Raw genomic sequence first — 59,102 nt, forward strand, 5'->3', positions numbered from 1 at the left:
ATTGGTAAAAGGGAATTCCTTTCATCGAGTTCATTAGAGTACCATGAAGGATAAAACAAGTCCGTCCCTCAACCCCCCCTCTTTGATAAGGGGTTAGAAAGAAAGGCGGGAGCTGGTAGAAAACAGATCCTTTTTTTCTTTTTAGAATACCATGGAAGATAATACCCCCACCCCCGCCGGTCACCGAGTTTTGTCGAAACGGAGTCGCGCAGGAAGGTTATAGTTTGTAGAAACCAATTCATTTCGATGAGACCTTTCATTAGAAGGAATGCCATGAAGGATAGAACGTGTATTTACCCCCTCTCCCTCCACCATTTTCAAAATTTTGACATTACATCACTAGATGCATGTACATACAAAATCTGAGACAAATTACATTTCTTTTAATTCTTAAAAAATTTATATTTTTAAAAATTACTGTAAACACGAAACTTTAAATTAGTGTATCTTCTAAACTATACATGTTAGGGGGCCAAATAAAATATCAAATTGAAGGTACTTTTATACATTCCAGTTTTTAATAATTGATGATGTTACCTAAGTATTACCGTTGGTGAGGTATTTTTAAAAAATCGAAAAAAGTCAGAAATGTTGGCAGATTTTTGACCACAGAAATTTCTCCCGACGTCAGTCGCATTGGCAAACTTGGATTTTTATCTCCCTTTACTATTTAAACAAGTTTGAAAAATAAAATCTTCTACCGGACCTTTTGTAACCATTTAGCATTTTTACGTCTAATTTGACTGGACTAATGGCTTTGTGTAAGGGTATTTTGCACTATATAAGTAATAAGATATCTTGCAAAACTAGTAAGAATAAAAATGTTGAACAGTAGTTTGTCATATAACTTCTAAAAAAAAGTGATATGATGCCCCACACGCCACTTCCTCATTAATATTCATGGTAATAAATTTAAATTGATCCTCTCCAAGACTTTCCTTTAAAAAGTATGATTAAGGACTTTTAGGGCTCAAGGATACACCTGTCTACAAAACTACAGATTGTATCTGTGTTCAAGGGCGTCGCCAGAGGGGGGCATGGGAAGGAAGCTACCTCCGTCTAGAGATTCAAAAAAGTGGCAAAATGCAAAGCAACCAGTCCAAAAACCAAAGTGTCCTGGTTTCCTTAACAGATAATTCCTTATTACAATTATTGTGGTTGTAGAGGTAAGACAGAACAAGAGTAAAAGTTTATGTGCTCTGCACTTACAATTAATAATTTTTTCGTACTTCCGAGACTAAAGTGACAACTTCACTCCATTATGACAAGTACTGAAGTGTCACTTTTTGTCCCGCCGGGATTAAATTTGGACGAAAATCCCGGAAGCATGAAATTACTAACAACGCAATTTCAGTAGGTTGTTCCACATTTTGTATGCGGCACTACTTCTTAAACGCATCGCACTGCTGCTCATATAGTTTTTTGGATGTCGGAGGTATCAATTCTTTACCTAGTTTGGCTACTTTTTATCAATATCAAATACACCTTTGTCACCCACCACCAAAATTATGACACTAGCACTGAGAGTTTCCAAATTATTTGTGTTACCATAGCATAGGGCTTGTCGTACCAACGCAACGTTCCTATGGTAACTTGTTAAGCAGCGATTTTTTGAAAGAACGCGTTCTCTAACTCCATACATATTAAGTGTTTCAGTTTCAGAAGTACGAAAAATATCGTATATACCTTGCGACTGAAGTAGTGGTCTTAATCCCTCAGGTAAATTATGGCCCGACCGAAGGGCCTTCGGGATTAAAAGTACTACTTCAGTCCCGCGGTATATAATATACTATTTTATCCTTCATATGTCAACTTACCCCTCTCTGGGCCATCAGCTGGCGACTCTCGTCTGTGTCCGTTTATCCAAAATCGTCCTGAAACAGCCTGAAATTCATTTTCATGACTACTTTCTGTCAGGAAATTTTGTAAGATCAATATACCTTGTCGTCAAATTGTGACGGTAGAATAATAAATGTCAGTTCCATTTAAAGATTCTCGTTCAAAACTAACGTCGCAGTAATGATCGTAAACAGGACAATCTATGGGGAAACCACTGCCTCCCAAATTCAAAAACATGGGAAACGGTATAATAAAAGTATAAAATATGGTGCAATATCCAAAATGTATTAATGTAATCATTAAATTGTGTTTGACATTTCAGTTTTGACCAATTCTGAAGTTTCACTAGGAAATTTTCTTGAAATTTATGAAAATTTTACCCTCTTATGTATTCAAACCTTTAGTGATAAACTAATTCTATTACAAGTTTTTTTTTTCTTGTTCCCATTGTAATAAAAACAACCAAGGCATACTACCCAAACTTATTTCATATTTCATATTTAATTAGGTATCTACTAATACTATAACAACATAAACACATACTCTTTAAAGTAATCAGCACCACTGTCCGCTCGTTTTCGTGAGTAGGTAACTGCCTATTGCGCGCCCAACGCAATTCGCAATCGAAACGCGATATACCGGAAGCTCACCGTACTACCTGGCGGCGCGATGAGAAGGGGGGGAAGAATGTGAATTTTTCATTGAAATTTATGATGACAATATGAAATTTTCACTGAAATTTATAAAAATTTGAGAAAATTTCAAATGAAATTTCACTTGAAATGTATGAATATGTCACTGAAATTTCAGTTTTGGGTTACAATGAAATATTTCGCATTTGAAAGTTTCAAAAGCGAAAATTTCAATTGAAATTTCAAGAGTAACAACACTAGTTCTATCACTTCTTGTCCCTTGTCGCGCGTTTTTACTTCCGGGATAAAAAGTATCCACAGAGTACAAAAAGGCAATAGGCCTATTCGTTGTGCTTCAGCAATCATCAATAATGTTAAACTTTAAACCTATTCAAGTGTATTTTTTATCACAATTATTGCTTTATCCATAACCACAATTGAATTTGCTGGTAAATTTGATATAAGCTGCTTCTTTAACCAGTTTTCTATGTAAACTCGCATTATTAAGAGCTGAAACAAGTTTTACATCAATTACCCACTAGTAAGGTTAGGTACTGTTTTTCATATAAAAACACTAATTGGCCGTTTGCACCGACAAATATAAGCAGAGCTTAGCTTAAGCGTAGCTTATGTTGGTGCAAACGGCTATAAGTGAATTACATGCCCTATAATATCGTAAATCCTAGCATATGCACCTTGAGACATACGAGTTAATGTAAAACTGGAGCTGGAAAACGTAAAATAAAGCAAATACAAGAAGCAAACTGTAAACTAGTAGGTACCGTTAACCTGTGAAGCGTGAACTGTCAAAACACTAAACAGTATAATAAATAATTATAGCACAGAGTGTATGGCATCGTTTGGGAGGTTTCCTATTGGCCAGTTTGGAATTTAGCTCCAATATGGCGACCGGAACCAATGACTAATCATTTGTGACATTTCCAAATGTTTATAACAACTCCTGTCATCACTGACAGATTGACATTAACAAAAATTCTATGTAAAAATTGAAATTTTATATTAAAATACTAGTACTAGTAATAAATAATCGATAACTTTCTTAATTATATGGACATTAATACCGTGAGTAATGTGCAAATACTACTTCTGTTCTGGTTGTAGTTTTCTATTCCGAATGTACATTATAGCCGAACCTGGTAAGAAACGCTGATCAAGTGCGGACGAATCCGAACATGCATGCGCAACTTTTCTAAGGTTACGATGGTTTTACTATACAAATCTCAGTTCGTCATATAATGCAGTTTCGACATGAACGGTTGTTGTCGGCTATTGGTAATTTTAATGTCGGCGATCGCGTTTGTTTGCGGCGGCTGTCCTTTCTCTTGTTGCGTGAAGAGCTGAATTCTGTCCATATTTGACTGGTCTGCTGCCACAGGGAACACTGTTTGATGTCTACATGTTGTGTACGGGCATCCAAAGGCTGTTGAACTACATTGACAGCCTTTACGAGTGTTAAATCCACCAACTGCATGTTCTCGCTGGGTTTTTAGTCCTTCATACCTACGACAATGAGGTTAAGATCGTCGTGTCATGTGGATTTGTAATACTCGCCAGTTCGCCTTTCGCAGCTAAATCGTAAACATTGGTCAACTATTCCATTGGTGATTCATCCTTTAGTCGATGACGTTGAGGGAACTGGACTCTTTCGTATATTAAATTCTTCTTCGTAATAAAATGTCTGATGATGTGATCAAAGCATTGGAATCATTCAATTGTGTTTCGGACAAATTCAATTTCGTAATCATTTTGTGTTTTTCTCGCTCATACACTGGCGCACACGATGCACTTTCCCACTCCAATACATTATCGAGGTCACAAAACAGTTGCACGCCCAAGCGGTTTGCAACTGTAGTCGCAGAACAGTCGCTCCGTGTGCGCTAGGGCTAAAAGAATGACCAAAACTTATATGAATATTACTTCTGATCAAGACAGTGTAATCAAAAACATTACAACAAAGATGAACGCCATTGCAAACAACGGTATCAAAAATATCATTCTGCATTGAGGTTAAAACATGTTAATCTTAAAAACAAAGATGGAAAAATTATATAAAAATATTAATATGTCTCATACAAAACACAAACATTTATGGAGCGTATGCTTTCGTGGTAACCATTAAAAACAAGACGGCAAACGTAACCAGCGTTGGTGATTTCCAGATGGCGCAGACAGCTTTCCTCTTCTAAAAATTGCGCGGTTGCCAGCTCTCAAACATGTATGAATCATGGTAGGTTGTATATACAGAGTAGAAGCGAGCTGTTGACATGCTAGATGAAAATTTACACTCACTAAAGTATAAATCTGCACAAATATAATAATATAAATATTTCACTAAAACATATGATCAGTTTCAGTTACAATTTTGCATGTAGTCACAAGTGTCAATTTTAAAAGTACAAAAAATAAATCTATATATATCAATAATCATCAGAGAAGGGATAAGAAAAATAAAAATTACGTATGAATAACTCCAGTACTTTCAGTTCGTCCCCAGTCTCATAAACTACCCCTTCAAGAATTTATAGCATAAATTCATTTGATTCACTTTTATAATTGAGATTGTCTTACAAATTTTACTGAACCTATTTTATCTTGTATGCATCGCAATCATAATAGCGTCCAATAAACACAAAAGTAATAATATTCCACCTTTTAATTTGGATTGCCAAGAATGCCTTATCAAAAAAATACAAATTTACGTAGTCACAAAACGTTGGAGAGCTCACGTGTGAACAAACATTATTTGTCAATAAATGCTCTTTTGGAGTAAATGCACACGCCTTTTCACTAGTGAAATTGCTCTATGCATTCATGACAGTTCGTCTAATTGAACTTATAAACTAGGACGCAAGAATAGACGCGTCTCTCTTTCTATATTGCATAGTTCTTAGTAGACAATTAAATAAAAAGTTGAAAGTTTTATTCATAAACCCTTACATACCGAAATTACATAAATAAAATGTATTTAATACACATAGTTGCACACTTAATATAATATTCTAAACAGACTGAAATAAAATAAATCACTAAAACGCTGATCCTAATATAAATATGCAATATTTACAATAAAAAAGGTCAATTCAATAAAATCAATTCTGCCACAAATAAAAACGTTATTTATCAACACAGTTATCTTATTTTGAACATTAACTTAGTTTGGAAAGCCAGTTTGAAACGACCTCTCTGAAACAAAAAAAATAATGAAATTGAAAATTAGAAAAAAAAACTTTTGGCTGTTACCATTACTAATACTAGTTAGTAGGATGTAAGGGAACAGGAGCAACAGGACGAGGAACTGAAAATGGTTATTGCTCTATGCTCTGTGATAACTCTTCTGTTTATAGTATACGTCAATTCAACTGAAAGTGAACTTACGTTTTTTGGGCGTTGGTAGTTCTAAAAAAAATGGCATTATTTCGGGACACAAACACCTACAGTGCAAAATACGTACGGCTTTTGAGGATTTACGGAGCTACTAGATGTCACCTTCTTATTATGTCTGACTTTTTTAATATAAGCCTCAACTAACCGCTGAATTCTTTTAGGATTAATTTCTCCCGTTTTATTATGACATATCTGAAAACAAAATTGTATAAATGCTCTGGCAATATTTTATTAGTACCATGCGATCAAAAATGAGTTGCTGTCGAGTCACCTTCGATATTTTTGTTTACATGGGAAATCGTACTTAACTTGAACTTCCAAAGGCGACTCGACAGCAACTCTTTTTTTATCGCCCGTTATTATGTATCTATATAATATGGTGGACGTATTTGCTATTTATTTTCAGTAAAACTTACTAGTAAATCTGAATACCTTTGGTTATAAAAAGAAGAACTGATATAATAAAAGATTACAGTTACCTTTGGCACAGCTCGTCTTAATATGTCCTTATATTCTTCCTTTGTCAGTCTCTTTTTATTATAGTGTGGTTTCAATACAAATTTAACTTCCTCGACAACCCTCTCTTGGCGATTAAGTTTCTTCAAGAACTAAATCAAGAAATATGGTGAAAATATTGATAATTAAATGTGTCCAAATTACCTTATCCTTAACTTGCATTTCTACTGCAGAATTTGGTAGCTCATCCAGAATCTTAAGATTGTCTTCATCGAGTTTTACTCCAACTTGCCTTGTACCTGTAACATTACATTGACAAAATGCGACTGTTTTATGGGTCTCGCTTACCTTTACTGTGCTGATTGGGTTTCTTAACCTTAGCTTTAGTTTTGTTCTTGTTTTTGTTGGTGTATACAGGCGACGAACCAAATAACGTGTCAAAAGTATTTTGGTTTTTCGCGGGAGATTTCGTATTCTTACTCTGCGCCGTCTTCGTACTCTTCATGTTGGTCATTTCCGGTGGAGGTTCAAAGAGATCTTCATAATCGCTAGATCCAGGCGAATACGGAGATTCGAAATCGAGATTTGCGTCATTGTTTTCATTGCTCTTGCTTTTCGATTTCCATCCTCCCTTGGTGCTCGCCTGTTTCGTCGCGCTTTTGGTTGGCAACAGTTTGACAGTCATTTTTGCCGATTGTTTTGTTGGTGAAACTTTGTTAATAGGACTGAGTTTGGCGGCTGTAGGTAAACCGATTCTTTGAGAAACAGAAGAGGTGACTGTCGATGCAGTTATCACAGAAGAATTTAAATTGTTTCGCGAGACAGATAAATTTGAAGAAACAGGAGTGGAAGTGATCAGTGACGTGGAACCCGACGAATACACTGTAGATGATGCCGATTTTGAAGCATTCGGGAAAATCGAAGGGAGGGGCTGAACCAATTGATTAATGACTACTCCTATAGGTCTTTCGGGTGAACTGCCGATGTTAGTATCAGGAGTAATAGCGCGAACACTACTTTGTGAGTCGGCCGGTTGAATATCTGGGGTTGGTATCGGAGGTGTATGGGATTTAGAAGCGACAACCGCCGATGGACTGGCTTTATCTGTAATATCTATCACGGACGATTGATCTGCTAAATCTTCTTGCGTATCCTCCATACTTTGGTTTGTATTAGACTGCACATTAACTTCTGTTGGTTCGGGCGTGGGCGTTCGTGATTTTGTAGGATCGAATGGATCATATGCATCTGGTGAGCTTGGTGGTGAATTAGGTGGTTCTGGTGGAGTATTGGGGCCTTTATGCATAACTTCATTAAGTCTATTTTCTAATTCCTCTTGAGGATCTATCTCTTCTTCTTCTGCTTCATGCAATGGATTGGTAATTGCTCTCAATTGTGATTGTTTTGAGGTGAATGTAAATTTCACCTGAAATATAATTGAAAGTATATCGGAAACAACACCAAATTATATATCGATATTTGCCATATTTCTCAAATCTAAAGCGCGTTTTACATTCTGAAATTTGTTGTGTAAGTTGATATTCTGTTAGCCGAGGGCATGCGTAATAGATGCTTTTCTTGAAAGTGAAATAATTTTCAATTTTTCGGTTCGAACGAGAAATGTTTCACTTTTAGCTGAAATTTTCGAGCTACCAACTCTTAGGATTGAATATTTAAAATTAATGGTATGTTTTGTGTCATTTGATGGTTATTTGTGTTGATGGAGGTAAAATCAGATTGTTGATCGAAATATTTTCTCGTGAAGTTCTTGATTCGAATCCGGGTTTGGGCATGGATATTTGTAAATGTATAGTGGGTTGGGTTGGTAGAGCAGCCTTGGCTGAAACCCCGCCCACTCAAAAATAAAAGCAAAATAAAATAAAAAAATAAATAAATAAAACAAGATGAAGAGAACTTTAATTAAATTTCACTGTTATTTCGAGAATCTGATATATGAATCTGACAATTGTCTTTATTGTTCTTGATCTAAACCAGTGGTGGGCAAACTACAGCCAGCGACGGGTTGCAATGTGTCCCGTGAAAGTTACAAGGCAACCTACTCTATTAACTAACTTTGACCCAAACCTGAGTATTATCATAAGGGATACATGAATGAAGACAAACGGCAGTAGTACTTACTTGTGGTTCTGGTGGCGTTTTAGGACCCATACTGTTAATATAGTTGTTATTAGAAATTCGTTCTGCAGTGGTGGTTTGCTCTGAGCTTTCACGCCTGTGGGATGTTTGGATACCAATTATGTCGTCGGTATCCGCATTTTCACTATCTGTCAATACAATAACATCATTTTGTGGCGTTATTTCCCTAAACGGCGACCTTTCCAAATCAATAATTGCCACCGGTTTTATATGTGACGTGTTTTTCATGGACCGCCTCACTCTCTTGACTTGCTTTTCCTTATCCTTACGTAGCCGTTTCGTAGTTAACTCTTGAGTGACATTTCTACGCCGCCCTTCTTCGATGTCCTTGTTAAAACTAACACTTACTAAAATGTTGTTACCGGATGCAAATACTTCCTTGGAAGGTACAGGCGATCTGTTTCGCCGCCGCCGTTTTTGTTTGTCACTTGACTCTTTGCCCTTTTTCGGCCTGTCTTTTCGTTTCTCTTTTCGTTTCTTATTTGAGACATTCGGCAGTATTACTGTTAAATTTTGCGGTCTAACTGGATTCATTATTCGAGGTGGCGTCCATGAAGGTGTTAAATGTCTGTGTTCGGGAGATCTTGAACGAGACAAAGAGGGAGTCCATCCCCTGGCCTGCCTCTGCCAATTCCTTTGCCGCGGTACCTGCGGAGACCGCGAACGACTTTTTTGTTTTTTGCCTTTACGTTTAGATCGATCAGGAGTTTTCCTCTCAGGTTGACGCATTTCTCTAGCAATTGACAATCTTCGTTTTCTTGGCTTAGACCTAGCCCTTTTACGTCCACGTGACACTGATCTTGAGAATGATCGTCGCCTTTTTCTCATCCTTTCTGGTGTTTTGGATTTTCTGGTTTTTGAAGGCGATTTTCGGATAGGCGATTTGGATCTAAGTAAGAAAAAAGTGTAAACAAAACTGCTATTTGTATTAACTGGGAGAGTTGGGGATTTTACATCACTATATGAAGTACAAACATAACTCAATAAAAAGCTAAAATTCTACTAATCTTTTCTAATGATGACTCCGGGAACTTTTAGACTACAGTAAAGTTTAAAAGTTATGATTGATGTACGTCTCCATGTGATAATGGCCCGTATGAATAAAAGTAAGCAAATGCTTATACTTGCAAAATTCAAAGTAAATACTCGTAACTGCTCCTTCATACTGGTCTGTTTAGCATGGTTTAGCAGCGCTGCACTGCGCCCTGTCCTTCTGCTTAGAAGCGCTGCTAAGTCGCCCAGTGCGAAGGAGCAGTTAGGAGTATTTACTTTGAATTTTGCAAGTATAAGCATTTGCTTACTTTTATTCATACAGGCCAATAGGTCATTAATCGAGGGTGTATTCTATATATTTCTAAATATTTAAAAGTTATAACAAAGAAACATTCAAAGACTTTGAAAATAGCATTGATTCTTAATACAAGTGTATGAGTTCTTAGAATCTTTCACCAACTGAAGCGGCAATGGAGAAACATTCTTTGAAGGTGTCTAGGACGAGAAACAAAGTTGACACATGAGAACTGCGTCTGGAAGGCTACAAATTTCATGCTTCTTATTACCACCCTCTAACATCCCAATGCCCTGTTGAAGCTGTTAATATGCTCAGACAAAAATGAATGCACAGGAAACTGAGGTTGCCGTTAATAGGTCTGTTTTCCAAAGTGCGTGGAAGCTCTCTAACACTGACCTCCCTCTCATGTGGGCAAGAAAGATGAAGATGTAGAAAAGTTGAGAAAAACAGAAAAGATAGATGAGATTTAATAAGAAGAGGAAAGAGCGAACTAATTTACATTTCTCTTTTGTTAATTTATATACCTATTAATTATTATGCAAAACTATCCTACTGTACAAACCTTTCACAAATACATTTTGTTCATTGACATTGAAAGATGTAGCCAAAATGAAAAAATCTTAAACTACTATACTGCATTCATTATAAGAAGGTAGTAGATGGCGCTGTGTTTGAAGATAAACACACACAGGAAAAATATAAAATGGTACCAAATTATTGTAAAGTAGAAATATTCAGCATTGCGAACAGAAATAAATCTTTGACAATAACAGCTAATAACACTTCGGAAGTTTAGTTGGCAACATAAACTACCACCTTACAAAATTCACCACTCGTTTTATGTTTCATTGTAATACTGACCCATGTTTTAACCAATCACAGTGAAGGTCAAAGCTTCCCTATGCATTCTACCGCTACCTTCTTAAAATGAATACAGTGTAGTGGATGTTTCCTAATAACAAATTTTGGATATATAAAGTTCAGAAGCATTTTAGAACTTGAAAATCAGATTCAGCAACCAAAACTACCTATGAAATCGTTGATAAAAAAATTGTTTTTTGGGAAATACCCATGTGCTTGCATTAGGTTTATAACAATTATGTATTAATCCTCCCGATATTGTGTCTTCCAAAATTGTGGTACATATGTTAAAGTGCAGGGGTTTCAGTGTAGAATCTAGAACTAGATAATGATACTCGCCGTTTTACAAATTTGATATTCGCAAATGCAATTTTCGTAAGAATTTTATTAAAAATTATGCTGGAGCGCATGCACATTTGATCGCCATGTGGATATATTAATATAATATATGAGGTTAATGCAAATGAAACACCTTCAAAGAAACGTACGTTCCAAATTTTAAGTCTCTTTTTGACTGAAAAACGTAAAATTCCGTTTTTACTGTTGGAAACTTTGGAAAGCGTTTTACTAGCTCAGAAACTTTCGCGGGCATACGTCCAACCATTCCCCATCGCAATCGGATGAACGATTTAGACAGGCACTCATTCTTCTTTGTATGGATAATAGCAGACCTGACGAACATTGAAATTCAACCCCGAGGAACTGTTAAACTTAACGTACTGCCAAAAGACGTTATCTTGCGTTATTGGTAGGGGTAAAATAAAGTTTTCTACAACCTCCACGATAAGTTTAACGCTAGTGATACATCACAGGGCTAGATTGCCTAACATTTTCATATAATGCCATTACAGTGTGCACATTTTAAATCCTTTGAAGTTTTGGAGTTAAGCGATGCTGTTTCAGGACATGGTAGTGATGATTTGCAAGGCACACTGTACACATTTTCAATATTTAACAAGTATTGTGGGTTACTTTGTATTGGTACCAGCACGTAAGAAGGTTACATGGGAATAGACATTGTTGCAAGATTTGTTTCAAATTCTTTTAAAATATTACGTGTTTTTAAGCGCCCATTATTACATACCTGATTTACAGTTAATAAGAAAGCGCGAATATCCTATAATACCTATCTCTTTTTAATTTGACAGTTGTTGGCATTAGTTCTCATATTTACTTTATTAATAACTTTCTTTATGTTTATGCTTTTTCTATATTTTAATATTAATTAATTCGTTATTCTGCTATTCAGGTCAGAAACGAATACAAGAAATCAAAGATCATAAAAAATCCCTCCAGCCGTTCTTGAGTTATAAGTGGTGTAACATACACGACTTTGTTTTATGTATTATAGATGAGAGCAATATTCTAACAAATGTGAAGTGTCTCAGTATTGCAATGGTCAAATCACAAAAATTAAGTGATGCCTACAGTGCAATTCACACTTAAAGGTCTCTACCCACTACAACGTATCATACCATGACCGTAATAGGAACGTGCCAAATAATGTTTGTATGGAATAGTATGAGACTATGCCCACTAGACATACACGGAGCGTCAACATAGTCGTTGAAAATATTTTGGCAGTGCCGATACGCTCCGTGCATGCCACGTGACGGTTCCAAACCGGTGCGCGCAGGCGCAGAAAGGATGAACATACGGAAGTACATACAGGGTGGTCACTTGCGTAACGCATCATAGGGATTTCAATATAAAATTCATAACGTGCGATTATTGGCTCTTCAATTTTTTTTACGCCAATCAACCGTATTAGTTTTAAATTTTTTACATAATAAAGACGGAAAATTGGAAAAATAAAACCCGCATCTTTTTCAATAATCTGCGATGCCATGGAATTTTCTAAAACAAAAAGATATCCAATTATCAATTAGCAGCAGTTCGAATTGGATTTTATGATCGACTTGGTTACTGTCTTGCAGTTAATGGTGACTTATTCGAACATTTATTGTAAATTGTTATATTAGGAAACCGTTTTTAGTAATTTGGTCTTTCTTTATGTTGAATTCGCTGTTCTAAATATAATGCTTTTTGATAGAATTTGATTTTTTTTATAGCAGACGTTCCATGGCATGACGGATATTGGCGTAGTTTTTGTATTATAAAATTCCATGGCATCACAGATTATTGAATAAGATGGGGGTTTTATTTTTCCAATTTTCCGTCTTTATTATGCAAAAAATTGAAAACTAATACGGTTGATTGGCGTAAAAAATTTTTTTTTACAAAAAACCTTAATATATTTTTGCTCTAAAATAATTTAGGGAGCCAATAATCGAATGTTATGAATTTTACATTGAAATCCCTATGATGCGTTACGCAAGTCACCACCCTGTATACAATTTTTGTTCGTCTCAAAAAAGACCCAGGTTGAAAATCCTATTAGCACAACAATGGTAGGTGCCAAGGGCAAACATTAAAATGTGGCCCCTTCGTAATTTTTGTTCACCGCTTCACCTTAATTAAATGAGCTCGCATTTGAAAACACGCCTTTTATCCCGCTATTTAAAAGCACAGATCCTTGAACTCGTAGAAATCGATTTGCGATGGTTTGACATCGCTATCTCGAGTTAAACGAGCATTGACGGACAGACAAAACCAACACATAGGGGAATGGCATTACATTGAGAACATTGCGCCGGTGCTTGTATTTACTGTTTTTGAAGTTACGGGCGAGGAGACACAAAGATCCGTGTCAGCGACTTCTATTGACAAAATTGTTACACTATTTAAACAGTTACAGCCCCAGATGTCAAATGCAGCTGTAACACAGATGAAAGTAATCCTACGCTATGAGTGAACAATAAGACCTGGAGCACCTACACTATAGAGAACAATAGGTGTTGGGAATGCTAGGATGCGTGTAGGACCAATGAGAAAGAAAACGTGTATGCGCGCATGAATTTAGGATGGCAGTTTCTTTGGGTATGTCACAGAAGACAGAGTAAGCAGCGTAATCTATAGTTAACACGTTTTTTCGTTATGATATGTGATACATTTTTATGCGCGGAGACGCTGCGCGAGTTTTATTTAAGAACAAGGACATCAAAGGTGCCAACATGAAGACAAATTTCTGTATAGCGTAGGGTAGTCTATATTCTGTGGTCTTAACACAAGTCTTCAAAGGATTTAACATGTTTGAAGACTTGTGTTAGAACCCCAGAATATGGAGTACACTACTACTACTACTAAAATGTTCAGTGTGATTATGCAACAAAAGACAAATCAAATTTAAGTAGATGTCTGTTAACTCACAATACAGTATAACCTCAATATTAATCAGGACAATTAAATGCAAAAGGTGTGTCCGAATTAGTGATCTGTCCAGATTACTGATAAAAGTGAGTGAATGCACGTTAACCACTTGGACACGTTCATTCTATATGTTCAAATAATTTAAATCCAAAAACAGTATAAATGTAACATATAATAACTAAACATTAATCTACATAAATAAAATACACATGTATATTGTTATGCACTCTAAACACTTACGCAACATATCGCGCGACGTCTGCAGTTGGCCGACTGAATAATTTAATATAGAATCGCCAGCTTCTGCGCGCGTCTGGATTATTGAGGAGCGCCCGGACTATCATTGTCACATTAGCGCGTCCGGATTACTGGATGCATGGATTAAAATGTGTCCAGAGTAAAGAGGTTGCACTGTATTTTCAAATATTTAAAGTATGCACAGTGATTTTGCAAGAAATCACCACTATGTGTTGAAACGACATGTCTTAATACACAAGGGTTCCGAGGACTTAAATTGTACCCAGTGGGATTATACAATGAACTACAAAGCAAAGTTACGTAGGCATATGTTATCCCACAATACTTTCAAATATTTAAAATGTAAAAGTGTGATTGTGCAACACGTCACCACCATGTGCTGAAACTGCATCTTATAACTCACAAAACCTCAAAGGATTTAAAATGTGTACACTGTAATGGCATTATATCGAAATATTAAGCAATGCCAACTTAGATCAGGATATCGTCTGGACGCAACCACTGCCACAACAAAATACTTTTGATTTTGAAGTCATTGCAAAACCTTTATAATTAGTTATCTAAACGTTTCAGAAATTTACACACCTTTAAGTTCTTTTTATTACCACTAGAGGTCGCATCCTTATTTGGAATAGCGAATAAAATTGTTTAGTGGATCCTCAGAGTAAGAAATAAAGAGTACGCATACGCTATAACAACGTGAACGTTTGTTTTGATCCAACATCTCAGACACTTTGACAGTTAAGAGGACGAAAGTAAACATTAGTCAGTGCCGTAGTGTTTAATTATTTTTGTGGGCAACCAAGTTTATGTTTTGTTTACATGTACAAACGTAATAACTTATCACTAAATATTTATGACCAAAAGCTGTATGTTTGAAAAAAAAAACAAAGTTACAGCGTTGCCGTTGTGTTGCACTAATCACCATAACTTTTCTTGTTGCGCCGTTTAATTGTAAGCATCTAAAAATCCATTTAAATTACTCCAGATGCATGTGTTATTAATAGTCCCTTAAAAACTATCTTGTGAAAATGTGGCAACTTAGCCTCCTGGAATGTTACTAAACAAACGAGATGATGGCACGCATAGATATGTAAGCATCAAGGCATCTCTATCTTTATTTCTTACTCTGAGAGTGGAACACCCTGCATATTCAGCCTTATACAGTAAGTACCTTGGGTTCATTCGGGACCCAGGCGATGTGATTGACCATATTTTAGTTATAATTAGCAGTCCATGTACTATATGGGCTAAGGAGCACGCTGAATATCTTGATAACTTTATTTCCAAATTGAAATGGTCTATAAAAAAATGCAAAAATGTTTCATATTTGCCAATTTCACTGATTGTAACTTCAATAATACCAATGTTAGCAAAAAGACAGTATATGGAAGATACCATACAGTGCCCCAATTTCAGGGGTGATCATTGGGATCACAAAACAGTAAGAACGGCCACACACAGAATCAGACACGGTTAGTCACGTTGACTAATAGCAAGTAGAACGAGGGGTTTAGTGGGCCTGGTTATGGTGTCGCCACACACTACATCGAAACTGACGAACAGTCGCATACTGACGTCTAAAGACGCTTTTTCCTTGACTGACGCAGCTTCTAGAAAAGACGTCTTTAGTCAAAAGCTATAGACACTGTCCATGAAAATCACCCCTTGTCGTGTGAACTTCTTTTACCAAGAGGCATTCCAACATTTCGACTTTCATTGGACAGTAGTTTTTGAATTTATCAAGATGGCTTCAACTCCTTGATATTATCTACAAAGTTCCTCTTATGGTTTATAGGATGTACATAAAGTTATCTGTTTTTAGTGTTTCTGTCTAACAAATTAATGAAGTTCCACATCATAACTATAGCCTCAACTTTCTCCAACAATCTGATGGACAGGTGAACTGCAAATGACTAAAAATGGTGGGAAGTCAGAAAACAATGACCTCTGTGGAGAGTCACGACGCCCACTGACTAAAACCCCAACAGACAGGATCAGTCAAACAGACAGAAACGACTCAAGGCGTCGTTGAGTATGACTGACCGTGTCTGATTCTGTGTGTGGGCCGCCTAAGATATACAAAGTCCAAAATCAACTCATTCTTCTAATTTTTTTAACTTTATTTGAAGAAAATGACTTGCTTGTAGTTAACTTTTTCACGCCTACAAGGTCACACGATTGAATCTTAGGTCAGACGTTTTGGTTTTTTAGGGCCATCATCAATTTTATTTTTTGAAATACGGATTTGCATTTGAAATTGACAAACCAAAGTTTACATGAAAAAAAAAACAAGTTATAAGGCCGCCACACAAGTGATTGGATAAAATGCATTTTTCAAACATACTTATCGAACCTTCAAAGCATGAACTGAGCTGAGATTTCAAATAGACGGAAGGAATTCACTAAGTATACGCTCTATTTGTTATGAAAAATATTATGGTAATAAGGTAAGGGCTATGACTGCCCAGACCCACTTCTGCGGTTTTGAACTACTTTTAGGCGAATTGTGCTAGAATCCTGGAATTCTTTGCAGCCCCCCTCATAAATTGTTTTCCAAGATGCTATTTCTGAAAGTAAAACATGAATAATTTTTACATGCAACGTACAATTTTTTGCACTTTGCATTCGTATGTCTCTAGTGATGCCAAGTAAATGGGGGAGGAGGGGAAACACGTTCTACCCTTCATGGTATTCTAATGAAAAATAGATTGGTTTCTACAAACTATAACTTTCCTCTGTGACTACCTTTCTAAATCAATAGGCGAGAGGGGGCTACCTGTCATGATATTTTAATAAACTACCGCCCCTACCACAATAAATAGAGGGGGATACTTGAAGTCGCAATGAAAGGAACTAATTTTTCCCAACCACAGTCCTTCTGCTCGACCCCTTATTGTGATCAGTTAAAATTCCTCATATCTCTAGAGCGGAGTGTCAGAGGAGGGTACTCAAAGACAATTGGCACGTCTGGAAGAAAAATCTCTATTGGTGATGTCAAAACTTTAAGAGCGAATATCTAGAAAACTGTGTGTCTGAAGAGAGTGCACACAAAGGTGAAATGAATGGTCTGGAGCAGACACATCTACTGATGATGTCAAAACTGAAGTGCAAATATCTGCGAAGTGTTAGAGGAGGGTACTCTCAAAGGGCGGTTGGAACGTCTGCTCAAGACAAATCTACTGGCGATGTGAAAACTTAAGTGAAAATATCTCAAAAGTGGAGTGTTTGAGGAAGGTACCTACATTGGAAAAATGCCATATTGCTGAGATTTTCTCTAAGGGCTTGATGCTTCTTGCATGATATGGGCGTACATTATGAAAGTGTGGCAGACAGTATTTAAATGTTTAAATGTAACCCTACTCCATTTATGATCTACCAATATGGTAAACATTGATAAATATAGCATGCTACAACTTTACAGCACAATTATTTACTAAGCCGTTTCAGTTTAAAAAAATGTGCTTTATCTGCACAAGAGTTGGGCACAATTTATACTTATATTTTTATACTAAATGTAAAAAAGTAATGTTTTATTGGCACGAACCAACAACAAAAACAACCAATAAGAACACACTAAATACCAAAAATACATCACTTTAGATCTGTAAAATAGGTATCAATCTAGGCTACAATCATGCAAAATCTTCAAATTGAAAGCTCTAATCCGCAGCAATCCTTCGCAATTTTAGTATTGAACGTTAAATGAATTAAATAAATAATAAGTTGGAATATATTCAGTAACAATTACAACCCTGTTTTTATGACTATTCTTAAAGAGTATATAAAGTTACACATGTGTGACAAATTTTAAATTCATTATTGTGTGTGTAGTTTTTCGACAAACGGTGAATAACAGTGAATGCAACAATGGAACAACAAAACTCGGCTCAAAAAGCGTTGAATGTGATGCTACACTTAAATACGAATTAAAAACTTTGCGATATTTTCAAAACTATTGCGGATATTTTAAATTTCTTTCCAGATTATTATTCGCAACTTTGCCTCTATTTAACCAACTTTCTGTCTCTTCAAATAAGCGAGATCCCCATAGTGGCACTTGAAAATTGGAAACATGGCAAAAAATAAAAATTTGAAATTGGCACAAATGTGGAACTAAGAATAGTCACAAAGAAATTAGGGTTGCCATTTAAAAACATAGTTGATGACGTCATTTTTGGGTAACCCTATATAAAATTTTATTACATCAAAATCTAATCACACCACCCTGTAGAGGAGAAAAAGTTTTGAAAAATCTCTTCAAATAAAGTTACAAAAAAACTAGCGAATTTCGTTTTTTTCTACCAAAAACATTCCGAATTCTTTCAATTTCCAAAATTCGCAACTTTGCCTTCATTTTACTGAATGTCTCTTATAGTTTCCAAGATCCTAATGGCCACCCTGAAATATGGGACTTGTGTACCCATTACAGTACTCTGATGTGGGTGTACCCCAATCTCATTGGAAAATCAGCTTTTAAAGCTGGAAGTTCACTTACCTCAACAGAATACTTGAGAAATAGCATATTTAGTATTATAAAATTTCATTTTCATATACAGTCTGTTTCAAATTAAGTTGGCACTATTGCTGACTTTCTTAGTTGTAGGGTTAGAAAGACGATTAAAAGACTAAAATGTGTATTATTTTCTACTGAATCCAAATCTGTAATCTAAAAATCAAAACAGCATCAAATTTATCAGATAATATCAAAAATGTAACCTTTTTATATGGAACGCTCTGTATATTATTACATCATATGGAAGGGTATTAAATTATCTACAAAAGTGCTCAATGCCCCATAACAGCCATAACCAAAACACTTCAAATAACCATTTTTCGACTATTTTCGTTTCGATATAGATACCCATGAAAATGGTAAAATTACCTTGTTTGTTGTAAACTCTCTGATAGCCAACTTTGACATTTATTGCATAGTACTACTTAAGTTTATTTGCTAGAAAATATGCTTTTTATTTCACGCACCATATACTGATTTTTTTTTTTATTAAACACGCACTAGGCGTATACATTGCAACTAGTAGGTACTATCTAGCAATTTGTTTTTAACAGTTTCTTACCTACATCTAAGTCTACAGTCTTGAATCTAGGTAAGTCTTAGCGATTGGTGGATGTACTCCCATATACTGATGAAAAGGAAAATGTGTTTGAACATCTTCAAGGTAGGTTATATACACTTTATTCCGTATAACTTCCGTTGCACGTCATCATTTTCTATGACGTAACTACTATGCAATAATGCCAAATCTAGTTTTGAGCGATTTAGGTTATGTCACTTGTCAACAAGACAGTGCATTCTTTGTGTGAACAATCCACACCTTAAATAAAATAAAAACAATTTTTATTATTCATTTCGTTAATTGGAACCACAATATACATACAATATACTTTAATAACTTATGAACTGTACAAATGTAGCATCTCTTTTACAGAGAAAGTACTAAATATAAAATTTTACAGGTTATGTGATGTGATGGATGATTCAAATTAATCGGAATCATCGGAACTGCTTTCGTGTTCAAAGTTTATAATAATAGTAGCAACGTTTTCAAGATCTAATTGCTTTTCTCTTTTGTACCACTCGTGTATTACAGTTTCCGTATCCTTAACTGAATTGCGCCACGTTTCGGAAGTTATCCATTGTAGTGACTCTTGTCACATGTTTATGCAATTTTCAATGCTTCGTCCATCTCTACCAATGTGTCGATTGTAGTAATTTTTCGCTATGCCCCAAATATGTTCGATAGGATTACAAACGCGATGATAGGGTGGTAATCGTAAAACGAAGTAACCGTATTGCTCAGCTAAGTGGTCAATGCCTTATGCGGTACATTTTAGCTGATTTAATCCTAAAAGTATCAACAAGATGTATATAACATCAAATAATTTGCGAACGTACTTACTGTGCAACCTTTTCAACAGTTCGGCTGTAAAATCATTTTCGGAGAACTGCACATTATGATCACCTAACCACACTTTAATGTTGTCTGTTTTCCCGTTATCGAACACAATTACTGGCGGGTTATCTAAATTCTTCAGTAATTTCTCTTCAAACCAATGCACAGCGAAAGACGTAGAAAATAATCAAAATCAAATCAAACGAAAAGTAAACCAAAAGCAACCTGTCAAATTTACAAATTTAAACACGACAACATAGCGAAATGCTACCAATTGTTGCGGCTAAAATAAACTACATGCTTAATGTGTTGCCTAATAAACGAAAGTAAGTTTACGTTGGTACGTCGTTTTCTTCAGGTAATGACGTGCAACGGAAGATATACTGAATAGACCGTAGTTATATGTATTACTTAATTTCACCAGTTACTTTTGTTTTGTTAACAACCTACTACAATAAGCCCTAGCTCCAGTTATTGTTTTATATTAGGTATTTTTATCATTTTCCTGGACAATTAGATCGAAATGAAAATAATTGAATGATCTTGGGTTATTTGAAGTATTGTGGCTATGGTACATTAAGAACTATTGTAGAGAATTTAATAATATGTCGTACCATGAAATAATATACAGAGGGTTCCGTATAAAATGGTCACATTTTTGTTATTATCTGAAAAATTCGATGTTGTTTTGTTTTTTTAATTACCGATTTGGATTCAGTAGAAAAAATACACAATTTTGGTAATTTAACCGTCTTTCTAACTTTATAACTAAGACAGTTAGTAATAGCGGCGACTTAATTTGAAACAGACTGTATGTAAAACCAAAAAAAATCTGGTTTGCTAATCTAAATCATAAAATCTTACCATTTGGAGACATACTTACTAAGAAGAACAGTGAAGACCTAAACCTTATTAATTCACAAAAATGTGCATAATTTCTCTAACCTGCTAGAGTATGACGGCGATCTGCGATGAAGTTCTTCTCTAGGAAAACCTCGAGGAGACATGGATCTACTGGATCTCGATGGGGATTTTCTAAACTCGTCCCGTCCGAATCTTCGAGGTGGCGAGGTAGATTTGCTTGAAGAATAAGACGGCCGGCGAGTTGGATCCCTACCAAATTTGTCGCGTTTGGGCTTTGCCTCGACCACAGAACGTACATCGTATCTCGCAATTTCTTTTCTTTTTTCCTTGCGTTTACCTTTTCCCTTCTTTTCTTTACTAGCCTTCTCTCTTTTTTCTTTCGATTTGCTACGCACTTTATTATCTTTGTCACGGTAATTTCGATCCTTATTGTTTTTGCTTAGTTTTTTGAACACTGGCTCTTTGTAAGTTTCTTCGTTTTCTTTATTATTATCGTTCGGCGGAGAATGTGCAGGTGAAGCTACTTCTTCGCTCATGTTGATCGTGTCTTCGGTGGGTTTGTTTTTGGTTTTGTCTACTATTTCGCCTTCCTCGCATTCTTCTGGACGAGTAAAATCGAGTTCCGATTCTTTCGCATTTATTTCTAAAGCATCTCCATCGGAGATCGTTTTCAATTCTTGTTCTTGAGATTCTTCAAAATCATTTTTGTCATCATCGGATATCATTTCTGTGTCTAAACCCTCTAAACCTTCCTTTCCCGGTTCTTTCTCATCCAAACATGGCGTATAACTTCTTTCCTCTTCACTAATATCTTCGGTCATATTTCTAATATCACCGATACCAAACGGTTCTTGAGGAGTGAATTTTATTACAGCTTCGTCTTCAGAATCACTATAGAGACCTGAAGAAAACATTTTATTTTTTTTCAATTTCTCAATCCGTACAGGTTCACTGGGAAGGGGAACATTTGCAATTTCTTCTCTTTTTTTACTTGAATCTTCCGCTGCTTTTTCATCTTCATCTTCTCTTTCATCTCTAGCTTCTTTTCCATCTTCAACTTGGCTATCGTCTTCTTTATTTGCAACTAAGATATTAAAATCATTTTGTTTTGCTAGGCTAATACTTTCGCTGGAATAGATATTAAAATTTGGACAATCATCTTCCAATTCATCGACTTCCTCGCGGCCATAATCGTTTTGGTGATAATCATTATTGCTAACAGGTGGGCATTCATGTTGATTCGAGGACTGTACAGTTTCAGACTGTATTTCTGAATTCCACTGTCTTGGAGTAAAATCGATACGTTTTGCCATGGTTGCTGATTCACTTGTAGATGTAACTGCTTCTTCCTTTGTATCTTCGTCACTTTCAAATGCTGCTTCTGGATCATATTTCTCAGGATCAGACTTTTCAGTGTCAATGACAAGATCATTATCACTTTCGTTATCATCATCGCCGGCGTGCGTTACATTCGCCATTTGAAGTGGTGGAGGTGAAGGAAATTTTATTTCCGGTTCTTCAATTTTGCTAGTGCTCACTGTTTCTATATCACTGTAAATGTCCAATTCGGAATCACTTTGGTCATTTTCATCGTCGCTCCATTTATCACTATCTTTACTTTTAAATTCTTTCTTATTGCAACCCTCATATCGATGTAAAGAATAATCTTGTGGAATTTCGTTATTGTCATCGTCTCTAAAGTGATTGCTGGTTGATGATCCGGCATGTTCAACTGTAGAGGTCGGTAGGTTATTCTCGTGCGACTGAAAACTTGCGCCGCCATTGTATTGATTGCTGCTATAGTCCTTGGAGGGACCTACATAAATTGTTCAAAATTATAATTCAGTTCATCTTGAGTGAATTTGTTTTGGCATTTCAGTATTGACAATTTACACTAATTACGGCAAGGCAAATCAGAAAACGTGCTGCCAGTAAACAAATTCAAGAATACAAATACGATATCGACCATTATTTACCTCCACTGCTACTGGTACTAGGCTCCATAGGAGTTTGACGAATTTTTACTTTTTGATCTTTGATTGTTATAGATGTTTCCCTTGCAGGTGTTTTCTTGTCTATATCGATTTTTAAACTACCGTCACTTCTCACAGAAATTTTACTATTTCTAGCGTGTAATTTAGTTTGCGTATCCAAAATGCTTCCCAATATGTCAATCGATGTACCGGGACTTGAGTGTGGCAAAAGAGCTGCTTTATTTCGAGCGGCTCGTCTCAGCATAGAACTGTCAGACCTATTTGGTCTACGACCAACGATAATATTTATTCCCGCACCCTCACCACCTGAATCAGATCCGGAGAAGTAATCTAATTCGTCTCTTTGGCCGAACAGGTGTAATGTCGGAATTCCGGCTTGAGTTCTTCGATGTCCAATATCTCCAGAATTTATTTGTACCTATTTTTAATGAAATATTATAGAATACAATGTGACAATTATGCATTTGCTAATTATAAATAATTACGTCATAATAATAAAAGCCAAATATTAACATTTTTGATATGAAACACAGTATTCCCATTTTGCAATATGTGATTAAATTTTCCTTTTTGTGCCCGCTTGGGTACTATATTCTACTAACTCTTGAGCTATTATGTAGCTAGGTAACATTTTTTCGCAAATTTTACCGTTTGTCAATCTGAAAACACCAGGTTGCCAAATTGAACCAAAACTAGTATAGCAGTTCAGGATCATTGGGAAAACATATGATTTTGAATACAATTGGTTGGGGACCGAGGTGAGGATTTAAATGACTTCCTTAATTCAATCAAAATTAAGGTAAATAACGGGCGATCGAAAATGAGTCGCTGTCGAGTCGCCTTTGAAAGTTCAAGTTAAGTGCGATTTTCCATGTAAACAAAAATTCCAAAGGTGACTCGACAGCAGCTCATTTTTGATCGCGCATAGTATAATTATTATTATTTGAATAAGTTCCAAAACTTCTCCACAGGATTTGGCACAGTAAAACTGTACCGAAAATAAGTGGAGAATCTGCATGTACCAACGCTCTAAAGCCATCAGTAATTTAAACATTTTAAAAAGATATATCTGGTGGTTAAAAAAGAGTGACAGCACAAAATTTTCTAAGAGGAATTCTGTATGCATAGATAGACCCTGCCATAGTTTTTAGCGTATTTTCCACAAAGTGAAAAATCGCTATTGGCTGCACTTTGTCGTCCGTCCGTCACACGTACTCTTTCTACACCAGCACCACTGAACCGATTTGAGCGATATAGGGCTCATTTGAAAGGGCTAGGTCCAAGGTTTCCCTGCATATCGATATTTTTTGGTTTTGCGCATGCGCAGTGTCAAAAATTTGGATTAACGCATGTGCAATGCTAACTTTTTCATTTGATATTTAAATGAAACTTTATATGTACACACTACGAATATAAGTAAAATTAACAACGTTTTCAAAATGTTGTTTTGCGCATGCGCAATGCTAACTTTCTTATTTATGAAAGCAGTTAAATGAAATATCATATGTAGGCACTAAGTGTGGTGTCACACTATGCGTTTTTACCGCTCCCGCTAAAACGGATGCGGTTTGACAGGATGAGATCTACTTGTCACACTATTCCGGTCTAACGGGATGCATTTTTGCTATATTTTGGCAGTCTTAAGTAGTGTCATGTCTCAATTATATTGGTAAAGATTTAGTTTTCTAACTCAATGGTAAAGATGGTTTGTGCGCTTTAGGCGGAGGGGTTATTGCGGAAGCAGATATATCGTCAATATTGAATTGAACCTTTTAATTCAGAACGAGAATCTAATAATAGGTTCGAGAAGTTTTATGAAAAAATTCGAATGAACAAGAAAATTTTTTTTGTATATTACCGAATGTCCAAAAATGCAATTTTTACCCATGATTTCTCCCTACAGTTTTTAGCTACACACTCTTTAGATTGTTTTTCCCACAGTGCAGATTTTGCATGCACGCACTCGATGAGTAAACCGACATCAAACATTGTAAACCTAAGAAAACACTCGGTTGCAACGCTCAGTGTGACAACTGATGACAACCAACGTGCAACAACATGTGGTTTCATGTCATTGTGGTTGTCATATCATCCTGCGCAGCGGCAACAGGATGCGGTTGCATCCGGTTGGTGCGGCGAAAACGCATATATGGAACTGGTACCATTTAATAACGTGTGATATTATCATCCCGTCAAACAGGAGCGGTTTAGCGGGAGCGGTAAAAACGCATAGTGTGACACCACACTTAGAATGAAACTAAAACTAATACCGGTTCCAAAATTACTGTTTACGGCTGCTGTATACGTTTTATTTATCAAAGGTATTCAATGAAATTTCTAATGTAGACAATGCGCAATGCTATTTACGAAAGCATTTATAAAAAATTCCATATGTAGACAATTTGAATAAAAGTAAAACTAATGCCCATTTCTGATTTCAAAATTTGTTTGTATTTGTACACGCTCCACTATTTTTCAATAAACTGTATAGACTTCCGACAATAGACGGCCCATTTGAGAGAAAATGGTGCAAGGATCTCGTGCATACCGGTATTTTTTCCTGGTCCTAGCAATAATATTTTTGGTAGGAAAATACGCTCTTGTCATTTATGTTTGCATAATGACTTTTTAACTTGTTTATAACATTGTGTGAGTCACAAATTTTCACTAGCGGAAGTGTAATACACACAGTCTAAATTTTCGGTTTCTCTGACATCACATAGACCATAAACTGTACTCAGTTTGTATCAGTTTACACAGTTGCATTCCCCATAAACTAAGAAGTTGGCTGCCTGTTCTCAAATATAGGCCATGAGTTAAGGAAGAAGTGGTATGAATTTGGGCTGCGGGGGTCCACCAATTGGAGCATTTTTCTATGTTATACTTAAGAATACACCTATGGCAAATTGCGTATTTAAAAGTTTGTATTTGCTAAAGATATAATTTCTTTGTGATGTACTGTACACTTTTAGGTAACGGTTTGCGAGAAACGACCTGTATACACTGTGTCCAAGATAAGGATATCTATGGGGATCTCTGAAACCATAGAAGATATGACTATAGTCAAATTAGAAAAAAGAGTTATTATCATGCTTTAAAGAAAATTGGAAAATTAAGATTATTTCCGAAGATATGTAAGAAAAACCAAAATTTTTTTCTGATGTTATTTGAACAGATACAAAAAAGGTTCTTTTTTTGCACCATCTTGTTGAAACCAACAGTTACCAACTTTTGTTTTTTTTTGTGTGTGCTGTACATAATTGTATTCGTAATAAAAAGTGCTACTGAATATAGTACCTATGTAATTTTTTTACATTTTTATATAAAAAATGTGGTTTTTCAGTAACTAAACTTTGGATTGAAACCTTTAACTCTCTTAAGTAAAATCTCTCAACGTTATCTTGTAGTGTTCAAAAAATGGCAATGAGAAAGCGTTTATTATTTTTTATGTATCTCTTCAAATAACATCAGAAAAAATATCCATATCGGCAAATTTCGGTTTTTCCGACATATCTTTGGAAGTAATCTGAATTTTCCGGTTTTCTTTAAAGCATGATAACTCTTTAATTGCGCATCTTTTCTCCAATTTGACCATCTTCATATTAGACTGGTTCACTTTTCGAATTTTCTCTGTCCTAGGAGCATTTCAGACAACATTTGGCCAACAAGGCTTTTTTTACTAATTGGTACCTGCTGAACACGAATATCGATGTTGGCACCTCGAAATCTGAACAGGAAGTCCAGAATTCAAGATGGCGGCCAATTTCCGAAAATGTTGATCTTTTCACTCATGCGACCAATTTTTTCGATCTAAAAACTAATCATAATGTTATTCCTGACGTACGTCACGATAATAATAGTTAACTATTATTTTAACAATAATGTAATAGTTTTTTTAGCGGCAGGATGCGTAAAATTAAGAAATTCATAGCTCTCCTTGCCAAAAGGAGGACTTGCAAAACGATTGTTTCTCGTAATCCCTACACATATAAGTATTCCCGACATGCGTTTATATTGCATAATTCTCCTTATAAAGTTTTGATAACTACAATCTTTCGAATTTTACGTTAATTTTCAAATGAAAAAAATGAAAGAGTTCAACAAAGCTGCAGTGTTTCGGAAGATTCTTATTTTGCTAGGTATTAATTACCGTTACTCAGGATATATTATTATTATTAAAGTATGAAGGCATATAGAAAAGGGAAGGCAAATTTATCTTATTTTCGTGGTGTTAGGTCAATTGTCTTCTTGTGAATTAGGTACCTAGTACAAATCAACTGAGCCTTACAAAGTTTTGACGAGCAATCCTATTTACAACGACAAAGGACGATATCTAGAGCAGCCTAACGGAATTAATCTAACGTTGTGAGAATGGGGATGTAGCCATTTTCAATTCTTTCCCCAGGAAATCAAGGATAGATATGTTAGTCTGGGCGACATTTCAGAGTTTTAGGTCAAAGAAGTACCTCCTTGAGATTTACACCTGATATGCCGTAATTATGGAAATGGATGAAATGCTAGAGAAGATTAGATGGAATCCCAAGAGAATGGAGTTCAGAATTGTTAGATCTAAAGCTTCGCAGCTCCTGAAACTTGGCAATGCTTCTCCACTCTGGGAAGTCCTACTTGATTAACATAGATGGGGCAAGGGACGTACGCATTCTTCCAAACGGACGTCTGGTAACGACTTCTCCCTACCGAACTAAGCGGGACGCGCAGCGCCGGTGGAAGCTATTGTATCGGCTACCTAAAGAGAAGAAAAGACGCCACCTAAAATATGCGAACCAAGTCGATACTCTGAACAAGTGAAGTTTCATGTACCTAGTTATGATACCAACCTTGTATAGTTTTGTCACGAAGATTTTTGCAAAAGATATAGCTTCTCGCTGAGGAGTATGGTATCCAGCGTGAACAGTAAAGAAGAGCGCTTTTGAAACACTCTCTGGTTCACATCCGGGTTAGGATATAGATATTTGTAAATGTATAGTGGATTGGGTTGGTAGACCAGCCTTGTCTGAAACCCCCCTGCTTAAAAATAAAGGTCAAAAATAAATAAATAAATAAAAATAAATGCATCCAAGCATGGAAATTCACAACAGCAAATGATGTGACATCACTTCCTGTGATAGCGTAAAAGGACAGGATATTCGTTACTACTGCTTTTGGCCAGTTCCTCTGCACATCATTATGGATAGGAACAAATACATACCTTCCTTGAAGTACCGGGCTGGAACCAAACTTCGTTTGCCAGTATTTTCTCGAAGTGATGAAGAAGCCACAGAAATACATCTGTATATCTATAGCGTTATCCTAGTATTCGCTTCCTTGTGAAAAGCTTCTAAGGAGGAAATCTGTCGTCTGACGGTTACAGAAAACTTTTCTTTCGTCACTGAAGCTTTCAGCAATCACCAGTACGCCGTCAAATGAGGCGTCTTCAAGGTGATGCGACAAGAACTCGATCAGATTTCTTTTGTTTTCCTCTAATGAAAGGAAATTCTTCCATGTGTGAGGTAATGGAACATCGCGGATATCTATCTCTCGACGCACAGAAACCAAAATGCTTGCCAAAACAGAAATAATTTAATAATTACACGATGTGAACAAATTTACACAGTAGGCATACAGTAGGTAGGTACTATGAAAAAAAGGTTTCCACTTTTACGCACTTTGACGTTAGAAAAACTATGGAATCATTGTTTAAACATTTATTCACTATTATTATCGTGCCGTACCTTCGTTAGGAATAACATTATAATCCGTTTTTAGATCGAAAAAATCGGTCGCATGAGTGAAAAGATCAACATTTTCAGAAATTGGCCGCCATATTGAATTCTGAACTTCCTGTTCAGATTTCGAGATGCCAACATCGATATTCGTGTTCAGCGGGTCCAAATTAGTAAAAAACGCCTATTTGGCCAAATGTTGTCTGAAATGCCCCTAGAACCTGTTAAAACGCTGCTTTTTTATAAAAGTGAACCAGTCTATATCTTCTATGCTTTCGGAGATCATCATGATAGACATCCTTATCTTGGGCAAAGTGTAAATAGAACTTTCTTCCTACCTGGAACATCGTCAAGCCAGTTCGCTATGGCACTTCTCTTCCAAAAAAATAAAGGAAAGAAAATCGCACATTCACATTTGTGAAAACGAATGAAAACATTAGATTAATATTTTGAGACATCTTTTTTTGTTTAGGGAATTCAAATGAAACAATACTTAATCAAATATCAAACTCAAATAGGAGTCTTTTGACATTCTTTAAGCATTCATGTTTCGCCCTCTTACGAGGATAGCATGAGACTATCAATTTCCAGGATTTCGTACAGTCCATATAAAAAAAATTACCCAGGGTATAAGTCCCCTGGTCCTTACTAAAGCAGCTATTTCTTGGTAACATTTATTCTGTAATACTATTTATCACAAATATTTATGATTTTTGTTTTGTTGACGTTTACTATAATTTTTCATTTTTTTATAGTTCTCTTATTCTGAAATTTTCACAATAACCTTACTTCATCATGATCACAGCGCACAATTTTTGAGTGACGTATTGCTAAATACAGGGTAATCTATTTGAAAAACAGTTATCACTGATAGATAGGTCTCTAAAATACAAAATTCATGAAAAAAATCGTTTTTGGATTGCTACCCTTTTAAGCCAGCGTCCACTGTTGGTGGGTCTATGCTACTTTTGATAAATCGAATTAATACAACTAATTTCACATAGAAAGGTATCGATTGCATACATTTAACCGAAAGACCGGTTGTTACGGTTGGTAGCATTTAAAATTTAAAATCATTTAAGATTTCATCAATCAGCTAACTTAAATCATAAATGATACATTTTAACTGTCACCACAAACAACACTGCCCCAAGTTTTTGTATAAACCTAGCTTATCTCCTAAGTTATGCATAAACCAGCCTTTAGTTGTTTCAGGTAGAGGATTTAGCTAGTTCAGATATCCGTCTTATTAATAAAAATTTGATCGATTAGTTTGAAGTGGATTTCCTATGTGATCAAAATTACGAAGCGCGAATAAATCATGTGAATCCGAAGGAGAAAGGGGGTTTGATATCTGGACATTATGTCATTATCTGAATCTGAAATTACGAAAAAGAGGGCCATTATGGAAATTATGGAAGTAATTAAGAACGACAGCGAAATAAATTTTCGATACAAAAGGGAAATCAGCTAACAAAACGATGAATGATCTAGTTTCTTATCCTCTCAATAATAAGTGCGTTCGATATTCCGTTTTGGAATATCGCAGAACGTAGAGTGGAACAGGTAACGTGATCACTGGAGCAAATTAAAAACTGTACAATAAACGAACGGCATGAAGCGGATGGAGCGTCAACATAACCTCTAAATTTTGTCAAATACCAAATCATGGGAATGCTGTAGAAATATTATCTTTATGAAACAAATCTCAAACCAAAACAGTCAATCAGAGAAGACCCCGTGATCACGTCTATTGCGCTCTGTCTGCACTCTCTCATGAGATGTAGTGTTTCACTTCACTCTATTTTGTAATAAAAAACCGTACGGTGTCAATACTTTTTCTGGTGCACCTATAGGTAAACGAGCAGAAAGAGTGATCAGAACGCGTAAACGAACGCACCTTAAATAATAAAAAAGTGAAAGATATTGTCTTAAATATGACAGTTAAAAAATAAGTATTATTCTTGACACGAAAGAGCCCTAATTTATTACTTTGCTATTCTACTTCTGACTATTTTTTGTCCATCTATTGCACACTGACGTGTAACTCAAGAGGGGCCATAAACAATGTTCAAAAGATAACCTTTCGTGCTATAACTGAATATTTCTTAGTTCTGTAGTTACCGGAGTCATCTATATGCTTTCCATTTTTCATCAATTGAATAGTTTCAACATAAGTAACATAAAAGTGAGCTGTTTCTTTCTTTTTCTGTCACTTATGTGACAATCTTTTAATTGTATGTAGTGACATTAAATGATCCACCTGTTTTGATCAATTTTAAATCATCTGTCCAATGGGCGGATACGTCCTCAAATTACAATGAAATGTGCTACTTGAATGATTTACGGATATTTTCTGTGAACAACTCTCAGCAGTGTAATATTTCTTATCAAATCACACATTTTCACACAAAACCCATGTAGCCAGGGTATAAAACCAATAAGTTGGATTTAAGATGTGTTCAATGACAACAGGGCAGTAGAACAATCAAATCTTTTTGTGAAGTAAAATTATTACTCTATGGTCACACCTTATCAAACACCAACCTTTTCAGATTTCATGAGGAAATCTTTGAATGTCAGGTTAAGGATAATGTAAAGCAACAGACACATGGTTTAATTTAAAAATGGCAAAAATGTTAACTTTATATCTGCTCATGAAATTTTCAAGAAATAATAATAATAATTCCCTTTTGCACTGAATTTAACAGTTAACAGTGCAATGCTAACTGTGCCTATCTTAAGGCGCATTTAGACGTTTCCAGTAACTGGCGCCAGTCGCACTGGCCTGCCAGCACTGGCATCGTGTGAATACTTTTTTGTGCCAGTCCAGCACTAGCCGCCAGCGCTGGAACGAATTAGTAGGAGAGCTGGTGGACATTTTTGGGTAAGTAATTGAGGTACACTGAAAACTTGTCCACCACTTCTCCAATAATACCCAAATACAGAAGTGCAGACCTGGCTGAGGAGAAGCGGGGCTAACACCTTGCCAGACGCCTTCAAAGTTTGAAAAAAGAGTGTATGCCCAGTAGAGTACCTGAATGCGTAAGAAGTAGTGGATGATCTACACAGTATTAGTGTCGTCTGAATTAGTTGTAATTGTACCATGTTGAAATTTTCATCGTTACTTATGCGGCTTATGTCGAAATGAAGACAATTCTCCTGAAACTTTCAGTGGTCAAAGTACACTAGGTGTTCATGTATTTATTGCGACCAGTATACACTTCAAATCAAGAGTCCCTTGACCCTGCGTCATTGATTTGTCAATCAATTTCAGACAAGATTTTTTTATCGATTTCGCATACTTGATAGTTGTTGCATCGTTTTAGCGTATGTCTGCATATGTCTGAAATTGATTCACAAATCAATGACATTATTTTTTTCAAACTTTGAAGGCCCCTGGCAAAGTGTTAGCCCCGCCACTCCTCAGCCAGGTCTGCATTTCTGTGTTTGGGTATTATTGGAGAAGTGGTGGACAAGTTTTCAGCGTGCCTACAAATACCTACCCAAAAATGTCTACCAGCTCTTGGACTAAATAGAGAGTGCGTCTATTGTTCTTGCCAGTAGCTGCCAACCCGTACCCCGTACACTTGCACCAGTGTTGCTGGCAACGTCATTACACGTTGGCGCCAGTCAATGTCTCGCTATTATAACCTTTGAAGGCTAATTATTGACGTATTGTTTATTTTTTAAAATAAAATAGCGCGTAAATTCACTGAAACCGAAACTTTTAAGCTTGTTGAACTATACAGAGAGCAGGAATGCTTATGCAATAGAGAGCAAGTGTAGCCAGTGAGACTAGCGCCAGCTACTGGATACGTGTAAACGACCCGAGTCCAGTGCTTTGCCAGCCAAGAATTGGCAGGCCAGTTACACTGGCGCCAGCTACTGGATACGTCTAAACGCACCTTTAATGCCAACCTGGACAACTATTCTGCAAAAAACTGGCATTATGGTGGTTCAGCGTGGGTTGTACAAATCTCAGTTGCAATGGACAGAATTACAGTTATTTGTTATATCATGGCTATAGAACCAGTAGAAATAATGGGTGTATTTTTTAATGCAGATAAAAAATAAAAACTTTTCCTGCCTAATTTATTTAATTGTACACGTTATAATTTAATACCGTATATGTGTGTGCGAGATGTTTCCAACAAATCCCTAGCTTAATGTAATAGGTATAAATGTACTCTGTCTAAACAGACATCTTTTAAAGGTGTATTTGTTATTGGTTGCGTAATCATACTGAGTCCTTTTTAAATCCTTGGAGGGATCAGGCTTTAACACATACCTTTTAAAAATGAGTTTATTGTAGGTTCCGTAAACATATTGGGCACATTTAAAATTCATGAACGGATTGTATCAACAAATGACTTTTAAATGAGTATTTATTTTGGTTGAGTAATCATACTCAGCACATTTAAAATCCTTGGAAGGATCGTGCTTGAACACATGCCTTGTAAAAATGCATTTATTGTAGGTTGCATAATCACATTGGGCACATTTAATATAAAGTAAAAACCAGTTAATTGTATGGCTCTTCTAGAACTGAAAAAAAAACAAAAATAGTTTGTACAAAGAAGTACTTCAAAGCAAATGGTCACTGTTTGAACGTGTAATTACAAATGTGGAATGATTTCTGAATAACTGTCTCAGGATTAATGAAGACGTCAGATACTTATACTTAGCCTTTGAAATGTAGACAAATTTAGCAGTGAGAGTATGTATTGACAGCAGGTCAGAACATTTTGTAGGAAATTACCCAAATAAAACTTTATACTAAGGAATCTGAATACAATCTAAGAAGATTTTGCTGCTATGGGTTATTCCATTTGACACTGACTTATGCCATTCTATGTTGCGAACACTCAGCTAAAGTCTCTGCAAGGGACTCAGTATAAGCAGTGTGATAAGTCGACCTTTATCAACCTTGAAATACTTATCCTTCTATATGCATATACAGTATGTTCCGAGATAAGGTTCACTATGCCTGTAATGAGAAATTTGCTTGTTCCAAAACTCTTAAATGTACCATTTAGTTGGGACTTTCAAATAAATGGAATCTTTTATTTTATTTTGACTCATGTTGCAAGACAGGTTCTGTTAAATTAATCAGGAAATGGAATGCAACAAACTGAGGTTAAGATATACACGGTGTTGCATTTAAAAAATACCAACTTGGCTTCAAATCTCAGTAACAATGGTCCAAAAGTTTTGTTATATCAGCACAGAATTGATGATACCATTTAAATTTATAAATTATTAGTATACTGAGCAATAGCGATCAGCATACTTTTGGTTTCATTGTGTTTGTGTATCCGCATGTCCTTCTGTGCGATAGCTCAACACTTGTTAATCAACCAAATTGGTTAACGTTTGAGGCGCAAACGGGCTTTAGCTAAGCTCTAAAATAGTGGCTGCACACTGTTTGACAACAGAAAACCAGTACTTGGTTCAAAGAGAAATATTACATTACTGAGGGATAGGTTATGGCTCATTTTGTTTCACTGCATCAAACCAAATGACGCTTCCTTCATTATATTCTGAGGACTTGTTCCAATGTTTAATTTTTAACTATTGATCTCAATGCTACTTTGCACTGGATGGCGCATTGACCACGAAACAGATACAAAAAGTGACTTTATCTCTTTAAATGTGAATTGTATAACAGGGCCAGTAATCAAGCGGGAATTTTCTGAATATAAAACCTAATTTTTTAATTTAATCGTGTACCCCCCGAAAATTGATGTCTGAATGTTTTTCAAAAATCATTCCCACTATCAAAAATAAATCGATTTCGTCCTCAATGCACCACCCTGCTCATATACAGAGCGTCCAATTCGTGCAATATTGGACGATATGTGCCGAGAGAAGAAAAAATTCAAATATGCGAAATTGTTTGGTGCTCTAATGTGCATAAAGCAAAAATTGATAGTACTGGGTGCTTCATAAATATGGGACACAAATTTGTTATTTTAAGTTGAGCAGTTAATATATTTTATGTATCACAATAATAAAGTGTTCTAAAAATTTGACAAATTTTTTGTTGAGCATCGGGCATTTTGAAAAATTTAATATTTTTTCCAAAATCAATGTTTGCATGTGTTGATCTTTTGATTTGACAGTATTCTACAGAGCGTTTGCAATACTTTAACCAAAACTAGAAACTTGTGACAATGCACCATAGGAATTTCAATAGTAACTTTTTCATTTCTGACTATTGGCTTCCCTAATTATTTTAGATATAGTCTATTTAGGTTTTTTGTAGAGAAAAAAATTGGATAACTAACAACTGGCGCTTTTAAGAAAATCAGTGGTGTCATGGCAGTTTGATGTCAAACAATTACCTATATAATAGTAAATAATAAACGTCAAACTAATGTCAAATGTAGGCACTTTTGTTTGATTTCATAATTCCATAGCATTACCGACTTTATAAACGCGACAGTTTTTAATTTTTAAATTTTTACTGTGTCTGAATTTATAAAATAAGAAACAATAGTATGTATGGATTCGTAATTTTTTTCTCTATAAAAAACCTAAATAGACTTTATTTCTAAAATAATTAGGGAAGCGAATAATCGGAAACTAAAAAATTACTATTGAAATTCCTATGGTGCGTTTGTCAAGTCACCACCCCGTATATGACATGAGTATGTCAGATACCTAAATGTAATATTTATAGAGTTTCTTACACTTCCCCCTAATTTCTCCTAAGATTTCAACTTAAAATCAACTGAAATATCCACATTTCAATTTAACAAAATAATTATTTAGTCAGCCATGGAAACGATCATTGTATTAAATATCAAGAAATCGTTTTGATGCTGTCAATCAATCACTCACACAAAATATTTTACATTCAAAATGATTTTTTGAAAGAGGAATTGGTAAGAACGACTGTGGGCGGAAGTGACGCGAATTGTTTACTGACACGTACAGTTTGCACACACGATTTCCACCTGTAAAACATCATCTGATGTTTTGGGCACTTGAAAAATTCACGAAACGATTTTTAAAAAAACAGCAATATACTTAATTATAAATATAGAAAGAAAAAAATGAAAAATAGGTTTTCACCAGGTAACTTTAGCGCATTTTACATCAAGTGATCAAGTAACAGACAACGTACTTATATGTACAGGGTGGTTCAAATTCGAGGCTTAGCATTGGGATGTCTGTACTGGTGCGAGATACAGTGTAAGTGATGGAGGCAAAGTTGCCCCTCTTTGCCAGTAAAACTAAGTATTTGCAATTTTAAAAATTTTTTTTTAAAATTACTGAGGTACCACAAAAAATTTCGATAACACGCCAGATGTAGAAGCTACAGGCTACTACTTTGTTATTTCTTATTGGGGCCACATTGCATTCTTACAGAACGAGATAGAGGACAAAAAAAATTTTCATTTGAATGCGTCATCATAGCCATGTTCATTCAGCAAGATCTAGTTACCTGTGGATGTTTTGTTGACAAATCAAGGTAAAACTTGTGATTTTGAAATTTTTCTCGTAAATTTATATAAAAGTACAGAGTGCGACATAATTATTTTTCTTTTTTTTTGCTCTATATCTCATTCCGTAACAATCCATAACACCCATAAGAAATAAGAAAGTAGTAACCTCTGGCTTCTACATCTAGCATGCTATGGAAATTTTGATAACAGATTAAGATTCTCCGGAAAAAGTGTCCATAAGAGGTGCTAACGGGAACCGTCCATTTCCGCCCGTTTAAGTTAGGGAAAATGAAAACAGAATTTGACATTTTCAGTTTTAGGTGATATCTCAGTTAATTTCAGAGATTTTTCATAAATAAATAAATAAATTCAAAACCGTTTGTTTAGTTACAAAAAAGGGCAACTTTGCCGCCATTTAACCTACATCTGTCACCGTAGCAGAGATCCCAATGGTAAGCCACGAATTTGAACCACCCTGTACAAAGGAAAATAAGTTATGGCATAAATATTCTTATAAATCAAAAACTTTGCATTGCGCAGTCTGCGCATGTGCAAGCTGATATTGAAAATATGCGATATGCTTGTGTTTACTCGAAGCATCTGTGATTAAAATTTCATAAAAATATCTTAATAAAAAATAAAGTTAACATTGCGCAGTCTGCCCATCTTACATTAATCGTCAACATTTTTCATAGTTGAGGTGTCAGAGCTATAAGCTACCGAATGCAAAAAGAGGGCACATATCAAATATCTTGAAAACTGTAGGAGTAGTTAAGGCCTTGGACAGACGGATATCTAAAGAAAGTGGTCATAGTTGCCTCTTTCAAAAGTTGGAAAATCGGCTAAAAACGGTAGTAAGCGCAGTAAATGAAATGCATGTGGGTGTCGCTCACTAGAGCGCATTTCCGTGCCTATACGCACATAGAGTGCGCTGCACCGAAGCGACGCGGAGCGGCACTCTGTCATCTGTTATCCTAATCTTCATTTAATAATTGTGTCCTCTGATGAAGAAGATGTGTTTATAATTTCCGCTTTATGCGAAGAAACAGAAAAAGGCCGCTTTGTTGCGCTGCCAATTGGTGCTCTTCTGATAAGTGCGCGCGCTCTCATTTAAAACTTTTTTTCTCAAAATTTTTCGTTGAAATTTTTAAGAACATTTTGGTAGTTCAATTCCTATGCGTGTAAAACGGCTCTAGGCAAATATTTTTTGCTAATTAAAATGTAAATATTTCAGTTGATTTTAAGAAAGAAATTACAGAAAAGTGTAAGAAACTCGATAAATAGGTATATGATAGGCATTATAAAAAAGGTGTTTCACATTTGCAAGATTAAATATGGCTGCTTGAAGTTTCTTGTTTTGTGTACAGTATAGCAGAGACACCCTGTAGAATATCGTCAAATTTTGGAAGGATCCTGAAGTAGGTAGATTTAGAAGATTTAGGTTAAAGCATTTCAAATTACTGGAATATGTTTTTTTGTTGATACGTGCAAACAGCAATTTTTTGAAAAAATAGAACATTTCTCAAAAATTGTTAAATTTTTGCATACATGATGTTTAATAAAAAATATGCAAAACTATTAGTAATAAAATATATTGGTTCATTTAAAATACCAAAGTTTTGTCTCATACCATGTTTGTGGAGTACCCTGTACATACAAGATTACTTTTGTATTATCCACATAGAGTAGCAAACAACCTTATACACGGTGTCCATTTTTCGAGTGCCACTGTGGGGATCTCACTTATCTTAAGAGATAGGAAGTTGGTTAAATGGGGGCAAAGTTGCAAATTTCCGTGCTGAATAAGAATCTGAAAAGAAATTTGAAATATCTTCAATACTTTTGAAGATATCACAAAAAAACGAAAATTTCTGATTTTCGTTTTTAATTTTTTTATGATAAACTAATCGTAGTAGACATTTCTAATTAGCACATTATTCGGACACTTTTTAATGGAGATTTCAAATATGGCATCCTGTTTTTAATTACGTTCAAGATGACGGAGAAACACGTGGCAACTTTAGTTTTTCTTATGGGCGCCATATTGAATTTTGACATTTTGGGATTACGTCTTTTTTTCTCTTTACAACGATATATCACGCATAGTGGTTCAGTATCACATTTTTCCTAAAAATACAATTTTTCATGCTTTGGAAAAACAAAACGTTCTTTTGTTGTCAACAAAAGTTTGACAGTTTGATCCATCTGTCTGGTTGCAGCGTTGTCAGAGAAGTAGAAATTCGATTTTCATCTCAACCGCTCGCAAAATTGCCTGCTCATATTAATTGGGTCTATCACCATATTGCTGTCTACATCTTTTAAAAGAACCATATTCGCCCAAGTTTTTATGCAGCAAAGAAAAATACCTCAAACTAGGTTGTTGCCCCTCTGGATAACGCTGCAAGTATGTTGCAGCAGTCATGTGGGCATTTCGATGAGAAGTGTAGTAAATTTGGATCATATCTCTTTGATCTGCACTTGAAAAAGGCATTTTCGCATTACAACTAGCATAAACCTAAATGACACTACATGAAATAAGTCAACCCTTTGTTCACAATAAAAGAACGTTTTGTTTTTCCAAAGCACTCTTCTCAAAAAATTAAAAATTGTATTTTTAGGAAAAATGTGATACTGAACCACCATGTGTGATATATCGTTGTAAAGAGAAAAAAAGACGTAATCTCAAAATGTGAAAATTCAAAATGGCGCCCATAAGAAAAACTAAAGTTGCCACGTGTTTCTCCGTCATCTGGAGAGTTATTAAAAACAGGATGCCATATTTGAAATCTCCATTAAAAAGTGTCCGAATAATGTGTAGAAATGTCTACTACGATTAGTTTATCATTAAAAAAATAAAAACGTAAATCAGAAATTTTTGTTTTTTTGAGATATCTTCAAAACTATTGAAAATATTTGAAATGTCTTTTCAGATTCTTATTCAGCACGAAAATTGGCAACTTTGCCCCCATTAACCAACTTTGTATCTCTTAAGATAAGTGAAATCCCCATAGTGGCACTCAAAAAATGGTCACCGTGTATATTCTATTTTTTTTTATATCATCGCCATCGTCCGATATCGCATTAATTGGATTCCCTGTAAAAAAACGTTAGACCACTTAAACTATTGGTACCCATTTTGCAGCAACAAAACACATCAGACTTATTACTGTATCTATTTATTGGTTAAGTTATAAATTATAAATGTTATAAATCAGGGAGTTCTAAACTAATACAGTTCAGAATGAAAAACCAGTACACTGATAATAAAATCGCCAAAAGTTTACACAACTTTAAAACAACCGTACCACAGATTATAGACAAATTAGACGTCATTTTAAAAACAAGACTAGCACATGCGCTTAAAATTCAGTTTAAAATATAAAATAAATTATGCACATTAGTAACCTTAAATCCCTAGATGTACAGGGTGAGTTGACTCGACGATTGCACGGAGTAACTTAATGCCTTGAAGATAAGATTTTTTGATAGAGTGCTTTTGTGTTATGATATGGTCGAATATTCTCCACATTTTAAAAATATTTGGAATTATACAGGGTGCGCCCATAAAGTAGGGCGCAAAATGGTACATTTTTTTAAATAGAACCCCCTGTATTTTAATGCATTTTTGAATTCTACGTGTAATTGTACGTTTTTTTTTATTATATGGTTAATATCCGAAAGGCTAGTAGTTTTAAAGATAATTCGATTTTTAAGAAAAATTGGACATTTGCAAGCGTCAGTATATATTGTCAAAATTATTACTTAAATTTTGATTCCAGGTTTTATATCTTTTATCCAGGGTTAAGTAAAAGTCAAATAAATACATCTACTATAAAACATTAAAAAAAATAGCTTACAGGGTGTTTTTTTCTAGATCCAAAATTACAAAACTTAATATTAAAAATCTCACTTTTTTTTAATGGAACACCCTGTATATTTTTCTGTCATCTTTTAGCTCCTCCAAAAACCTTCAACTTTTGATAATAATGCAAAATGCAAAAAAGACAATTTTTATTTATCTCGTCCAAAACGAAAATCATATCGATTAATTTATTTTTCAAACAATTTATTTTAAGTCCAAAAACTGGAGAATAATTAAAAACATTTGACTACAAAGCAAATTTAATTTAACTCCTAATATCATCCAGTCAGTGATATTAGTTTCATTTTTTTTCATATTCACCTCGTTATAATGTAAAATGTAAATTAGAACTTATTTCAGATTAAAATATAAAAAGTAGAAAAACCAAGATATTTGTTTATGTTTTTACTATCAAATTTATTCTCCAGTTTTTATAGACTTAAATGAATTAATAAATATGATTTTAGGTTTGAACGAGGCAGATAAAAATTGCCTTTTTTTGCATGGCTATTATGTAAATTACATATAACTCATTTAAGATTAGAATATAAAAACCAGGAAAACCAAGATGTTTTGAAAACTATCAGATATAGGTATAGGACATTATTATCAAAAGTTGAAGGTTTTTGGAAGAGCTAAAAGATGACAGAAGTTTTGTAACTTTGGATCTAGAAAAAAACACACTGTAAGCTATTTTTTAAATGTTTAATAGTAGATGTATTTATTTGACTTTTACTTAACCCTGGATAAAAGATATAAAACCTGGAATCAAAATTTAAGTAATAATTTTTTGACAATATACTGACGCTTGCAAATGCCCAATTTTTCTTAAAAATCGAATTATCTTTTTTTCGGATATTAACCATATAATAAAAAAGACGTACAATTACACGTAGAATTCAAAAATGCAGTCAAATACAGGGGGTTCTATTTTAAAAAATGTACCATTTTGGCGCCCTACCTTGTGGGCGCACTCTGTATAATTCCAAATATTTTTAAAATGTGGAGAATATTCAACTATACAAAAGCACTCTTATCGAAAAAGCTTATCTGCAAGGCATTAAGTTACTCCGCACAATCGTTGACTCACCCTGTACAGTGAACAAAAATAAACAATATTTCCAACAAATCAAAAGTGCAAAATAATTACTTCAAGAGCTAAGCTATGTCTTCGGAAACCCCAAAATGCGTGTTTCTTCTATAATTTTTTGGTTCTTTCATACCCTCTGTCCGAGTTTATAAAACTTTATAATCTCCCACATTAAATGGCGCACCACGAAACCTTTCTTGTCGATTGTTTATTGTACTATCTACACTGTGTCTTAAATAAGGATGTCATGGGGATTTGACGATTTCGTTTTTATTTTAGCATTGGAAATGCTTATGTTTTGTATGGGTATGAATTTACCAGGTTTGCCGAGTAGAAAAGAAGACAGTGGTGTCGCATCTAGTGTTGATTGTACCGTACTCAACTGCAATCGGTAGATTCAGGAAGGGGGTTTTGTTAATTCGAATTGAAAATTCTCGCACATCGCTCGTGATAGCATTACAAGCATGTTACGACGCTTATTATTCAGAAAGTTTACGTTTGCGACACGCTTGTTTAAGATTATTCCGTGTGAATAAGGGTTTATGGCTTTATGTTTATAGATTATACGGTTATCATTTCCAATGTCTCCGATGGTTGCAAGGATTGCGAAATCTGTAAATTTTTTTCTAATGTTATTTGAACATACACAAAAAATTTAAAAAATCTCTCTCATTGCCACTTTTTGAGGTCTGCAATACACTGTTTGAGAGATTTTCAATGCAACATTTCATTTATGAGAAATCACCATGGACTTTATTTTTTATATGGCCCATAAAAAAATACACACTGTATTGAGTAGTATTTATGCGTTGTGCGTGGATGCACCATCCTGTTGAAACCAACAGTTTCAAACTATTGTATTTTTTTGTGTGCTGTACATCGTTATATTCATAATAAAAAATGCAACTGTTTCTATAGACAATACAAAAAAAGTATATGATTAAGTAAGTTAAGTTTTGTGTAGTGCGAGGTGTGGTGGTTAAGTTTTTTAGTGTACAACTGAATTTCTTCTTCTTTACTATTTACGTATAACTATGAGACATGTTGTTTTATTTACAAACACAAACATTTATTCCAAAAGAATCGACCTGCTCATAAGTCATAATACTAGATCTAAAAGTATACTACGACCAAACAAACATTGCATTTTATCAAAAGAACTACTATTTGGGATGTAAAATCTTTAATTTACTAGGCGAGGATATTAAGTATGCGAAAAACATCACTATACTTATTTAAACAAAAACTAAAAAGATTACTAATATCCATCAATCCATATACCTATGTTAAATGGATATTTTAACAAACCACAATTACTGTCTTGAATTGAATAAATGTGATACTTTATGTTGCTCTTGCAGAATATTATTATTATTACTAGGTTGAGGTGATAGAGCAATGGATGAACATTATTCAATGTGTTGAACTTCGCTTAGATTTATTTACATTATTTATATTTCTCCAAAACGAAACGTATTAAAAATCTCTCAATGCTGTCATGTAAAGCTCAAGTAGTGGAAATGAGAAAGATTCCGAAGTAAACAATTTTCAAAAATTGTTACCCATTGCGAAACATTTCTGGTGTCAACATACATACAAGTTTTTGCAAATACAAAAAAAAACAATTCTTGGCTTGCCACAAAAAATGATCAAAATTTCACATTCACTGAGTACACTCTTTACGCACAGAAGAACAAAATTATTAGACTTTACACATGACTAATGGCCGTTTGCACTGACAACTTTAAGCTGAGCTTACCTTAAGCATAGTTTACAATCCGTGGCAACCATTGTCACAATAATCGTTGCTATGGATTTTAAACTACGCTTAAGCTAAGCCTCGCTTAAATTTGTTAGTGCAAAAGGGCATGAACAAATTTATTTTATCATCGAAATTACCTAAATTACACGTGTTTTACATGTTGGAATTAAATGAAATCTTAATGTTGTTGGGCTAAAGAGTTTTATCATGCTTTAAAGGAAACCAGAAAATTTCGATTTCTTCCGAAGATATACCAGAAAAACCAAAATTTGCTGATTTCGTTTTTATTTTTTTTTATGTTATTTGAACAAATACAAAAAAAAAATAAGTAATAATTTTAGAGGGCAGAAAAAACGCGAAACCGTGGCCTAACATCAACATAATAGAATCAAATCAAATTATAAGAAGGTAGTAGATGGCGATGTGTTTGAAGATAAGCACACACAGGAAAAATATAAAAACAGCACCAAATTATTGTAAAGTAGAAATATCCAGCACTGTAAACAAAATAAATCTTTGACATTAGCAGTTAATGACACTTCCAACAGTTTAGATGGCAACAGAAACTACCAGCTTGCAAAATTCGCCACTCGTTTTATGTTTCAGCGTAATACTGACTTGTGTTTTAACCAATCACACTGAAGGTTAAAGCTTCCCTATGCTTTCTACCGCTACCTTCTGAAAATGAATACAGTATAGATTCGTTATTTGAATATTCAGAGAACCTGAGATATTAATAGCGTCAAGATCAGAACCTCCTTTGTCCCCTATTTAGAGATCGATGTTTCATCTTGGAATGAGTTTTTTTTGAAAAATTTAAGGCATGAAATTTTGTACAGTGTTTGAAACTGTAGTAAGCCACTCCCAAAATTCCATGAAGTAAATTAATAATGTAAAATAAATATTAATCAGTGCATTGTTGCTGCTAAAGGAGGTACAGTTTAACTAGGCCTACCCTGACACAATTTCTTATTCTTTTTTAATGCTTAACAGATATAATTACCTTCATTTCAGGAAGACTTTGACCCGCTTTTTTAGGTGGACGAATTCCAAGCTGTCTCGCCAACCGATTTTTAACGCTTTTTGGAACGATCACCCTTCGAACCTTTCGCTTCGCCTTCCTCCTTTTCTTCTTTCTATATTTGTGCACTCTTTGTTTAATGGCGATCTTTTCACCAGTTACCTCATCAATATCATACATAATTTTATATCGAGGTTGTTTCTTAGACTTTTTGCATTTCTTTTTCCTTTTGATAGGTTTCTTTCTGCGAGTGGTAGAAGTAACTGCATTCGATCTCGGTCGAGAAGGACGCGCGGGTCCTTCTGCATTGGATTCAACCAACTCGTCACTGGTTTCATTATTATGACGTTGTGTTACAATTCTAGTTCTAATGCGTTCATTCTGCCGCGTCCGTGGTAATCTAAAAGTAAATAAAGAGTATTAATTTCAAGCACATCAGTTCATAACATTATGGTAGGTAAATTGTACAGAACAAAAAAATCGAAAAAAATTTCCCCATTAATGGAATATCTTTGGCAATAATATTTTGCCCAAATGTCCAAAGATGTACTCGATAATTAACTATTTTAATAGCACTAACACGACCACGAAACCACCTGACTGAGAACGGGGCGTGTCGTGCCCGTGACGTCACCGGGCGAACGCGGTTATACCAGTTGTATTTAAAGCGGCTTAGTTTTCAAGGTTTATTTTGTGCTAATGTGTGATTTCGTCGTTGTTGTGAAAACTGAGAAGTGGTAGAAAAATGGAACCAGGGTTCTTACAAGCACAGAGACACAATTTGCTAAGAATTGGCTCTTTTATGCTGATAAAGTTTATTGGACGCAATCCTGACTTTGTAGGTGCTGAAATCCCTATTATCCTTGTACATATTAATAAAGCAATAAAGTTTTCCGAAAATACCGAAGACGCATTAGGGTACTACCTGAAATGGGCTAAATAAGCCGTTGAAGGCTTAAGGTATCTGCCCACTACACCGTACCGTATCATAACCGTACTATGAATGTATCAGGCACGGAAAATATACAATACTACTACTATGCCCACTAGACCGTATCAACACTGTATCACCGGGAGCATCCGCGTGTCGTATCCATACGATTCCCGTTGGCTCGGTTGTACTTGTATACAAACGTGTCAGGAAGAGGGTGCGAAACGAAAAGTCGAGGGAGAATACTGGGCATTATTTAAACCTAGTCGATGACGAAAAAAAAATGTCATATGTACTTCCGTATGTTCATCATTTCTGCGCCTGCGCGCACCGGTTTGGGACCGTCGCGTGCCGTGCACGGAGCGTATCGGCACCGTCAAAATATTCGTTGACGCTCCGTGCATGGCACGTTACGGTGCTGGTATATATATAATATTTTTTTTGCCTGGCACGTTCCTGTTACAGTCATGGTATGATACGTTGTAAAGGGTAGAGACCTTTACTTTGTCACTGATGGGATAGAAAATTGTATTTCAAACATGGCTAAGTACTCGTAATATAGTTTTATTGGTAGCATTCCAAATTATTATTTAAAATAGTTTACGGATCAGTGGGCTTCTGCCACTTAACTTGTAACTCAAAAAAGTCAAAAAGTAGTGTGAATTTTTGCCAGAACCGGAGTTATAGTGTGCATGAACGAATATTTTTCGTTAACGATCATTTAAGAGGATTTAGTGGTAGTCTGGTCGTAATAGGGGAACTAGTATATATTTATAAAGTAACCTGGTTGGGAAGGAGCGCTGTAAATCATATAGATACACACTAATTCGCTCTTTGAGACATTTTCCTAACAGATTCTAAATATGATCTTTGTTTAAATAGTCCCAAAAGCCCAAATTATATTATAAAAGGGACCTCCACAAGAGTGCCGAATTTAATTTTAAACAAGTATAAATTGTGCACAACTCTTGTGCAGATAAAGAGCATTTTTTTAAACCGAAATAGCTCTTGTTTTGACATCACCAATGGATATATTTCTTGCTGACGTCTCAATCGCCTTTTGTGAGTACCCTCTTCCAACAGTTCTTGAGGTATAAGGGAATATAAGATAAGATAAGAGGTCGAGGACTCGGTTGAAGAGGAGGGCTATGGTTGGCAGAAATTAATTCTTTTCGTTGAGACCTTTCATTAGAGTACCATGAAGGATAAAACGAGTTAAAACTATTTTTTTTAATTCTTAAAAAATGCGTTAAAAATTACTAAGTAACTAAATTCAAACGATCATCACTTCTAGACACGCTAGATGTAGAAGCTATAGGCTACTACAATCTTATTTCTTATGGGCGCCATGTTGGATTGGAGATAAAGGACAAAATTCGATATTTTACATTATAATATATTATTATCGTGGTTTATTTTCAGTTTTTGTTTTACTTTCTTATATCTTTTTAAATAACTTCAGTAAAAAATAAAAACGATTTTGCAAAATTTCGGCTTTTTCCGGATATCTCCGAAAGTAATTAGTTGGAATGTTTTCAGTTTCAAAACTGCATTTTGTAAAGCATCAAAATACGCAACTTTGCCAAATTTACCTACGTATCTCTAACACTTTCCGAGATCCCCATAGTGGCCCTCGAATTTGAATCAGCCTGTATATTAGTAAATTTCCAAAAATACATCGACGATTTTAATGACATTTCTTTTCAAATACGCTATAAACAATTGTGTAAACATGTGGAGATTATTTTTTATCATAAAACTTTTAGGTTTGTGCGCACAACCCTGAGCCAGTCGTTCAGTGTTGAATCTTTTTCTCTTGCTTTCCGCGCTTATTTATGTACGTAATTAGACGCAGCGCTTGCAACAGAATATCCTGTTCCGCATAAGGTAGACAGCCAAGAGTTGCATTTCAGCGATATTCGTATGTAACCCGAATATAACCACATTCATCATTTAATTAAATACATTTTTTGTAATCAGCATTTGAGAATTCAATGTCAATGCATGGCATAAATCAGCTTACATATTATCATTGATATGTCGGTAGATCGGTAAATACTAAGGGAAATCGAAAGTTCTACTGAAAAATCTCTAGACGGAACAACACTTACAAGTAAAAATTAAGAGGAGAGAATGTAACGATGGTGAGAAATAGCCGGAAGTCACAATCATAATACGTCCTTTGCGCTGGTCAGTTATGTTGACTTATGATAAAACAGAAGAGACGATGTCAGTTTATTGTATTACGTCACTGCCATTGCAAGCTTCTGAACGCATTGGCGGTCCTATCAGTAGAAAAGAAAATCGTAGTCTATCCCGAATTTTGGCAACAAAGTCATTAACGTCTTTTATGACTTCAAAAATAGAAAAATGCATGTTATATACAAAAAATAAGAAGTCCGATTTTACTTGTGCCCACCATTTCTCAGAACCCACAAGCCGCCACTGGTTAGGACCAGGAATAAATAACGGTAGGCACGAGATCCTTACTCCATTCTTTCGTATGAGCCGCCTATCATCGAAGTTTATACAGTTCAATGAAAAACAGTGAAGCATATACAAATACAAACAAATTTTGAAATGGGCAGTAGTTTTACTTTTATTCGAAGTGTCTACAAATGGAACTTTTTATAAATGCTTTCGTAAAAATTGTCTACAGTAGAAATTTCACACCTTCATAAATAAAACATACAGCATGCAGTGATTTTGAAACTGGTATTAGTTTTAGTTTCATTCAAAGTGCCTACATATGGTATTTCATTCAACTGCTTTCATAAATAAGAAACTTGGCATTGCGCATGCGCAAAACAACATTTTGAAAACGTCGTTAATTTTACTTATATTCGTAGTGTTTACATATAGTTTCATTGAAATATCTTCCTAAATAAAAAAGTTAGCATTGCACATGCGTTAAACCAAATTTTTGACACTGCGCATGCGCCAAATTAAAAAAAATATCGGTATGCACGGAATCCTTGAACCAAGCCTTTAAAATGAGCCCCGTATCGCCCAAATCGGTTCAGTGGTGTACTCGGTGGTGTAGAAGGAGTACGTGTGACGGACGGACGGACGACAAACTGCAGCCAATAGCGATTTTTCACTTTGAGGGAAAATACGCTAAAAATGAATTGAACGCACTTCAAAAATAGGCTGTGCATCTGAGATTAAAAGACGCAAGAAAACTATTGCACATGCTCAGACATACATTTCTTATTTGTTATTATTATTATTATTTTTAAAAACATCTAATACCATTAAATTAAAATTATTTACGTTAATACAAAGATCTGTCTTACTACAAACATGTCACATTGTATGGAAATTTTTCAATTTAAATTAAAATCTAAAGCATATTTGATATGTAAATTTTATTTTTCCTTTTTACAGCGTTAATAGTAATAATTTAAAAAAAAAATTATATAAATATCTCGAGTACAAAAAATAAGTTATGGTTGGTTATTGCCCCATCATTTATAATAGTTATACCAATCTAATTGTGGAATAATAATAATAATATAACAGTTGGTGAAAATCACGATGTTATTAACCCAGAGATGATTTTTTCGCTTAAACTTTTCTTTCGTGAATTTAATGGCAGTGTCCTTCCAGGTAATCCTTGCTTGGTCAATTTTACGTGAAATATATTTTGAAGAAATTGGCATTTAATTACCTAAACTAAATCAGGTTTTTCTACAATCGACATCCAAAAAAGTAGGCATTTGCGCTCGTATTTGACAATGCAAACCGCTCGATTGTAAAAAAAATATAAGCAATTAGATGCTGGATGGAAATCTTTGTAGCGTTGCTATATGCAATAGCAGTAGCAGCTCCAACAAATCGAAAGCAAATTGATTGCAGATTCAGTTTTTCACTTTTCCAAAAGGTAATTCCTGTATTACAAAAAGAATGGGTTATAAAGTGCAATGGAAAGGGGAACCTGAACCCAGTATATGCAATAGACTCATTTCCCGTCCGAAGACTTATGAAGATGAAATGTAAGCTATTTTGAATATAGTGTGTTTAATATTTCGTTAGCATGTTTCTTTCTATGCAATGCAGGAACTTTTCAGCACATCTATGTAAAGTACCTACCATTTTGCATTTTTTGAACTTGCTCTATTGTTGTGGCGTTAATAATTAATTTTTATGATTTGGACAAAATGGGACTCTGGGTGACGTCATTCGCGTATTTTAATACTGAACGTTTATTGGCTGAAAGTTACGAGGCAACCTACTTTCTCTATTAACCTTGATAAGTGTCGGGGTTGGTCGGTTAGCCCGCCTCGGTTCCTGTGATCCTTTAATTTACGCGCAGTCGTATATACAAAATGTAATCACTTAGTTCCTTGACCATTACTTATTACCTACCAACAACAGATTTGGAAAATTCGAAACCGTTCGCGAGTTATCATGTACAAAGACGAACGGACAGAAAGTCCAAATTATCAAAATTTAATCAGCAAGTTCCTCGACTAGTTCCTTGACAATTCTCCATCTACCTATTACCAAAAAAAAGAGAAAATTCAAAACCGTTTGCGAGTTATCTGTAAACAAGCAGACAGTTATCATCTCGCTTATCATGTACACAGACGGACGGACGGACAGAAAGTGCAACATCATGAATTTGCTTTTTGTCGCTCGTTAATCAAAAGTAAACAGAAAAGATCAGTAGATAAAAGCCACAATTTAAGGTGGAGTAACTGTGTTACCCCTCTCTGGTGAGTACTGATTTTCAGAACAGCAGGAGGGGAGGGTTAAAATAACAGTTCGTTTTCATTTTTAATGAATGGCTGCAACCGAATTTGGCTGGGATAACCAATTCGAAAAAAAAACCTATTAATGTGGAAATGCGCCTCTTGTAAATTATTTATGATTTTTTGTAACTTGGTGTCATTATTTTGTTACACCCAAACTCGCACCCAAATGAGTACTTATTTGGGACTGTGCGTTTGCTGTTTTGAGTTTTAAAGTTTGTGCCCCTGAAACATGAGCCGTTGCGGCTGATATGGGCATGTCTGGATAATATACTACCATTGTCATAAGGGTAATGATATGGTCGACCGACTAGTCAGAGAAGATTAAAAGATGCCTTTTAAAGGGCTCCAGCCGATATGTGAATTGCACATGTAATGGTGGGAAATGAAATGGAAGCCATTCTCAAAGAATTGAAAGAATCTTCGGTCAGAGAAAAGCAAAGGGTCTACTTTCCTATTTCTCCTCATGCTATTGGTCAATGCACAAGTTTCTTGGAGAATGAAGATTCCTCGAGATGCACTCATGCTAGAAAATGCTGCTCCAGGAAAATTTTGGATTAGTTCAAACATATTGAAATCATAAGAGAGTAAGACTAAAACTAAAGGGTACAATAGATCTTAAAGTCGTGGTACAGGGTTTTTGTGAAGTAGCTCTATCTATTTATTAAGCACAGAGCTAAGCCTAGCAATGAAAGCAATGCATTCACAATTGGTCAATAAATACAGAACGGAGACCCACTTACTGGGTGACAACTTCAAAGATCAGACCCTGAGCCTCGCCCTGAGCATGGGCGATTCTACCCAAAAGCTTTTCAACTCTGCCTTTTATCTCTAAGAATATGTGTACCAAATTTGGTTCCAATCTGATCAGCTGTTTAGCAGAACAAAAGAGTACAGTCAAACAGATCAACACCATCGAGATTTTTTAAATTTGGTGCTTCAAAAAGTGTATTTTCCTCAAAAAAATGAGGAGCCATTTTTTTTCGAATGCAATACCTCCCTTGCTAACGTGAAAGTGGTAAACACCATGCACATGGTATCAACATCTCAGAGTATCTTGGCCTACCTAAATTTATCTAGTGTGTGATTTATGTTTCACCTTGGAAACTATTGTTTGTTTGATGAGCGATAGCTGCACTGCACCAAGGTTAGTAGAGAGAGTAGGTTGTCTTGTAACTTTAGAGAGACGCGTCATCGAGAATCCGGAACTCCCATTTGATTAGTGTTTAAATTTTCGTTGACTTTGACAGTTATATTTGAACTGTGTAAGTACTTAATTGTCAGACAGTGCTGATGAATCTATTACGAATACTTATTATAATTCGATTGAATACTAACTGTTACTTAAGTAGGTATCAATATAGGGTATTAGATGCCGGATGGAAATCTTTGTGACGTTGTTATATGCAATAGCAGCTTCAACAAATCGAAAGCAAATGGATCGCAGATTCAGTTTTTTGCTTTTCCTAAAGGTAATTCATGGGTTATAAAGTGCAATGGAAAGGGGAACCTGAACTCTGTATGCATGCAACGTGCAGTTCCCGGCCGAAGACTATGAAGATGAAATGTAAGCTACTTTGAATAAAGTGTGTTTAATATTTCGCTAGCACGTTTCTTTCTATGCAATGCAGGAAATTTTCAGCACATCCATGTAAAGTACCCTTTCGATCCATTTTGCATTTTTTGAACGTGCCCTGTTGTCGCGTTAGTAATTAATTTTTATGATGTGGACAAAATGGGATTCTGGGTGACGTCATTCGCGTATTTTAATACTGAACGTTTATTGGCTGAAAGTTACTAAGCAACCTACTTTCTATATTAACCTTGGCACTGCACACCAAAAAATCTAAATTACTAACAAAAGCCAAATAGTTATTAAAACAAGTAAGGCCATGGATATTGTAAACCTTTGTTTAATAGAAACATATGAACCTTTCTTTATATTAGGGCTGAGGTTTGCAAAGATAAGAATTAGTGCAAGAAATGAAACAACCCAACAATTCATGAAAATTGAAGTTACCTTGGAGCTCCATGTCGTTGATTAGTGTTGACAACTGCATCTGTTTCTTCATCTCCCAAATAGAAGCTCAAGTTGACAATTTCAACCACATTGGTTGTTCTTCTGCACGATGGACAAAACCATTCTCCCTCGGGGACCTCAGTCAGAGGAGGATCGAGGCATTCTAAATGGTAAGCGAGATCGCATCCGTCACATAACAACAATCTATCCTCCTGAAGTGACGACCCACATATTTCGCAAGGAGTTAAATCTAGTTCCGGCTCATAAATATCTGCCACTATTCCGTTTGGTTCAGGTATATCGACACTTTTAATGTATTTGCCGGTATAGCTACTTCGCACGATAATTAAATCGAATTTCTTACGGTCAACTGGGCAAGTATTAACACTTTTAGCCCATTCCTGTATGCACTCCGAGCAAAAGCTGTGGTCACACGCCTCAGGTGACCCGACTTCTTGGTTTTTAAACGATGCTAAACAAATTGGACACTTCTCCGTCTGATCATCACCGCTATCAGATGATGAACTCTCCTCGTCTATCTGTATATTCTGTGAAGAAGAAGGTTTGGGAGAGTTTTCTTGGTCTGACTCGCTGCTATCATTGTCGGATTCAATTTTTGCCTTCTTCTTTACTCTTCGAACAATCTCAGAATTGGAACTTTCGGACGCCTGCTAAAAATATGCAAAAATGAAACGTGTACAATAACATTTTTGAATAAATCTTACATCTACACCTTCCTCATTATCGCTTCCATTTGAAGAATCACTATCCGATTCCGAATCTGATTCTTGTAAATACAAAGTTTTCCTTTTTCTGGGTGGATTTCCTATCGAGCTGTCACTAGAGGAATCCTCATACACAATTAGACGTTTTTGTCTAGCACTTGAATTTGGGTTCTCACTGTCCGAAGTCATATTTTTACATTAAGAAATTCAATGAAAACAAATGCTAGCTTAAAATGAAATAGGAGAATCACTATTCAAAGTGGGCACATTTTTAATCAACATTTTCGGAAAGAGATAAGTTCATGTTGAAATACTGAATGTTAATGTTCGTATAGTTTACATTTTGTTTAAAAACTGAAAAAACTGATTAAGATAATTAAGAAAATACGATTGGAAAACGTCACTTTACTTTCGTAGCACGAAAGCTACACTTGCTTTCTTTTCGACTTTTCTACTCCCACTTTTCGATCATATGGCTACGAGCGGTGTTGTCACCTCTAATCGCTTTTATACGTATCGGTTAAAATACACGTTTTGAAAGCACCAGAATCCGAATCAAACAAAATCTCGATTATGTCGGTCTGTCTGTACGCTCATTTCCGGCCAAACGGTTGGAACCTCGAGTGGTAATAATTATTTGTCTGCCAAGATGCGCTCTACAGAAAATAATTTCATTCCATCATTGAATTTATAACATGATTCCATTTAATTCTAATTAAATTTCAGATATCAGGTAACCAATTGACATCTCCGAAACGGTGAAACCCACGATGGTTCAATTTTGTATGCAAAAAGTTGATGATGAGAACGGAAAGTTGCACCATGTCCTGCTGAAACCAGACCTACAGTGACTTTATAGAGACAGTGGCGACAGCAGGGTATCTCGTTTTTGATTGGTCGTTTGTTCTGGTCGCCATATTGGAGCTAAATTCCAAACTGGCCAATAGAAAGCCTCCAAAACGACGCGGTACACTCCGTGCTATAATTATTAATTATACTGTTTTGACAGTGTCACCTGTAATTGTCACGGTTTCACGTTACTAGTTTAGACTTTGCTTCTTGTATTTGCTTTATTTTACGTTTTCCGTCTCTAGTTTTATATAAAATCGATTTTAAAGACGCATATAGCCGAGATATAGCTTGAATTTACGATATTAGGTATGTAATTCGCTTAAAGTGTTTTTAGATGTAAAACTGTTCCTAACCTTACTACTGGTAATTGATGTAAACATTTTTTCCGAAGCCCTCTAATGAGTTTAGAAAGAAAACTGGTCAGCGAAGCAGCTTATCCGAAATTTAGCAGCAAATTCAATTATGGTTATGGATAATTGTGATCATACGCTTGAATGGGTTTAATGTTTAAAATTGATGATTGCTGAAGCACATATACGACCGGATTACACATAAATTAAAATCCCTCCAGTGGCTTGATATGAACAACAGAAGAATATTACATTCTGCCTGTTTGTTCCATGGCATACTTCAAACCAAAACTCCGTCATATTTATTTGAAAAGGTAACATACAGAGCTGACGTCCATAATGTCAATGTTAGAGATCGGTTTTTTATAACTATACCTACTCACAAAACGTCACTATTTAAACGCTCCTTCAGTTACAATATTGCAAAGACGTATAATGAATTACCATCTCATTTAAAACATTTATCCGAAAGTCTTTTTAAAAAACGCTTGCGCCTCATACTCCTTTCAAGACAGCATTAAGTTCCATCGTTAATATCATTATTGCTATAATTTTTTTTTTTACATTTTTTTTTTTTCTTTTTAGGTTTTCATTTGTGCCTTCATACTGAATGGTTTTTATTATCATATAGTTTTTTCTTGCTAGGTTTTTTTTATGTCTTGGTCTCTTGTTGTTAATTTCATATGTAGGGGGTTGAGTGGTAGAGCAGACGGAATAACACGGTTTATTCCAGTCTGAACTTCGCCCTATTGAGTCACCCATTATGTAATGTAATGTATAATATCTGTTCTTTGTATGGTGTGTGCTCAATAAATGTCATTATTATTATTATTATTAGTATTGATCTCTTGTACTCCGTGGACTAAATCAACGTGTTTTGTCTTTCATTTAAGGGGGTAAAGTAATACTTTTTATCCGAGAAACACGCGACAAGGACCAATAACTGAACCACTGAAATGTCAAATACAATTTAATAATTAATGCTTACCTTGTACATTTTGGATATTGCACCATATTTTATGCTTATGATATCGTTTTCCATATCTTTTTGAATTTGGGACACAGTGTTTTTGCCATAGGTTGTTCTGCAAAGCTTTAAACGTTCATCTTTGCGCCGTTAGTTTTGAACGAGAATCTTTACTTCAATGAAACTGGCCTTTTTATAATTCTACAGTCACAATTTGACATGGCGAGGGATATTGATCCTACAATCATTTTTTTTTAGGTCCAATACGGCAGATTATGATAAGTTGTCTTGTCGCCACTGTCCTTATAAAGTCACTATAACCAGACCTAGATCGATATTTTTCTATTTCCCCTACAATACAAAAACTAATTTGTCATATCCTGATAGCGCTCGCCGTTGAACGTTACATTTGCCGCATTGAAATTTATCTACAATATGTGATTTTGCATAATTACATTACATTTTCGAAATGCGGCAACTAAGCACTCCGTTCATGCGCAGTAAACCTTCGTAGTAAAAAAAGAAGTCTACGAATAGCCACTTCCTCTTTTAGGTTGCGCTTTGACAACTTGTATTTACCTGGATTGTTAGAAGAATATACTTTCCGTTAAAATGGGTCGTATGCACACTCCTGGGTTAGTACTAACGTTGTGAAAAAAAACCTAGAGCTTAATATAAGATACTTGACTTCATAGTAAGAAAAAGAGTTACCAAATCTTATAGGTTATACCTCATGGCGTGACCATGCCTTTAACATATTTGAAACTTGCAGAAGAGACTAATTTTTATTTTATGTTGCAGAAAGGGTATTGCACAGTCTGCATTACCATATAGAAGAAGCGTTCCAACATGGCTCAAATTGACCGCGGAGGATGTGAAAGATCACATCTTTAAGTTGGGCAAGAAGGGATTGACTCCTTCCCAAATAGGTATGTAGTGTATGTAGATGCATTTATATAATTATTCATACTCGTAATTTTTATAGGTATCATTTTGAGGGATTCGCTCGGTGTCGCTCAAGTACGATTTGTGACTGGTAATAAAATTTTACGCATCATGAAGGCAATGGGTTTAGCTCCTGATCTACCCGAGGATTTGTATTACTTAATCAAAAAGGCAGTTGCAATTCGTAAACATTTAGAACGCAACAGGAAAGATAAAGACAGCAAGTTCCGTTTAATTTTGGTCGAATCTCGTATTCATAGACTTGCGAGATACTACAAGACCAAAAGTGTATTAGCACCAAATTGGAAGTACGAGTCGAGCACAGCGTCAGCGTTAGTTGCTTAACTTTTGTAATGTATGACATACTTTAATTCTTTAATAAAATCCATAAATTTATTATCTTCTCTTATTTATAAACATATATTCCCGAGATGCATTTTTGGAGGAGAAGTTTGCCTACTAGTGATAAAACCATCTATAGATTTCAGATGCAGATCGTAGTTGGAAGGTAGAAATTAATACCTTTACTCAAGCCCATTTGTTTGAATACCATGGATCAGATCAGGTTTTAGAATGCTAAGACAATTCTTTTAAAATGAGTTGAAAACCATATAGTAGGGGAGCTACCTCGAAATCCACTGAACGAAAGTGATCAAAATTTTAACCAATGGAATTGACCGTCTCAGGTCATATGACTTGAGGAGCTGGGGTACTTCTTGTAGTACCAATTCTTAATGGTTGTTTTTGAAGAAAATAATTAAGTTATATATCAAATGAAAACGTTGATAATACCTCTTTGAAGGCTCCTTAAAAAATTTGAAATATCGGTTTTAGTTTTTTAGGAAGTCGTTTTTCGTAAATAACAGCCATTGTAATGAGGGTAGAAAAACGTACCTACAGCACCAATTTGGAAATGCGACAGTATTTCTTAAATTGGTACTTAAAGGTAGGTAGGTATTATTTCCATGTATTACTCGTAGTATTATAATAATGCAGTATACATTGTGCAGATAAAGCGCAATTTTTTTAGCCGAAATAGCTTTTGTAAATAGCTTTTGTTTTGACATCACCAATGGATATATTGGTTGGTAGAAATTAATTCCTTTCGTTGAAACCTTTCATTAGAGTACCATGAAGGATAAAACTAGTTCCACCCCCTCCCCCTCCACCCCGTACTTTGATAAGAGTACAGAAAGAAGGGTAGTAGTTGGTAGAAAACGGTTCCTTTCGTTGAAACCTTTCTTTAGAATACAATGAAAGCAATTGGTTCGTATGTAAAAGTTATATGCACGTTTTACTTTCAAAAACAGCATCTCAGGAAATAATTTGGGGAGGGGGGGCTTTTTACACAGCGAAATTTGATGGCCGTCTGGCACACCTTCAAGGTATAGGCTACCTAACTGCAAAAAATTCCAGGACGCTAGGACCATTCCCCTAGAAGTAGTTCAATAAACGGTAGAAATGGGTCCGGACGGACGGACGGACAAAACGCAAACAATAGCACATTTTTTTAATTCTTAAAAAATGCGCTAAAAATAGCGACCCCTCATAGAAAATGTAAAAGGGGAAGGAGAGTTAAATTTACAAACCACCCCTCAAACTCGCGCCTAACATTAAACAAAATACGAAGAGTCGCATACGATTTTTAGTAGGGGAATTTTTGACACTCAGCTCGCATTCGGAAACCAGACTTTTAATCGCGCTCATATTCAATAGCACATCTTTGAACGAGCGTAGAAATCGATTGGCGAAGGTTTGACATCGACACATCGTTGTCGAGTTATACGCAGGTCCCGGGTTATAATTAAACGAGCTAAGTGGGCCATATCCCAGGGCATCACTTTCGGGGGATGTGCTAAATTATACAGTGATATTCATTTAAAAGTAGACATAGTGATTTCGTATGTCTATACTTCTAAAAGACGCCTAATTTTATGCAACCGAAATAACATGCGCACACATTTTGTTGTAATCTATAAAAAAATAGATTTTAACAATTTTAATAAAAACGACAGTAGCTAGTATGCTTGTAGGTTATATGATGAAGACATATTAAATTCAACCATTTCCCTTAAGTTTCTTATGGGATTCTCTTCCACAAAAGTTAAAACATTCAGTTTCATTCTTCAGAAGAGATTTTGTAATTTAAAACTAGACATAGGAAATCCCTGTCATGTCCACTTTTAAATTAATATCACTGTATATTTTTTTCCTTATTTGAAATTTATATCTGGGCTTGTGGATAATTTTTGTCAAAATAAATGTGCAAAAATAAATGTACATATCATTCGACGCTTGTACCTACTCGTAGTAAAAAGCTGTTAATTTTTGCTAGTGGGACATTTCTCCCTCTGTGGTTCTTGGTGTATTTTGTTTCAAAATCAATACAGATAAATAACCCTATAATGTTCGGTCACTATAAAGGACACAATTTAACACCGTTGAGTGAAGGATCTAGGTAGAGAGGCAATGCTTATGTTAAAAGTATAGTGAACGTGGGGTTTGAGATATAGGCGGCCAAGAGTGATCTCAGATCCCGACGGCAACAACCAAGTCGGCGATCCAGATCCGGATTGCATTATTTTATTTTCATATTTTCGCTACCACAATATTAACCTTACAATTACATTATCGCTTTATTAAATTTGCGAGGGCAACAGGCGAAATATACGGTTACGGTAGGTCCGTATCAGAGGCTGCATGTGGCCCTTGTAAAATTAATTTGTGATCGATGATCGAAACAGTATGTTTACGGTGACCGAAACATATTATTTAAAAGTATTATAATGCACATTTTATATCTAGGTATATTCTATATAAAACAAACGGCCGCATCAAAAGCAAGCCTTTAATCATGATAGCAGAATAGCTAGATAAAGTTACCAGCAGATTCGCCAATTAAACAAGTTGTCTTTGACCTTCCCGGTTATGATAAAGAGAAACACATAAAATAAATGATAATATACATAGTCACAGGTACTTATCATTATAAAATTCAGTAGGTACCGTCTTTTTTTCAAATTGTCACGTTAATAATTGCGAGAGAGTACCTATACCTAGCGTTATCGGTTTAAAATAAGTCGGTAGTGTGCTAAAATTGTAGGATGAGTGTTGCAAATCATATTTGCATTTATGCAAATTGCTACATCAGCAATAAACATAGTGATGGGATAAGTTTCTTTAAATTTCTAAATAATACCTACTTTACTCGCACAATCGCAAAATACATAAACATAAATGATATGAGATACTTTTCTTTGTGATTAGGTAGGTATACTTTTTTGAATTTCGTCCGTACGTACCTGCTGCTTTTAGAACTGCTCTTAATTAGGTATCTGATCCAATAATTATGATAAGGGACTGATATTTTGCAGGTACCTATACAATTGCATGAAAATAGAATGACTCATTTTGTTTACGTGTGTTACAACGGTTTTCGATAGTTGCAATTGGAGTTACGCTAAAGACTGATTTCGTTGGAGAGGGCGGCTGGGCGAAAATACTGAATACTTGTAAATTGTAAAGAAGGAAAGCGCCGTCGAAATTGTCGGTGGCGTTAGCTGTCGGTGTTGCAAAACGTGGACTCGGAGGGGTAGAGACGCGATGTGCAATAGAGAAGGGACTACCTTAGTAAAAGATCGGAAAGGATGACCGCTTTTCATATAGGCATTACCACTCTACCTAGATCCTTCACTCAACGGTTT

The 59,102-nt window shown here is 35.3% G+C and overlaps 2 protein-coding genes across 3 annotated transcripts; one reads left to right on the forward strand and one right to left on the reverse strand.

Moving 5' to 3' along the window:
* Nucleotides 1-5,443: 5,443 nt before the first annotated feature.
* LOC116182975 (biorientation of chromosomes in cell division protein 1-like 1) lies at nt 5,444-52,703 on the reverse strand. 2 transcript variants are annotated; one of them, XM_031503554.1, is made up of 12 exons: nt 52,285-52,703; nt 51,560-52,227; nt 43,837-44,254; nt 22,925-23,360; nt 21,030-22,764; nt 8,472-9,378; nt 6,681-7,758; nt 6,537-6,631; nt 6,356-6,484; nt 5,944-6,068; nt 5,868-5,888; nt 5,444-5,675 (listed from the first exon to the last, which is right to left on the reverse strand). In XM_031503554.1, the coding sequence occupies exons 1-12, from the start codon at nt 52,471-52,473 to the stop codon at nt 5,639-5,641; spliced, it is 5,838 nt and encodes a 1,945-aa protein (XP_031359414.1). In that variant the 5' UTR covers nt 52,474-52,703; the 3' UTR covers nt 5,444-5,638. The 2 variants fall into 2 exon arrangements, with proteins under 2 accessions (XP_031359414.1, XP_031359413.1); XM_031503553.1 differs by having other exon boundaries at nt 51,560-52,230; nt 52,285-52,702.
* Nucleotides 52,704-54,968: 2,265 nt separating this feature from the next.
* Nucleotides 54,969-55,795, forward strand: LOC116182968 (40S ribosomal protein S13). Its single transcript, XM_031503545.1, has 3 exons — nt 54,969-55,088; nt 55,255-55,382; nt 55,439-55,795. The coding sequence occupies exons 1-3, from the start codon at nt 55,066-55,068 to the stop codon at nt 55,741-55,743; spliced, it is 456 nt and encodes a 151-aa protein (XP_031359405.1). The 5' UTR covers nt 54,969-55,065; the 3' UTR covers nt 55,744-55,795.
* The last annotated feature ends 3,307 nt before the right edge of the window (nt 55,796-59,102 follow it).

This window comes from Photinus pyralis, unplaced genomic scaffold (genome assembly GCF_008802855.1).
Source record: "Photinus pyralis isolate 1611_PpyrPB1 unplaced genomic scaffold, Ppyr1.3 Ppyr1.4_unclustered_Scaffold8227, whole genome shotgun sequence".
Taxonomy (NCBI): Eukaryota; Metazoa; Arthropoda; class Insecta; order Coleoptera; family Lampyridae; genus Photinus; species Photinus pyralis.

Excerpts from the sequence above, each read along its gene's own strand:
- LOC116182975 (XM_031503553.1), bottom strand. The coding sequence starts at position 52,473 with ATGACTTCGGACAGTGAGAACCCAAATTCAAGTGCTAGACAAAAACGT. Across the intron at positions 23,361-43,836 it reads AAAGTCTTCCTGAAATGAAG|GTACAAATAAATTCTGGAGA; the intron begins GTAATTATATCT and ends CATTAAAAATAG. Across the intron at positions 5,889-5,943 it reads TCCGTAAATCCTCAAAAGCC|AACTACCAACGCCCAAAAAA; the intron begins GTACGTATTTTG and ends CATTTTTTTTAG.
- LOC116182968 (XM_031503545.1), top strand. The coding sequence starts at position 55,066 with ATGGGTCGTATGCACACTCCTGG. Across the intron at positions 55,089-55,254 it reads GGTCGTATGCACACTCCTGG|AAAGGGTATTGCACAGTCTG; the intron begins GTTAGTACTAAC and ends TTTATGTTGCAG. Across the intron at positions 55,383-55,438 it reads ATTGACTCCTTCCCAAATAG|GTATCATTTTGAGGGATTCG; the intron begins GTATGTAGTGTA and ends TAATTTTTATAG.